Genomic DNA, 60076 nt, shown 5'->3' with positions numbered 1-60076 from the left:
TTGAATTCAGGAGTGGTGATAGTTGACATCCTTTTCTTGTTCCTGATTTTATAGTGAAAACTTTCAGCGTTTGTCCATTTAGTATAATATTGACTGTTGGCTTGTCATAGATGGCCATGTGCAATTGAGGTAGACACCATGTATTCTGAGTTTCTCAAGGGGTTTTAGCATGAACATATGTTGGACTTTATTGAAAGATTTTTTCTGCATCTCTTAAGATGACCATGTGGTTTTTATTTTTGGCTCTGATGGAGTAGTGTATTTCATTTATTGTTATGCATATGTTAAACCATCCCTACATTTCTGGAATGAATCTCACTTAATCATGGTGTGTAATCTTCTTGATGATTTGCTGCATTCTATTTGCCAGTATTTTACTGAGAACCTTTGCCTCAGTGTTCATTAGTGAGATTGGCTGATAGTCTCCTTTTAATTGGGTATTTCTCTGGGTTTTGTATGAGAGTAATTCTTGCCTCCAGGAAAAATTTAGGGAGGGCTGCTTTTTTTAACAATTTCATTGAAGAGTTAAAGGAGTGTTGGCATCAAATCTTCTCTAAATTTCTTGTAGAATTCAGCCCTGAACCCATCTAGACCTGGGCTTTTCTTTGTTGGTAAGTTTTTAATTACATTTTCAGTTTCAATAGCTAGTACTGGGGTATTCAAAATTGCTATTTCTTCTTGGCTGAGCTTTGGAAGTTCATATATCTATCCCATTTCTTCTGTGTTTTTCTCTCTATATGAGTAGAGATTTTCAAAGTATGTATTTATGATACTTTGAATTTCCATGTGACCTGTAGTAATTTTCCTCTTTTAAGTCCTTATTGTATGAATTTGGGATTTTTCTTTATTTTTCTTGATGAGGCTAGCCAGATGGTTGTCAATACTTTTTATTCTCAGAAAAAAGTCAACTTGTTAGCTCTTCTACCCACCTTAATTCTCTTGATATAGTGCTTTCACTTGAAAAACTGAGATTGCTCTTACTGTCTGAATACAATTACACACATTATTCCAGAACACTTTGCTCCCTAAATGTCTTTTTTCTATTCAAATCATTTTCCTACTCTTCTGTTACACACTAGTGTTTGTGTGGAGACTTATGTAAGAAGTCCTGACAGTGGCAGATTGCCCATATTTGGAAGCATGTCACAAAGAGCCAGATGACAAAATCAATGTGTTGTGAGGACTTCACAAGGGGCCACCATCAAGGCAATGGGCTTCTGCTCTTGGAGATGCACTTGTGAGGAGCAGAGGTCAATTCTAATTTATGCACTTGTGAATTTGAATAGAATCTGTTTTGGGGAATGCTCTTACCTGTGACTTCTGCAGTACCCTGCCTGTGCTGTATGGAGATCGAGGCTGCCCTCGTTCTTGTGCTTCTTTTCACACCCCCACATCCACACACAAACCAACACTCTGCACAAGAATATTGCTTAAACTCAGCACCAGCGAATTCCATATAGATGAAACCCTTGCGGTTTTAAAAATATTTGCTATTGCTTATATTTTTGAAACATAGAACAATGGTTACATTGCATTAAATATAGTGTATTCTCTTCCCATCCACATTTGATAATAATGCCATTCATTCCATTTTGGATTTTAAATGTGGTGTGGTTTCTTCCTTGAGAGTTTACTTATGTCAGAGACTACAGTTTTACTCTGTTTTTTGACTTTTGAAACTTCAGAAAGTTCTTCTTCATTAAAATTGATTCTTCTACTTTTCATTCATTTTGTGTTTTGTCTTTTATTTGTTTTATATTAAAAAATTCAGAAATACTTTGTAGGAGGCCTCTACAGGTGTACCTTGTGTCATTTGGTCTTCAGACAGTGCAATATTCTTTCCTTTTTTTTTTTTTTTGATATGATTTCTAATTTCAAGATGTTATTAGAGGTGCAGTCATCCCTGGACAGAGGCATCACATTGGTGGTGTCTTACCCCTAACCCCTAGAGTCCCATCTTCTCATGGCATCCTTCACTAGTTATGTCTTAGTTGGGCACTGATGCACTTTTGTGGGAAGAGGGGATCAGAGTTTTCTATCATGTCATATGTGCACTGCCTGAGCACTGTATTTCCTTGGTTTTATGTCTGAAAATTCTTAAAACTCTACAACATTAAGCACATAGTGTGGGTATTAACTAGTTCAATGGCAGCGTTTCACTATAAAGAAACACTTCAAAACAGCATGTTATTTTGAAAACACAATTTCTCTTATTTGACAGTAACTAAATTTACTTTTCACAAAGATCCTCTCTGAGGTGGAAACCTCATTCCAACCCCACAGCCACATTTCTGTGCCTATCCTGTGTGAGAGACACACTTCTAAAGTGTCTTCTTTTCCAGACTTTTCATTCTGAATTCAAATATCCTTTATAATTGTGTCTTTGTCTTGCTCACTGCAGGATCACTTTTTGGTGGAAATATGTGGAGCAATTCACCCAGTGCTTTAGTGTGTATCCTCAAATAATCAGGACACTTCCTAAGAAGATATCTTTTCCTGGAAAATAATTAATTATAACATTTAGAAGTGAGAAAATGGCAAGGAAGAGAAAATGCATAAGTGTAGTTCTAGTGACATAAAATCCATAAGAGAATGGAGACAAATTCCTGATGTGCACAAAGCATATGATAATCATAGTTACAGGCCAAATATTTTGGAAGAATTATAATTAATTATTCACAGAATCTAAAACATCAGAGAAATATTACCTGAAGGATTACTTAGCATAGAGGGAGAATTACCTGTATGTTCCAGAGAGTATATATTTTGGCCCAACTACTTGAGAGCCTCCCTCTCTAAAATCTCTGCTGTGGCACAATTGTCCAACTCATTAATATCTTGGTTTAGTCCAAACTCATTAGTGAACAAGTAGCTGTAATTTTGGGGAAATGGAAATTGATAATTTTATCATACATACTTTTTTTTTGTCCACATTAATGCAATAAGAGAATGGGGGTCACCACCCTTGCAATTTTATATGGAAAATGTTCTCCAACTGATGGCACTTGGTAGGTATCTGCTTCCTTTTGCTGTGCTGGCAACAGGATGTGTGTAACAGGGTAAGTTCTAAAGGATCAGGATTCATTGTAATCATTTGTACAGTCACTCAAGTGCTCAACACAAGACTGTGCTGATTTAAGGAGAGCATGTCATACTGTGTCTACACAAAGTAGTGGCATCCTGTTTGAAAAACTAAGTGGCCACCAAAATACCCCTCTTATGATGAAGTTCCTCACATACAACCTACTAATTCACTGTTCCATAAGAGGGTGATCAAGCTATGATCGGGTTCTCAAGACCTCTTCGCCACTCCATATTTACATTTCCAAATACTAATATTTCTCATATACTCTTTATTAGTATTAATTGTTTTTTTATTCTCTACTTTCACACACCTCCTCCTTAACCAATATAGCCTATTAAATTTGATATACTTAGTGTACATTACAGTATTGCCATTGAATAATGTTCTAGTTTATAGAGGTAATTGTGTTCCATTTAGTATATATTTACTTTAGGTGAATAGCTGGTGAATATTTTGTTTCTGTTAGTGTCCATACCATAAATATAGATCTCTTTTCTGTAAACAACTGTAATACTTTATTGGTCCTTAAGGTCAATATTCATTTTCATTTAATGACATAATAAATGATTTAATTACTGCACCAAAATAACATATTTATTATTATGAACTGACTTTCATTGACATGCAAGTATCTACACACAATTGGTGTCATTAATAATACTCTGCTGCACTCCAGAAGACCTGTGTACGAGGCCCAGCATATTATATCCTCATATACCAATTAGGCAGATGTTGCTGAATCCTGGGACAGAGGCAAAAGATGCTAGTTAACCACATCCAGGGAACATCACTGAAAAACTGAAATTAACCAAAGACATGCCTACAATAAATAGTCCCCTGCAATAAACTAACTACTCTCTACACAAAACAAACATAAATAGAAACATAAGAAGGCAATCAAATGGAATTCTTCACAGAATTCCCAACTCTCCCAAAACTCATCCATGTGGCACTGTTGATGAACAATCCAAAAGCCTCAAAGGGAATCAATCAGTGTGGTTTTAGGACAGATAACAAAGTCATTCAGTCTGAAAACTGGCACAAGGCCAGAAGGCATAAGTAGTAAGACATGGTGCTGGTTAAACAATTCTAAAAACAGACCTAAACAGAATATAGAAGAGCAATGCAAGTGATGTGGAGCACATATGATAAACAGAATGATGGAGATGCTGGAGAGGAAATCAATCTTTATTCTGTAAACTCTTATCTGATGTAGGTAGGCTGTTATAGTCCCAGACAGACGGGCAAATATTCTCTTTGCACGTCCACCAGTAAAGAACCTGTATGAAGTGTTCTCTGGACATTGCAATTGCATCCACAGCCTGATGGCTGCACAGTGTAAGAGCATGATTATAAATTAGTAAAGGCACAGTAAGTGTAGCAATATAACAGACCTGATAGCAAGTCAAAAGTTAAATAGTGCCCACTGCCTATGCTTTTGCTGCTTGCTATGTACCACCCTGCTAAATACAGTCACCCTTGACTTTATTTCTTCTGACAGTGCACTGATCTGATTATTCCTAGCTTGTGATTCCCTTAGTTCAAAGGCCATGAATATTATTTCCAACTTGTTTCAAGGACTTTGGTGGAACAAAGTGATAGAATCAAGGATACTTTTAACTTTACTTGCCCCATTCAAGTCCCCTCTCTTTGCCCCAGGATGTTCCTACATAACATTAAATGATTGCTTTTAAGTAAGTCTATTTTGAGTTAACTTGCCTGACAATATGTGACTAATTCAATTCAGGTAACTAACCATGTATTAACCAGTTATCTGCCTTGTATTCCTGCTTGCAAACTATTTAATCTGAACTCAAAGCTGGCTTCTCACTGGTGATTTGGAGACTATAGTCTCCCAGCCCAATCACTTTGAGATCACTAAAGTTGCCTGCTAGATCCATTAGGGCAGAGTTTTCTATCTGCTTTGAAATTGTATTTTCTGCAACAATAGAAGTCAAGAGGGAAAGCCTCAACATTTCCTTTCCATGTCCATCAACTGCCTCAACCACCCATGCAAAGCCACAGAACACAGTACAGTTTAGACAGGGATAAATCTCACATGAGCAATGCCAAGTGTGGCAGCTCCCATACACAGTAATGCCAGATCTTGGACACCAGTTTGTCATCCTATATGTCAGCATCCTATATGTCCCCCCTCAACACATACATTCAAATTAGGCTAGAGGCTAGCAGAATAAATTACAATCACCAGGTAGGCTACTGGGGAGGTATTCATCCTGCAGGCTACATGCAAACACTATGGACCCTTCTATGCTTGACTGCTACTCCCTTGGGAGAGGGTCCTGGCTTCTCTAGATATTTAAATGGTCTATGTGTGGGAATGGAAGAGTCTTCATGACTTCCCTTGTCCTCATATATGCTGTCTGATCTGATACTTTTTGTGTCAGGAGCAAGCCTGTTTAAGCTGTGGAGACCCTAACCCTCACACGCACTGTCACCAGGGCCTCTGTCTCCAGTTACTACTGGGTTGGACACACCAGCCTCCTGAGAAAGCTCTACAGTAAGGTGGGATATTAGAGAGCACAAACTACACCTGGGCTTTCCAAGGCTATGGAGTTCTCTTTCATTGTGCTGAAAAAGATTTCTCCCCAGCAATCTAGCAGCTTTACTCTAGACTCATACATACAACTGCTGTGTTTAATAGGGCAATTAGGAATCACCAGAAATGAATGCACTATTTTTTTCTGGATGAGAAAGGCTTGTCTCATTCAGGCATAAATGCTTCATTTTAGTAAGTTAAATCTGACATGGTCCTAAATTCTGAGAAGTTGCAGCCCTCCCTTCTCTTCAGTATCTTCAAAAGACCTGGTCCCCAGTTCAGCCCCAGCACCACAGGGAGACCTCAGGAAGGATGGGAGGGGGCACCATGATTGCAGTCAGGGCAGTGTCCAGGGGGTTCAGTGTTCTCATCCTGTGACAGTGCATTGAGCCGGACTTTGGCCTGAAAATTTCTTTTAGACTTTAGAAATTAGGGATTCATAAATGCAGCATGTTTCTCTGACTCTCTCTGTCTCTGTTTCTGCCTCATTGCATCTCTCTCTCTCTCTCCCTCCCTTCCTCCCTCTCCCTCTCTCTTTCTGCATCATGTTCAATATTAAATACTTCAGTATCATGACATTAACTATTTCTTAAACAGACTCTCATACATTTTCCTTCATGTATTTTCTTTACTTTATCTCAGGTTGCCTCAATTAATTCTGTATTTATCAGCCATATATATCCAAGGATTCCTATATTCAAATGTAACTATATAGCTAGTAATATTCATAAGACTATGGTCTTCTTTCAACCAGGTTCCTAATGAAGTGAACAACAGCTTTGCACACCCACAACCCCAGTTGCTTTTCTCCTGAAGTCAGAGCTGAGATAAGATTCTAACACACTTGCCACTGTCCCTCTGACGTGACCCTGGACTCTATGGTCACATTTATCCTGGGAAGTCAGATGCACCTCCACTTTCCTTCCCTGCCTTGCACCTCAGCTGGACAAGCATCCTCAGTGATGCGTCCTTTTGTTAAGGACCAGAATTTCCTATTCCTGATGTGATGTCTCAGGTCCATCTGTTGTTTCCATGCCAAAACAAGGACATCTTCCAAAGCAGACCATCACCTGAGATTTAGCCAGACCCCCTTTGATGGATCTTCTTAATTCCAGCTAAAAACAGATCCCTGAAATGTATAAAATTTTAATGAATTTCCGATTGTTTCTTTCTCTGTTATTGTGTGTTCAGTCGTGGATGTGCAAATGCCATTTTCCATTATTGATCTTAGAACCCTGATTCAAACAAGAGATCAAAATTTGCTACTGCAGTTGTACCTAGCATTTGCTTCAACCTGTAAATGAATAGAAAATTATTACTCCCATATTCAAATTTACAAGAATCTGGATAAAACAACATTGCACATTTAATTAACCAATGAGAGAAATAAAATTGCAGACTGAATGTTAACCCATTAACAAAGAGTGTTGGGATATCCAGAACCCCAGTGGAGTCTTGCCATCTGGTATAGCAGGAGCCTCAAAACCAGAGTAGGGAACACTGCTAAGGAGATGGTGGATGACTGGAGGAGAGGAAAATTCCACGAAAAGGTCACATCATGCTTCTATGCACCACACAGATCACATGTTACCTCCAGAATCTCTCAGAATCTTAAGGGGGTTATTAATAAATATCATGCAGGGCCCTGACAGGAGAAGGACAGGGCTGATCATTGAGAAATGGATACAGACTTTGGACCAGATGGAAGGTGCTCAGGAAGGACATTTCCAGAAATAGAGCCCATATGGTGATAAAATATAACAAGTAGAAAACAATCACCCAGGCTTCAAATATCATCTTTATGTGTTAAAATAGTTTATAGGTGAAATAAATGAAAGTAAATGAGCTGTCCCACAGAAGGGAATGTTTGTCAGATGATAACAATCCAAATCCCTAGACTTTTCTTGTGAGTGTCACATGATAGGAAATCCTAGCAAATACTGAATCCCACCCACAGTGTCTGGAACACAGTGTAATGAAAAAGGACAAGAGCAGAGGAGCTGCAGGACCCAGATTCATTCAAGAGAACTCAGTGAACCTGCAGATAGCAGCAGAGACAGAAGAGAGGACAGGACAGCCTTGAGAAACCTTCGCCTCCACCATCTCCTTCAAAATGCTCAGAGCCCCCAAGGCTTCAAGCCCATTTCTCCCTCCCCCTTTGGTGATCACTGCAAGATTTTTCTCATCTGGGTATTTTGGACATCCAGATTTGCCATGAGATGCAGCTAGAGTCACAGACCCAGAAGAACACATCTGCCAGACATGTTCTTTGAAGCAACTGATCACACACTTGACAGACTCAAGGATATTTGTGTCCAGGTCTATATTAATTTCTAATGTCATGAATAGAAAAGAACAGTATCTGGAGCCCACCAAACCAGCATTGTGTTCTTCCTGGTTAGAATGTGTCCTGTAGAGTGTGGGTCTCCCACATGCAGGTGAACTCTTTCACAAGGCAACTGCTACATCCAATTGATGACCCTGAAACCACATTACCATTGTCAGTGGGCCAAAATGCTGATACTCAGTCACCTCTTGCCCTGTGTCGGAGACACTCTATGACATGCATAAGAACAAGACAGGTCCTGGTCTATAGTGGGAGAACATAAGGGAAATTGACATTAGACCTGCCCTGCACCTCAATCAAGAGCTACTTCCAAAAAATGGACATGTGCCTCCAGGACATAGATTCTTTCATGATGTAAAATTAGAAGCCTGTAAAGATGGCAATCCTTTGTTTATCTTTCTTCTATAGGAGCTCTGGTAGCGACAATCAGGGGAATATAGGACTCCTTCATCCACAAATGTTCTAGTTTTCTTTTGGCAACACAAGCAGGAGTCTGGATTAGAGAAGTCATTTTCTTCACAGATGGATGATAATTTTCCAGGACCCCAGTGCACACTGTAGGAAACCCAGGTTGCAATTTAAAATATTTTACAACTTCATGTGTTTTTTTGAATTCTCACATTGAATGGACTGCAGTAACATGAAGAAAGGCCCTGAGGGCACTGGTTTTGAAACAGGAGGGCGCAGAGCAGAAGAAGCTGTAGGGCCCGTAAAAGTAGCTTTCCCTTACGTCAGCCTTGTGTCCCAGAATAGATACACTTGTTCAAAAAATGGACACTGAGACTATGTCAGGAAAGCCAGGCATAAACTCCCTGTAGAGGCCACTTCCTTCTCAAGGATTCCCTGCTAAATGACTCTGGACTTTCTCTGGATCCCAACACTCCAATCGTGGTGATTCCCTGGGAATGATGGATAGGTGACAAAAAGAGGGCAGATTAGGTGGGAGCTGGACGTAGTACCATCTGAGTTGGATCTAAGACATGTCAGGTATCCCATTTCAGAGTGCTCAACTTGGATAAAGGCAGCAGTACAGAGCATTTCTATTCAGTAGGCACTAATTTTATTCTAGCTTTTTATATAACATTGTAAGTTATCATCCTGTGTTGTCTCCTACTTGTTACTCCTGAACAATTTAGGGTCCAAATGATTTGTGCACACAGGATCTGGAGCTTGTGATTACTGCAGGCTTTAATTCAATACAATGCACTCAACTCCAGAGAGTGGTCAAAGAGCCTGTATTGTAGCAGCTGCCCTCTGTGCCCCTGAGGACCCTGCTGTGTACCACTGTGTGAGAGACACAGTGAGTGTGATCAGTATACAACGAGACAGAAAAACCATCTGAATACAGAATATTGAGCTTTAGTGCACTGAGGATCTATGCTGCACTGTAACACAGGCCATGATCCGTGCAGAGTTAGAATGGCAAGGGGATTCCTGATGGGACTGTAGAATTTCTGTGTGCTCATAGACACACAGACAAAGACACATACACAGACACAGACACCTAGACAGGAAGAAGGACACACAGAGACACACAGGCACACTTAGTGTGCTTGGACCCTTTCTCTTTTGAAATACCTACTTTGAGTATTATCCTATATCTTACCAATATGATTTAAGCTCTTGTGCTCTGTTTAATACTCCCACCCTGGTCTGATCTTTGGAATGTATGAGCGAAAATACAGCTCCACTAAAATATATCATTTCCAGTATCTGAATTTTTCAGATACTTTCTCACAGTGATAGTACAGTAACACAAATGCAGAATGGCAAAAATTCAGGTACCATCTCTTCTTGTAAGTACAAAAACACTCAGGAATCCAAAGTGCATTTATAACAGAATTTATTTTATTTTAAGACCAATAAAGTTCCTTTGCAAATATGGAGGTTGTAACAAAGACCATGTGCCAATTAATCTGCTGGAATTTCATAAGTAACCTGCTAGTGCCAGGTTTCCAATCTTTTCTAAGAAGTGAATTAGCTGCTCAGAAGCCTGATGCTTAGAAAGAGAAATTTATGAACTTGATATTAAATACACCCACCACATTAAATCTGGTTAAATACATGTTTTTTTTTTATTTAAAGAGAAAAAAAGAAAAGAAATAAAATAAAAAAACAAAGCAGTAAAAGTGTACAAATAATACAGAATTTTAAGAAAAAAACAGTAAGATATCACTAATTAATAGATTACATATTGTCATCTTTGAAACAGTTGTCCAAATTATAAAATTAAAGCATATAAAGTGAGCATTCATACAATGAGATTGCAGATAGTGCCGATCAATGATCCAACAGAAGTTAAGTAATATGATTAGTAATTAAAAACTCAATCAGCACACTTATTAAAAAGTCTCTTATTCAAGAGGCATTGTTATTATGTAGAGAACAAGACTATTATAAATAGCCATTCCAGTAATCATTGCACAGAAAATTATTGAACTTGTTAATTTGGTAAAAACTGAGCCCTGGGACTAAAAAGGACAAGGAATGTCACTGTGTACAAAAACAGGAATTAAGGAGAGATATTTTACTTATTTCACTAGAAGGTAAAAAAGGAAAGAAAAAAGTTTTTGGCTGCTCAATAAGTGAAATCCATAAAAAAAGTCAAATGATTTTCTACCTGACCTACTTACTGGTAGAGGTGCATACTCCACCACTGTCCTTTAGTAAATGAGTGAATGTAACATTCATAAAAATAAGGACTTAGAGATAACAAGATTGAAAGGGAAAGTAAAACCACTTCATTTGGAAGAAGGAAAAGAAATGAAGATCAGACAGCTACCTTCAAGAAGGTAATAGCTGGCCTTTGCTCCTGGCTGCATTGCTTCAAGAGGCAAACATGCCCTTTCCCTGGAAATTGTGCCAGGCCCTGGGATCCCAACTCAGGTACCATTGCCAGCCTGGAAATTCCTACTTCAGCTTCATTACATTTTCTCTCATGCTGTCTGTGTTTTAGATCTAAAATTGATGGCTTTGTTAAAACCAACCTTAGACATGAAGTCAAGTCAACAATTAGGTGACAGGATAATGCTCTAATTTAATGACCTTAGAGTGGAGTATATTCATACATGCCAAAAATGTTTTCACTTCCAGTGTAAAGTGTTTCTGTATCCCACACTTGATATCAGAAAGTGATCAAGTGGATCAAGTACAGGACTCTGTTTCAGCAATTTTTGTGAACTTCATACTTGTCTAGGTGTATCTTCAAAATTTAGGTATTAGTTATGACACAGGATACAGTATGAAGCTTTTCTGAAACAGCTGGCCTGTTGGATTTTCCTTCATCTTTACTTTTCCTAGAATTCTGTTAATATTTTTGTGTAGGTTCTTCAATGTAATGGATTTCTCTTGCTAACTGCATATTAAATAGTTCAATGAAAATGATCAGACTGAGAGAGTCCCTGTGAAAATCAGAGCAATAAATCTTATAGCCTCATTCCTAACACTAGCCCCTACCCATTCCAGATTTTCCTGGTCTGACCTGGGCAAGTAATCTTCTCTCCTCAAGGACTTGGTTTTTCCAGAGGACATGCACCTGGGAATATTTAGGACCCAGCTTCAGGAAAGTGCACTGAGCCCTTTCGGAAACCCAGGAGAGCTCTGAAAAGCTGGTAGTACAGCCTTTAAATGGAAGTATTAATCCTGCGGTTGCCAGTGACATCACAGGAGAGAGATGGGCCCAGGAGCCAATCATTGATAAAGTTGGGGCTGGCTGCTCACCCAATCAAGTGGCCCAAGGGAGGAGGGCTCTTCCCAGTCCTGTTGCAGAAGTGCTTACTTAGAGTTTGGTGATGAGATCCTGGAGCTGAGCTTACATCTCTTGTTCCTGTGACTTCTTACTGAGGGTTGCAAAAGATCCTTGGAAATCCTCAAGCATCACAATGGTAACTTATTGGTACTGGAGCTGGGAATGGGATGGAATTGTGTGAGTTTTGGAAGGAAATAGGCAGAATTATTGCAAGCTTAGAGCATCATTTAGGGCAGCCCCAGGTACAGCTGTGTTTGAAGAGTGAAGTAGTTTGGGGCAATCCTGAGTTCTCTTCTCAGAATGAGGAAAAACTGTCATCTGAATTCCTTCTCTGAGAACTCTACTTGAAATTATATTACCACATAATCAGAACACACAGTATCATCACACTGACTGTCAAGTTCTGGAACCAAAATGAGAAATGAGAATAGCTCCTTGACTTCAGGAATGTTTCTCATGGGGGTAATCAGCCGGCCAGCTACACATGGCTCTGTGGATTTAAAATCAATCTCCACCTACCTATATGTGTATCTTTCTTTACATTTCTCCTTTCTTTTCTGTTTTATTTTTTATTGTTTGGATACAGAGCATATCTATGTAGTCAGGCCTTACCTTGAGCTCTGGGTCATGCTCCTCCATCAGCCTCCAATGTAAGGAAATTATAGTCCTGAGTCGCCGCACCCAGAAAAAAGAATCACTTTGAGACCAGGTTCTCTAACGCATTCCTTCAGCCTGTGGGGTCTACAGGAAACAGGGTTTAGAAATAAACTGGCTATTTGTATTTACCTTTCTGTTATCTCAGGAACTTAGTAATTAGCAGCTGCACGTCCGCTGCTAGTAGAATGGAATCTGCATTTTATTGTGGGGGAGAAAATTCACTGCTGATTCAAAGCCCTAGGTCATGGTCTAGTCTTGTTTTAATTCTTATCAAAGCTACTAATTTGGCAACTTTATCTCTGGCCCTTTCCTTACCTAGTGTCTATTTTTTAAGTTAAGTAATGAAAACATTTTACATTTAACTACTGAAGCAAAGATTTTCAGAGTTTAGAATGCTGTGAAGTATTTGTGGGGTGCTCCTGAGGGGAAAGTTCCTGCAGAGAACAACTTCCTGTAGGTGGTGCATGTTAATCCCACCCTGAGAAACACTGCAACCTGTTGTTTACCAGGATGTAGAAATGTGATAAATATGAGAATGAAAATGGAAATGTGTCCCTTCTGAAAGAATGGCTGTAGCCTTAGGACTGCGCTTAGAAATTGGCCTGAAATTTGAAACATGTTTGGGATGTGGCATATTCCCTTAATCCCAGTATTCAGGAGGTGGAACAGGAGGATCCTTGCAATTTTAAGCAAGTCTGGTCTTTAAAGTGAGCTCAGGGCCATAGTGTACTGCACTGTGAGACCCTGTCTCAATAAGAGAAAATTTGCAAGCTGAGATGAGCTTTTTGCTGAAGTAGAAGTATATTTAGAGTCAGGATCTGCAAGAGTATTCAAGATTAAGAACAAAAGGCTTTTTTGAATGAGAAGGAGCAAAGATGATTGAAAGGAAATGGGGGAGCCTGGGCATGTTGAGGGAGGCCCAATCAGAAGCCAGAACAGTGAAGGATTTCTTAGATGAGCTTGAGCTTGTGTGACTGCCCTAAAGGAAAGTCTACTTGCTAGGACTAAGAGTAGTAAAAGAGTCACAGGCATATAGAAAAAAGGGAATCTTTGTCATGGACAAATACTGCTACTGGTCTACTGATCAGTTTGCATAATCATCTTGATGTAAATAGGAAATGAATACACTAGTATTGGAGGTTTGAAAATATGTTAGACATCCTAGCTAAAGTAGCATGGGAAAGTTTTTCTGTTGGACACCATACATTTTAAGGCATAGATGGTGTTTCTTATTGTCCAATGACTGACCTCAGAAATTTGGCCGCTACTTTCAACCTCCCAAATTTGAAAAAATATTTTAATTAAACAAACTTTTTGTTGCAGTTGGAGAAGTGGTCTTACTACTTTGCCCAAGGTGGCAAGAAGTGTTTAGACTTTTCCAGCACTTTGACTGTTGAGCTTGATATAGGAGAATGAAACTATCAACCTACTATATTTCCAGTATAGCTCTTGTTCTCAGAGTTTTAAGAATGAATTTTATAAAGAATGGGATTAAAAGCAAAAATATTTATTGAGAAAAAGAAAGCCTCTGTCTGAGAGAGAGAAGGGCTGCTAAGAAGGTTGCCAAAGAATGTACCTTGTAGACATTTTTATAGAGTAAAATCATGAGGTGAGGCCAGTCTAAAGAGGGAAAAATGAGAAATCACAAGGCAGGCAGGCATGAGGGGTGAAAGAGATATGGTCAGCCAATAAGTTTAATTTTTCAGATAAAGTTGACTAAATCAGGGACAAATGGGGAAACCAGTCACTTGGCAAGCAAGCATTCTTTATGAATCAGTGACTCTTCCTGTAGGAGTTTGGAATGGTGATTCCTTGCTTCTCAATCCATACCTAATTCCTAAGGATTATACTTAAGAGTGTGGCTGCATTTCCTTTACTTCTATTTTGAGATCTGGCCCAGAGTAAGAGGTGTGTGGCTTCTCCAAAGTCACTAGAAATCTGGTCCTCTATGCCAGCTAATTTGAGTGCCTAGCTCTGTCTGACTGCCTGTAATAATTCTAACTAGCTCAGCTGGCTGTAACATGTTGACAGACATGTGCTACCTTGTTAGATATATTGTTGTGCCTCTACTTTGGTGTAGAGCACTGGGTCTACTTCTGTGGTTCACACTGTCCTAAACTCTCAGAGTCTCATGCATCATCTTCTGTAGTTCTGGGGTTTCAGGCATGCACTAGTATGCCTGGATTAGTGTTTTAATTTTTATGTCATCACATTTCACTAAGGTTTCAGTGTTGGGGTAAAGTAAACAACACTGTGCCATGGAGGTTTACAGATATAATACCAGCCACTTGGGAGAGTTACAGTGATTATAAACCAAGGCCACCCTGGATAAGTGATCGAGAATTTTTTCCATAAGAGATGTACATTGTTGTTTTATGTCCACACCAGATTATCTTTTCTACAGTCCATGTGGCCCTTAGATATTGAAGAGAAAATGTTTGTGGATTAAACTTATATTGAACTTTTATGTTGATGCATAGTTTCTACTATTGATACATGGCACAATGCAAAGCTTACCTGCTCATGTCAGGAGACATCCAGATAACTGTGTGGTCTCCACAAAAGGACACCATGGGAGAACAATGAATGATTCAAAGTGTCCTGCATTCAGTAAGGTACATATGATATTTAGTGTTGTGTTATAAATTTGTATTTCTTTTATATCTGAAATAAAGATCAAGGCATTCATTTTCTGCATGTTGAAAAAATCTGATGTTTAGTGATGCTGTTTGGCATTTCACGTTTGTTCTTTTGCTTATTCAATGCATTTTGTCATCAGTTACATTTAGGTTGATATAGTCATTTTCCAGTTGAGACTCAAATATCACTTTTATGTCATTCCTTCCAAGTATTCATATTGTCCTCTGTACATGTGTATATATTGTCTTCATATTGTCCTCTGTCCCACTTGCTTCCAATTTGGAGAGCTGTATTCATCTGTTTCTCCTGAAAAGCTCTATGAGGAGAGCAGTGCAATGCTTTTTGTCAATGCATACACTACTGTGGGTGTTTTGTGTCTTTTTTCCCCTGGATTATTATTATTATTATTCTATGGAGGTAGTCCAATCTGGTCATATTTCTTGACATGTATCACCTGTCAAGAAGATTAAATGGAAATTTTAAATTGGCACAACTGAGCTGATGGTTAGACATTAGGGTTAGGTTAGACATAACAAGTATTTCTATATTATATCTTTTAATGACATCTCTGTAACAAAGCTTCAGGTTTATAATTTCAGTTCAGTAGTGTTATTCAGCCTCCGAAGGATTCAAACTTCTGGCAGTTTCAGCTTTTTAAAGGGAGAGGAGTTTCTAAGGATCCTAGGACTTACTAGAGTACAGATTACATACATAGTTGTGTGAGCACACAGAAAGAGTTCCAAATGGTGAATGGTGCATAAAAATTACTAGGCAGGGCACCTAGGCCTATACCCAAGTAGAGTGGAGAAGGAGATTATGCACAGGAAAAATGGACAATTCACATTGGATATTTTGTGATTAGTTTTCCCTTTTAAAAAATGAAATTTGGGATTATTTGATTTTTTCATGATACAAATTATTGCTTTAATTCCATGAGTATAATGTAGTACACTTGAATATGACAAGGAAGATTATGTCTCATGTACAGATAATTTTGTGAATCTTTTCCTTCTGAGGAAATGACTCTGGTAGCTGTAGGATTTTTTTTTTTGGTAAAATGTATTCTTTTTCTCCTGTGAAGTTTTAAGGGAATCAGAAAATAATTACTACATATGAAGAATATCTGTGAAAGGAATTCTTAGCCAATGAAGATTAATGTTTTGTGATGACTATTTGGGGTGCATCTCATAATGTGTATGAATATCCCATTCTGTTTTTAAAGCTATGAACTTCTTTGTGCATAACTGGTTTATATAACATGGGAAATAACTCACTTTGTTTGTGCTTGAAAACCACCAGTATGTCCTGGGTATGATATTAAAGGGAAAATAAGTCTCTTATTTTTTGAGCATGAGCACAGATGTTTGCCATTGCCTTAGGACATTGGCCTCAGGTTTGCTCATGTTCTCAAAATAAAATCTTCAACCTGCCAGTGGGGATTCTTCAGCAGAGACCGAGATTGGGAAGCAGGGGCCATGCACCAGATGTAATCTCATAGATCATGATTCCTCACCATATGAAACTATATCCAGACATGTCTTTCCTAATAACCTTGGAGTCATCAAACTTACAAAACATGACAGTAGAAATCTAAGCATCAGCAGTTTCAAGTTGAGTACATTACTTTGGAAAAATTACTAAGCCACAAGAAATTAACTTTCAACCATTGAGAAGGAAAGGGATATTATGGTAAATTTACTATGCTATGTTCTTGCCTCATAACAAGGAAAGAATTGAGGGTGAGGCTATGTGTAGCTCTCATTATGCTTCCTGCTAGGGTTAGTTTTCATAAGTCTGGAATCCTTTGTGATGGAGGGTAAAGTCAGGTGACATTGATCAATATTTTATCACAGCCATAGGAAGTGGCAGAGACATCTAACTATGCTAAATAAAATGAAAGTTAAAATATGAAATCTTAAAAACACAGATTGTGTCCTACACATTAAGCTTCATTGGAATGATGGTTATTTCCAGAACTAATGAACACACCCTCATAATTAAAAGTCATTTTAGGATGTTTAAAAATCACATAATGGTTTTTTATAAAGTTTAACATAATCAAATTTTAACATACATTTTAGCATTGGTTATTATGAAAGTAATTGTTAGGACCCTTGCCAGGCCTGTGTAAACTACTCTCTTATATCTAGAGTAATGTGATAAATGAGTAAACTATTGAACACATTAGCTTCTACAGTTCATAGTGCTAAAAGCTGGATGTATGATAAGAATTTAAATAATGGAATGTTAAATAATGCTGAAAAGCACTAGTTGCAAAGGGGTTTAAACTTGTGCCTGTTAAACCCACATATTGGTCTCTTTGAAGTAGGGAATTCACATGTACATGCAATTTTTTTAAACTGAGAATCAAACTCAAAATCTCACATTTCAAGGCAGGTACTGTGCTGTTGAGCTATATCCCTGGCCTTGTAAAATAATTTTTTGCTCTGAGTGCAGAGGGGAGAAGCACCATTGATCATGTAATTATTATAATCCATTGATAGTTACTGGAATTTGTTTAAAAAGTCATGCTAAGTGATGCACTTTGTGCTTTTTATAGCAGTTTCATAAATGGTTTTCAGATTTTTGAAATTATGTCAATGTGAATTGTACTTGGTACAATACTCATAATTTGCAATCCACTTGTTTATATATGATACATATTTACATGGCACACAAAAGTAACTAATACAAAAAGAATAGTGTGTATTCTCAGGCATCATAGCACAAAGTGTTTTCTAGACTTTAGAAAAAAGTCTGTGGAATTTCATAACCTTATAAGTAAAGGAGTTTGTGGAATTCAGGAGCTGAGTGTTGAGTTAATGAATTATTTTGTTCTTCCACACTTCAGTACTGTTTGGTGATTTTTACAAATGAGATTTACATTTTTTTTTCTATTCACTATTTCTCCTGAGTCAAATAACTTTTTGATATTTATAGACTTGTCCTCACTGATCTTAACTCTATAAGTAAAATCTTTGTATTGTGTTCCCAATCAGTGTTTTCTTGACTAATCCCCATCTTCATAGATTTCAATTTCTTTTCATTTTCTTTGCTGCTTGATTTTCTTCTGAGGAAACTGTGTCATTAACTGAGTGTTTTTTAGTGTAAATTATACAATCATTCCTTTTTCTCTATCCCATTTCAGTGTTCTCCAATGCACATATGTAAGGAGAGTGTACAGTCTAGATGTATAAGGATATGCCTGTCTGTCTCTGAATGTAAATGAAACACATTGTGCTTTATTCCTGAGACACATAGCATTGGCTCAATCATGAAACAATGTTCTACTTGAATTGAAGGTTCTCTTCCTTTCCTGCAACCCATTTGTCATTCTCCGTGAATCTTTCACAGATGTTAATGTTGAAATTTGAACATTTCCCATATTTATAATGCAAAATATATCCTTGCTTCCAAGTATTGAAATTTTGTAGGCTTTTTTTTTTGTAACTTTCACCTATCATCAAAGGCACATTTAGTTTGTTTCTTTTTGGTGTTATAAATTGATCTCAGGACCTTACATGTGTCACCCAGATGTTTGTACCACCAAGATATAGTCCTGGAACAAAGATGTAATTGGTAAATTGCTATAAATTAATTTTAATGTTCATTCGTGAAGGAGTTTGATGAATGGCCTCACTTTGAACTGGCCTTATTCCATAGACCAGCCTGGACACTGTGCACAGGGCAATCCTGAAATTCCTTGTAATCCTCTTATATCAGCCTCTCAAGTGCTGGGGTAACAGACTTGTACTACAAAAATGGGCTGAATCTCTACCTTTTGTATTTAGTAACCAGTTACCTTGTTATACCTCAATTTTCATTGTATTTTAAATATTTCATATATATTCTTTTCCACATTAACTTTTTTTACTCCCTAATAGAACTTCTAGTATTCAAGTAAAAAGATACAATTTGGTATCTGTGAACTATAGGTTTATAATTACAATTTATAAATTCCTTGTCCATAGAATGCTCAAATAAACCTTAATTTTCATTTATATTTTAGTAATTCATAACCTTCCTTTTATATTCTACTAAATATTTATGTGTGAAACCAGTTTCAAGAGTCTAAATGCTGTATGCAAGAAAAATGAACACATTGCTATGAATAACCAGATGTTTGTGAGTGGCGATTTGCAGGCTCCCTCTTTGAGCTCTGCTTTAAAGCAAGAGAAAAGTATAGTATAGGAGGCCCTGCAGGACAATCCATGCTACAGTTCTGTGATCATTTTGACAGGGTGTAATAGTCTAGCATGAATGTTACTGAGTGACTATATTTGGATGTACTTTAGGATTGATGGTGATGACATGCAGTTACTACATAATGACCTTCAGTTAGACTGTTTATGACAGGAGCTGTGAAAAAGCAGGTTGAGTGTGTCTGAACTTCAGGGCAATTGTCATTATTTAGGAGACAGTGACTTTTGAAGATGTAGCTCTGAACTTCACCCCAGAAGAGTGGGATTTGCTGAATGAATCCCAAAAGAATCTCTACAGAGATGTGATATGGGAAAAATCTATGAATATTAATGCTACAGGTAAGGATGATATTTTTGTTTATTTATATAAGCAGAAATATTTATTTCTCAGTAATATAGTTTTATATAATTGATAATTATAACATTTGCTTGTAATCTCATGCCCAATTATATTATACCATGAGTATAAGTGGAATCAGTCATGTTTTAATGTAAATTTATAGTGAATTTTGTAAAATCTCTGTCTGTAATACAGGAAGAATATGGTGTAGCCAACAAATTAAAGAAGAGGACAAAAATGGCTCAAGAAATCTAAGCTGATCGACACACAAAAGAGAAAGGGAACATTCCTTAAGTTCAGTGTTTGAGTAAACTACTACAACAAAGGTACTGGAAGCAATGAGATCGTGTTACACTTTATTTAACCTAAGAAAAATATCAAAAGAAAAACTTGATTTTATTTTGTATTATCTAGGAATCCATAGAAGAGTATTTGAATGTAGGAATCAGACATAGTGCTGATAGTATGTAATAAATGACACTGTATAACATATCAGTTTGAAAATTGCCTCCACAATCAATATCATGAAACTGTATGGGAGTAAAATTAAATATTGTATTCTGATATGTAGGAAATAAATTTTGAATTTTGTTTGAAATTCATCTTCAAATTATCCATTTATGTATATATGTGAATACTGAGACTTTCATGATCTAAACATTTTTTTACATAAAATCAGGATGTAAAATGCAAATGAATGCTACTGTTATAACAAGTATTTTGAAAATATCCTGTAGAATGTTGAGCTGTTCATGTTAAAGATTTCTCATACATTGTTCATGGATACATAAAATAAAATAGAATAGTAATCAATATTTCAGGTGTCATAAAAGTACAATAATGTTTCATATTACTCCACATATGCATCCATCCATATATACATTTTTACTTTTAATCCATGATTTTAGACTGCAGTTCAGGTTGATCTTGAACTTACTGTGTAGCCTATACAAACCTGAAACTCAGAGTGATCCTCATGCTTTTATCTCCTGACTGTTGAGAGGATTGTACTGTGTCATTATGTGCAGTGATTCAGTATATTGTGAAATACATTAAAATCATCAAACATTAGTGGTCAATCCAGTGTTTTGTTCAATGCAGCATATGAGAGGGCATTTAGAGTATCTAATATGAGAATCGACTCACAGTAACTGAGCTCTGTGAAGAGCCCAGATGCCCATCACTAGATGCCTGCATAAAGAAAATGTAGGGTCAGCTCACCATGGTGATGCATTCTTGCAGTCCCAGTATTCTGAGAGCCTGAATCATCAGGATGACAACTTGAAATTCAGCCTGAGCAAGTTCATGATCAATGAGAATCTCTATCTAAAAAACAAATATTAGATCAGCAAATGTAATTACCTAGAAGACCTGTGTTTAACTCTCTACACTGAAAAAAAATATGTTATACAAAGAAGATGATGTCATTTTTCAAGAAACAAAAGGAGTTGGACCTTAAGTGAAATAAGTCAGACAAAGAAATGCAAATATCACAGATTTTCTCTTAAATGGAAATTAAAGCATATTTGATGAGAAAAAGGAAATAGAGATAACACAAGACCAGACATCTGTACATTCTATAGATGAGAAAGATGATCTGCTAAATAGACAAGGGGGAGAATGAAGACCCAAAGAGCTAAAAAAGTGATCAATATTTGATAGTCATTTCTACCAATCTCCTAAAATAATATTATGTAGTGGAATCATACACTAAATGAAAATTTCAAAATGAAAACCATCCTCTTTAGAATGAATATTACTTTGTAAGAAGTCCTGCAGGGCAGTGAGTCAGTTAACCAGCAGAATTACTTAGCAGGCATCAAAAGAAACTTGTCATCATAAATCTGAATTGTTAATGTAGAGCTTCTTTAATTGTGATTGATATCTTTCTTTGTATTTCTTTACAGATGTGATGAAGACAATTATTTGAGAATTGAAGAGCAGCAATATAAATGTAATGAAGATGTAGAGACCTGCAGTGAGTTCCAGTCCTTTCAGAAGCATGAAATGAGAAAGACTGGAGAGAGACTCTGTCAATATGGGCAATGTGGGGAGGACAGCTCTGATCTTAGGGAATAAACTCACCCTGAGAAGAAAAATTTTTCAGGTAAGAAAAGTGTCAAAACCTACACAAAACCTAACAGTGTTCAAAACCATGGGAGAAATCACAGTTCAGGGAGCTCATATGTACAAAAATACTAAGAGAATAATTCTATGCCTTCATACTATATTGAAAAAATGCTACAAAATATGTTGGAGAGAAAAACCATATAACGGAGAAATGTGCACATGCATTATCTTGCAGCAATTCCTTTAAAAACCATAAAAAACACTGCGCTGGAAAGCAAACATGTGAACACAAGCAATGTGGGAATTGATTCAGTACATGCAGTAGCTGTCAAAGACAAAAAAGAATTCAAACTGGGGAGAAACTATATATAAGCAAAAAAAAAGTGGAACAGCATTCATGAGAACCTCAGAATGTAAAATATGATAGAACTCATACTGGGGAGAAATCATTTGTATGTAAGCAATGTGGGAAATCTTTCAATCAAAATCATAAACTTATAATACATGAAAGAATTCACACTGGGGAGAAACCCTATGTATGCAACAAATGTGGGAAAACATTTAGTAGAGCCTCTGATTTGTAAAGTACATAATAGTATTCACTCTGAGAAGAAGCCATATGTATGTAAGCGGTGTGGAAAATCTTTTAGACACAGAAGATTCTTAAGTAGACATAAAAGATTTCACAGTGTGGAGAAAACCTTGATATGCAAACAATGTGGGAAATCTTTCAGTCAAAATTGTAACTTTCTTGTACATGGAAGAATTCACACTGGTAGAAACCCTATGTATGTGAGGGGTGTGTGAAATATTTCAGTCAAAACGGTAACCTTATACACAAAAAAGTTCACCCTTTTGCAGAAAAAGAAACCCTATTTCTGCAACAAATGAGGCAAAGCATTCAGTACAACTTATTGTTTTAAAGCTCATGATAGAATTCACACTGTGGAGAAGCCATATGTATGTAAGCAGTGTGGCATATCTTTCTGTCAAAATGGTACCCTTACTCATGAAAGAACTCAGACTGCATAGAACCACAATGGATACAAACAATGTGGCAAAGAATTCAGTATGCAGAGGTGCTGAAAACAAATCTTTTTATTTACATAAGCATTTTTGGATGTCTTTCAGCTTTAGTAGTAGCTTTTGTATATATAAAAGAATTCACTCTGTACAAAAACAGTATCTATATGATGAATGAATAAATGGATGTGTTGATAAATTCTCACTTCATTAACATAAAAGATCCTTCTGGGAAGAAATCCTATGAATGGAAGTAATATAGGAAAACCAGAGCTATTGTCACTACATAAAAGAACTTCCTCTGTGTGGTAATTCTATACTTTTGAACAGTGGTGGAAAGCCTTCAGTGCACAAAAATTTCATTGAATAGAGGAAGTAGGCCCACAAGGTAAAACCCATATGTATTTAGGCAGTGTAGAAAAGATTTGCAACTGTGTTTCCTTTTGCAAACATAAGATTCCCCTCACACTGGGGAGTAACTACATGTGATAAATATTTGGTAAAAGTTCAGCTGACAGAGGAGCTAACCTTCTAAATGATATCATATTGTGTCCAAGGTCTATACATTCAATGTGGAAAGAATTCAGTATTCATGGTTATTGTCATATGTGTGAAAATAATAATAGTTAAGTGAAATCATACATATGTAATGACTATTTTGATAATACTTTGAAAATTGCTCATGTAGAGGAGACCTGTTAAAATAATATAAAATTATTGCTGTCAATATATATGCATAGATTTTTTTGAAAACACCCTCAAACATAGCATTGTCCTAAAATGTTCTTATTTCTTGTTTTATAAATCACACTTAAATATCTTTAATAAATCACATTTCTTTAGTCTTAATGAAAAATCACAATTTTAATGAAAATTTAAATACGTTGAATCATTTTTTAGCATGTTTTTGATTCATCAATGTCTTGTCTAGATGGATAACACCGACTTATCTCATGACCATTTTTCCCACCATGATCTATAACTCCTGTATCAGTTTATCAAGAAGGATCTATATGTGTGTATTCAGAAGTGTGCTTATATTTATAGCCTGTATCTATGTATTCATGCTTATGGTAAGATATACCATCACAAATGCAAAAGCAGAACCAGTCACTGACAGAAACAAGAATGAGTTTAAATTAGGGAAAAATATTTTGTACTCAAGAAATTTTGAAAAACATTCAGTACATAAACATGTTATAAAATACCTGTCTGAACTCATACTAAGGAGAAACTCAATGTTGGTGAACATTGTGGAAAACCTTCCGGTCAGTATTGTTACCTTGTCCATAAAATTGTTCACCGTTAGGAGAAAGCTTATGAAAGACTTTTGTGAAAGGTTCTGCTGATCATCCAAATTTTCTAGACATAGAAGATCCCACACAAGGAGAAATCTTCTGTATGTGAGCAATGTGGGAAATCTACCAGCCAAAGCCATAGCTTGCAAACGCATCAAAGAATTCACAGAGGGAAAACTATGTAGGTAAGCAATTTAGGAAAGCATTAAGTTCACACAGTCACTGACAAAAACAAGAAAGAACACACAATGGGGAGAATGTTTGCATGTAAGCAATGCAGCAAATGTTCCCAGCTCCAGTGATTGTAATGACATGAAAAAATTCACACAGGGAAGCAACTCCATGCATTCCAAAAATGAAGAAAAGCATTCAATGCAAAATAAGTCAACAATTAATGAAATAATACACACAGTTGAGAAAGCCCATTCATACAGTCAGTGTAAGAAGGAATTCTTGAAGATTTTTCATTTTATAAATACTAAATTTCCCACATATTGTGGAGTAACTGTGAAAAACATGTATTAAAAAAAAATTCCACTGATAGCCAGGGATTTAGCTCAACAGCATAAACACCTGCCTGGCAAATGAGAGGTCCTGAGTTCAATCCCTAGTACCAAAAAAAAAAAATCTGTTGATAGATGCTAACCTCTAAAAGGAAGTCCTATTGTGGCCACAGCCTATGTATGTGAGGTGAGCAAGTCCTTAGTAAATGTGGGTATGGTGAAGTGTGTGAAAACCAGGACTATGCAGCAAAATTACACTTATGTAAGTGACTATTTTGAAAATACTTTGTAAATTATTCATGTTGAAACCTGTAGAAATACCATAGAAAATTGATTTCAATACATATTCATAGATATTCCAGAGATCACACTTGAAAATGGAGATATCCCAAATCATATTCATTTTGTGTTTCAGTGTCACACATAAGAAGCTGATCTATTTGTCTGTAGTGTTACTTTTTTAAAACATCACACTTTTTAAAGATAATTCAAGGATTCTGAAATATTTCCCCACATTTTAGATTCATTGATACTGTCTTCATAGATGACACCTGTTTTCCACAAAAGCATTCTTTTCCACTTGGATCTGTCTCTATTTTTTCTAGAACGATCATTCAGAAGTGTCCTTCACCAGTTTTTATGACATGCATCTATGTAGGTGTGCTTATGATAAGATAATTACAAGAGCAGATTTAAAATATGTATAATTGCATTAGCTCCTGTTTCTAGCACATAATGCAAGTGTTCATCTTTGGAAGGCATCTATGTGTATAATGGGTCTGAATTCTTTATTGTTGCCTTAACATCTTCTATTTATATTTTTCCTCTATTTCTTGCTTCTCTCCATTCCTGAAAGATGTATAATCCTACTGCCTATCACACATCATGTACCTTTTTTTTCCTTTGGTACCAAAGATTGAACTGACAACTGCAAGCTTGCAAGGCAGACACTTCTGCCACTTTGGTAAATCTCCAGCCCCTACATTGTGTACTTTTATACAAATGTAAACACCATTCCTCTTATATTAAGTCAGTCATTTGTAAACAGCAGAATCCTGAATATGCAAGTGAATTGGGATGTCATACAATTCCTAAGGTTCAAGGATAATTCCGGAATACGATTGCCAGAATAGAAATAGTGAATGATGGAAATGATGTCACTTTGTGACACCAGAAAAACAGTCAGCAGTGCGCAATGAATAAGGTGATTCTCACATTGTAACATTAGATTTTTTTTGTCTGAAATGGTCTTGCTATGAAGTTCAGGTGGGCCTTGGGCTCACTTTCGTCCAGGCTGGTCTTGGGCTCACTTTGTAGTTCAGGCTGGCCTTGGGATCAATTTGTAGTCCAAGCTGAATTGAACTTGCAGCAATACTTCTGCCTTAGCCTTCTGAGCCCTGGGATTACAGGCATGCACACTCATGCCCAGGTTTTAGCATTAAGTTTACCTAGCAAAAAAATTTCAGGCAAGGAATTTCATACACCACTTTTGCCCCTCTATGTCCAGTATTTGGTGCATGGCACTGTTAACTCTCATAGTCTCCATTTAGGCACATGTTCCACAGTGGCATTTTGGCAGCATTTTATGATATTAAAATATAATTCAGAAATAAATGTTGACCAAGTCTTAATCATGTTCCATTCTCTGTAGCATTCATGAATTTAATGTCACTTGGATTCATCATGGATCTCAGTTTCCTTCATCAGAGGGCTATCATATGATGTGACAACCTGACAAGAAGGTTAAGTGCAAGGAAGGATGAGAAATGAAAAGAGACAAGAGATTCACAAGATCCTGATTTTACCGTGGTTATTATTCAAATGTCTGTAATTAGTAGCACTGTTTGTAAACACATTCATAAACAGTTAAGTGTATTCCAAAATCATAAATATATATTAAATGTAATGTGTATGTTTCACTGTGTGTAAAATATTACTCTCTAATAGAGGAAAAATACATTGAGGCAGTTATTTCTACACACTTGATTCCGAGGTAGAATATTGCTGGTAAATTCTACAATGTAATTCCTAATTTTACTCCCTTATCTTACTGTTTTATCATTTTTTAAAATAAAATGGTTCAGACATAGGCAAGGTTGTGATTTCATGTGATTTAAGCAGTCCAGGAACCTGAGGCAAGATGATTTCAACTTTTCAATTTAAGCCCAGGCTTGGCAACTTGGAAACATAGAGAAAACCTGTCTGCAAATACAAAATGGTACTGTGGAGATAGCTCAGTATAAATATGCTGAATTCCAATCTCAGTCCTGAAAACTTAAATCAGACCTTGTTTCCTGATAATGCAGTAAAACCATTGGCCTCATCTCAAACTCTGAGAAGACCTGGCCTGTTCTCACCCATCCCTCCTCGGAGTTTAAGAATCATGTCCAGAATACATAGCCTCAAATCACGGCAGTACGTTTCCACTCTACTAATAGACATAGGAGTAAATTTGCAAAAAATACAGGTAATCAATCCCAGTTCTCTAAAGACAAGAGCAACCTCATTTTAAGTGCAGTAATGCCCTTGAGAATTTCAGCAGCCCATATGTAAAACAAAAATGGCATGTATCAACTTGTTCATCAGTTCAGATTTTAGATCACTTTCCTTTTCCCTTCAGTCTCAAATATTTGGTCTTTCATTACCAGCTATTGGGTGATGCAGGAAGGCTGTGTGCTTTGTGATCTGGAAAGAGGCATAGGGAGATCAGGACATTTAATTATATGGGGTCCTCTTTTATATTTTTGCTGCCATATTTTGGACTGAGCGTTCCCTGCTGATGAAGGCCCCTAGAATTTGGGCCTGGTTGCTGGATGACTTCTGCAGACAGCAGGAATCTATGCACAAGGAAAAATCCTAGAGGCTAGGAAGTTAAGTTTGGTGCCAGGGGCTCTGAGCTGGATACAAATGGACTAGATGTTATCTGTTGAAGTTGGAGTCTTCCCATGAAACTTGTGAAGTCTGTGACATGACTTCAGTACTGGCTTCAACCTGATTCCTTCAGGCCTGTGGCATGAGGCTTGACTGGCAGTGGGGACCCCAGTGCCCTGTCCTGTTCCTGATTCAGATTCAGCAACATGCAAAGTGGAACACATTCCACAAAGTCTCCTTCAGCTCTGTGTCTTGACACTATATGGTGACTTCATTTGTATATGTGGAGTCTACAGTTCATCTGCAGTTTCTACATAGAACCATATTTATTCCTCCATCCCCAGTCAATTTTTTATCTCAAAAGTCAGTCCCGATTACCCTGCATTAACTGAATGTTTTGGCAGCAAAGAGTCCAGTTCACGAAGTGAAGAGTGAACCAAGCATTTATAAGGTAAGAATTAAATTTCCATTTTCCAGATCATATCCACATGGACATACACAATACATGATACATGTGACTGTTTTAAAGGCTGTTTCCATCTTTGACATAATTATGGCATGGAGTGCTCTTAAACCTTGTTTCACAAACATGTATCCTGACTGAGGTAGAACATGTTTCATGGAAATAATACAGAAACTTGGGGATACACTGAATGTGTACTTTACCACCATCTCAATCATAGGAAAAAAATTAGCATGAAAGAAAAACCTAATATTGTGGGCCACAGGGGATGATGGAGCACAGCGATATCAACGCCTGGACCAAGGAAGGACTCCCTGAGATCAGATTGTCATAGGTTGAAAATAAAGACTGGGCTGTGACCTACTGAGTGTGACAGAAGTTCAAAGAACATTAGACCTGAAGATGCAATGGAAATGTATGGAGAAATCTGCTGGTATTAACCCTTCAAACATTGTATTTACAAAGGTGAATTCAAACAGTTGAATTTTGGCAAGAAACAATCTGACATTTCCAACTTTCATTTGACAAATGTCTATTCATTTTAGATACCCATTTATTCATCTTTAAATTTAGGAGATCTCATTTCTATTTCATTTCTTTATGTATCCTACATATTAGTACTTTTATGATAAAATACTGGCAAAAAGTAGTTCCCTCACTATGTGTTGTCTCTTCATCCTATGACCGGCTTCTCTTCCAGTGTAAAACCTTTGTAGTAAAATGTCACAGCTGTTGATTCTTTGTTATGTTTTCTGTGCAACTGAGGTTTTGTTCATAAAGTTGGCCTCAACCAAAGTCATCAAGACTTCTTATTCTATCTTCCCACACATTTTTGATTTTACTATTTATACCTTTGATCAACTTCAATTATAGTTCAGTGCATGGTGAAATCATGGGTCTACTTTACCCTTTGGTATGTGAAAGCCAGATTTTCCAACTCCATTTATGTAGGTTTACTTCTTCTAGTTAATGTGTTTGGTTCCATTTTCAAAGATTGAATTGGCTGAGTATGCTTGTAGATATTTCTGAATATTTCAATTTGTTCCCCTGGTTCTCAGGTCATTCTCATCTTCTTCTCCAGTAGCAAGTTGTATTTTTAAATCACAGTAGCTTAGCAGCCCAATTTCAAGGCAGAGAGTGTGATGTTCCTTGTCCTGCATTTGTTCCAAGAAATGTTTCTGGTATTCTAGGTCTCTTCTGCTTCCAAATAAATTTTTAGGAAAGTTTTCTCTAAATCTGTGACATATGCTATGTAATTTTGCTGTGGATTGCATTAAATCTGTATAATAACTCTGAAAGTAGACATTTTTACAGAATTCATTCTTCCACAAGAATAAGGGATATCAACACATTTTCTGCTATCCACTTCAATCAATCTTTTAGAAAGCAATACTTTTCAAGAAGAGGTCTTTTTCTTTGTTAGATTTATTCCCATGTATGTTCTTTTCTTGTGTGGAGTTATTACCATAAATTTTTCCAGTGCCTCCTGTAAAAAATCTAAAAATTAAGAAGTGTGTTTATTATTTATTTAATGTAACATTATTATTGAATAACTGATAACTTAAAATAGTTGAAGCACTTGATTTTTGTGATTTTAGATGTTAAAGCAGGAATACATGATAATATGTCTTATTTTGATGTCCCATTCTGCTACTAGGCAAACAAGTGTCTTGGACAGGTACTATTTTGGCTCAAGTTGGAACTGTGTATTTCCCTGGCTGTCCATGTTCTGGTCTTCTCAACTAAACAATCCAATATTCATCCCAGATATAATAGCAACCTGTATTTCCATCTGTCTCTCATTGCAAGTCAATGTTTGATTTAAGAGTTTTATTAAATCTTTCCACTCTATCTCATCGGACTGAGCAAGTCATCTATATACTTTAATGCACTTAGTTTCATCTGAAAACTTTATTGGATTAAGTTTAATCTGCTTTAGATTAGTGAGAAAAAGAGACTCTTGAACTTAGATAGTTTCTTATGACATAATTATAGTTGGAGTGCAAACAAAAATTACTTCTTTTCTGAAGAAAGTTGGAACATAAGTGTATTGAGACCCTTTGTCAACTTTTCTACATTATGGTCCTTGAAATGTTAGAGAACCATGATTAATAATTCTCTGAGCATTCCATTTTGGTTCTAGAACACATGTTTTTCCTGGGAAGGTTCCAGAAATATCAAATGGCACTTGTTTTGGTACCTCATGGCTTTGTGCTTTCCAGATAAGCTCTTGTGCTATCAGGCTAAAACACTGGCCCTCAAAAGTCACTTTTTCAACATTAAAAAGTAAAACACTTTGCAGTGCTTAAGCATATATTCAAAAACATCAAGGTATCTTGATCTTGTATTCATGTTTAAAAAGAAAAAATATCAGGCATTTGTGTTAATTTCTATTTATTTTTATATCCTCAAATCATGCCTTAAGGGAATTCCACTCCAAGGAAGGTGAACACCATCCAAAATGAGCTAAGAAGATAAAATTTGACAAACCTATCTCTGCTCAAAATGATGTGTAATTTTTTTCTTCTCCAGAAATTTGTCTACTTACTCCCATATGTGTTTTCATGAGGACAAGTTAAAATTGATCTCGAAAAAAAAAAAAAAACTGTTTACAAAAGAAAGCAGTGTTTACCATAAAACTAACTCTTTCTAGGGTGATCAATTTTTTGAGTCCTCCATGCACTATATTCTTGATAGTCTTTGACTGCCAAAGAAATAGCTGGAAAAAATTGTTGCACTAAATATGTGAAATAAATAAGAAAATCTTAAATACTTCACAGTTTGTTTTATGTAAGAAAGTAAGAATATAAATATGTTAAATGGCAAAAAAGAGAGGTAAAAACAAAGATATTTTGAAAAACTAAAGGGAACTAAGAAAAGGAGAGATGTTAGAGAGATGTTAGAGTGAAACAAGAATTAAAGAGATTTAGGCACATGTGTAAGGACCTACAACAAATGCATCCATTATATAATGTAAACACTATTGATAAAAATGAATAACAACCAAAAATTTTTTAAAAGGAGGTAGAAAAATTTGAGACAGAGGAAGGTAATCACAGGAAACTTTGACAAACTCATTAAGAGGAGCCACTTGAATGCTAATGCTATTGTCTTTCAAAAAAGACCAGAACACAGCACAGGCACACACATTCCCACCACGGGGAGAGAGGTCTGCCCACTGCAACAGGAATGTCCAGGAGCTGGAGCAGGAATCAATCTGCTCACTGACCAGGAGAGCAAAGACCTAGACAGTGGGAATGACATTCATACAGCATCAGATTCTTTGTGGAGAACACAACTGCTCATGACACTCAACATTTGAAATGTTCATAAAGCAAGCATCATTAATATAAAAAGTATGATCTGAGTATATGGACAAAAATGAAAGCAAATGAAGTTAAAAAGACAACAGAGCACTCTTACATGAGCTATCAGACTCTCTTTAATGCATCTATGTTACCAGATTTACTCAGGACACTCACAACTGCTGTGGACAATGCCTGGTCTGAGGGTCTAATCACAACTCTGTTTATATAGCAAGAAGAAAGGCAAACAGGGCCTCCCTGTGCTCATGAAAATCAGCCCAGCCCTCACCCTGCAGATCTGCTGAGGAACCCAGCCCTGGATACCCAGAGGTTCCCACTCAGAGATGAGGGCTGAGCACAGACAATCACTATGGATTTGGGTCAGACTTGTGTTTTCTTGTTTGCACTTATGAAAGGTAAATTATGGACAACAAGCAATAAGGTAAGGGTAAGTGGACATGATTGTGGTCATGTGTGAGTTTTCTGTCCAAGATGTCCTTGTGTTTTCAGATGTCTAGGCTGAGAAGCAGCTGTTGGAGTCCGCGGAGGCTTGGGGCAGCCTGCGTGTTTCCAGGAACTCTCCTGAGCAGCTTCTAGATTCCTGTTCAGGAGCTATGGCTTGCACTGTTTCCTCCAGACTCCAGGACACGGGCTAGAGTGAATCGCATACATCAATCATGATAGTAGTACGCAGATTCCGTGAAGGGCCGATTCACCATCTCCCAAGAGAATGGCAAGAACACGCTGTACCTGCAAATGAGAAGCCTAAGACATGGGAACATGACTCTGTATCATCCTGCAGTGGCACACAGTGAGGAGACATCATTGAGAGCTCCTACAAAACTCTCCCGACTTGGAACCAGTAGGGGGTGCACATTCTGTGGGGGAAAAGTGGCTCCAGGAGCAGGTGCAGGAAAGGAAGTGGCATGTGAGGGCTTTCATTTGGCCTCTAGGAATTTTTTTTTTCTATTTTAACATCCTGTGACCTGAGGAAACCCTGAAATACATAGCCTTCATTTGATAGTTTACCTATCCTAGGTGAAGTAAACATTCTTCATCAAAATTAATTGCATAAGTACATATATGTGTACTTACTTTATTCATCTTTTTTTAGGAATTTCACTTAATGGTTATCCATTGCCATCTCAAAAAAACTTAAAAATCTTCTGCAATGAACTTTTTTTAAAATGTCAAATTAACCGGGCCTGGCGGCTCATTACTGTAATCCTATAACTTGGGAGGGTGAGACTGGAGGACGAATTATAAATGTGAGACCATCCTGCGTTACAAAGTGAGCCCAAAGCCACCCTGAACTGCATAGTGGAACCATGTCTCCAAAAGACAAAAAAAGTCGATTGAACATCATGCAAAAAAAAAAATTTGCTAGTTTTATTCTTGTGATGAGATGTTGTCAAATGCTAAAATAAAACCTTCAGAGTACAAAATTAAATCTATGATGTCCATGTTTATAAATCTCAAAAATAAATGGCCCAATCCTCATCTTGGATGGTAAAATGTAATATAATGTAATGTAGTGCAAGAATACCTGATTCCTCAGCTCAGCCCCAGCCCCATTAGGAGTCCTTTGCTCAGAGAGGAGAGAGAGGAGGGCAGCTCGATGAACTCAAGACAGAGCCAATGAGACAGTGAACACTTTCTGTCCAAGAGAACTAGCAGGACTTCAGCCTGCAATTTCTTTTTGGACTTTACAAATTAGGAATTCATAAATTACAGCATGCTAAACTGTAAACAATCTCTCCCCTCTCTGTATCCCCACCTCTCTTTTTCTCTCACTCTCTCTACCCCTCTCATTTAAATCAGTTAAATAATGGAGAATGTGTAAAAACAAATACAGCAATTTCATATATTCAGAATTTCTTTCTAAACTGATTTCCATAAATCTGACCTTACACATTTAGTTTATTTTATAACAGTCTCCTTTCTGAGGTGATTCTGCATGTATCAGTGGCATATACTATAATTTAAAAAGTAAAATCTAGATATTGGAACTCAGGACCCTGGGAAACCAAGCAAGCATCTGAAGGTTGTGTTTATTACAGGCTTTAATCCAATACACTGCTTTTAAGTCCAAAGACCAGTCCCACTGGTCCCAGCCTGTTTTGTAGCAGCTGCCCTCTGTAACCCTTAGGACTCTGCTGTGCATCACTATGTGAGAGACACAGGGAGTGAGATCCACGTGCACTGAGATAGAATTACCATGTAGAGACAAAAATTGAGCTTTAGGGCACTGAGGGACTGAGCGGCATTTTGACACAGGTCAGAAGTTGTGCAGAGAAAGATTGGGGGGGGATTGCTGGTGGGATTGATGAATCCTTGTGTGTTCACAGAGACACACAGAAATATGCACAGACACACACACACAGAGACAGGAACACAGACACAAACACACACACACACACACACACACACACACACACACCCACACACACACACACATAATGACCTTGGACACTTCCTCCTTTGATGTAGCTGCTTCTTGTCTTATTGTACATCTTGACCAGTATGAGGTGGGCTCCAATGCACTGTCTCATTTTCCCACCATGGTCTGATTTTCAGAAGGAATGGGCTAAAATACACCCCCTGTAAAAGTTCCATTTCCAGTGTTTGAATTTTTCATATACTTTATCACTATGATAGAAAGTTCAGGAACACAAACACAGAATGGCAAAATTTCAGTTACCATCTCTTCTTGTAAGTACAAAAGCCCTCAGGAATCCAAAATGCATTAATAACAGAACTTATTTAATATTAAACAATAAAGTGCCTGTGCACTGTGGAGGTGGTCACAAAGACAGTGTGCCAATGATTCTGAAGGAATTTCATATGGAACCTGCAATTGCCAACTTATCAATCTTTTCAAAGAAGTGAATCACTGGCTCAGATAAGTCAGAAGCTTGATGCTTAGAAATAGAAAATTATGCACTTGACATCAGATATACCCATCATATTAAATCTTGTTAGACACATGATTGGTAATTACAAGCTCTATCAGCACATCTATAAGATAATCTCTTATGCAAGAGGCACTGTTATTAGGTAGCGAGCAATACTACTACAAAACAGCCAACCTGTAATCAATAGAGAGAAATTTATTGAACCTGTTAATTTGGTAGAAACTGAGCTCAGGGACTCACAAGGAACAGGAATATAGCTGTGGACAAAATCAGGAATTTCAAGGGATGTTTTTCTTATTTTACTAGAAATTAAAAAAGAAAAGAAAAAAAAGTTTTGACTTCTCAATAAGGGGAATCTGTAAAAAGAAGAAAAATGATTTTCTACCTGACCTAGTCACAGGTTGGTGTGTTCTGCTGTCACTGCACCACAGGAAATGAATGTAACAGTCATAAAAATAAGGGCTTAGAGATAGTAAGACTGAAATAGAAAATGAAAACCCTTCACTTGGAAGAAAGAAAACAAATGAGGGTCAGACAGCTACCTGTGAGAAGGTAGTGGCCAGATAACTGATTGCCTTTGTTCCTGGCTGCATTGATTAAAGAGACAAAAATGTCATTTCCCTGGAACATGTGCCAGGCCCTGAGGTCCCAGCTGAGGAGCCATTGCCTGCCTGCAAATTCCACATCAGCTTCATTAGATTTTCTTTCATGCTGTCAGTGATTTATATCTAAAACTTATGGGTTGGTTAAAAGCAACCTTTGATATGAAGTGAAGTCAACAATAACAGGATAATGCACTAATACAATGACCTTAGAGTGGAGTGTATCCACATATGCCAAAAATGTTTTCACTCACAGTCTAAAGTGTTTTTTTTAATCCCACATTTAATTGACAGGAAATGATCTAGTGGATCAAGTGCAAGACTCTGTTTCAGCAATCACTGAGAAACTCATGGTTGACTAGGTTTATCTTTAAAATGTAGGTATGATTTATCACACTGGGTACAGTACAAAGTTTTTCTGAAACAGTTGGACTATCGATTTTCCTTCATCTTTACTTTTTCTGAGAAGCTTGTTACTGTATATGTCTAGTTTCTTCATTAAAGCTGTAATGGAATTCTATTGGCGACACATATTAATTTAGTCAATGCAAATTAGCAGAGAGAGACCTTGTAAAAATCAGGGCAACAAAGCTTATGGTCTCATTTTTTTTTCTGTCTTTTTGGAGACAGGGTCTCATGCCATGCAGTTCAGGCTGGCCTTGAGCTCACTTTGTAGCTCAGGTTGGTCTCAAACTCGCAACAACTCTCTTGCCTCAACCTCCCAAGTACTGGGATTACAGGCATGAGCCACCACGCCTGACTTATGGTCTCATTCTGGACAGCAGTCCCTGCCCATTCCAATCTGTCCTGATCTGACCTGGCTAAATTATCTTTTCTGTCTTCAACGGACTGGTTCTTTCAGAGGACATTCACCTGGGAACGTTTAGGACTCAAATTCAGGAAATTGCACTGAGACCTTAAGGCAACCCAGGGCAGCTCGGAAAAGCCAGGAGTAAAATCCTTAAATGGACGTATGAATCCTACATTTGCAGATGACATCAAAGTAGAGAGATGGGCCCAGGAGCCAATCATTAATAATGTTGGGGCTGAGTTAATACCCAATCAGGTGGGCCAAGGGAGGAGGGCTCTTCCCTGTCCTGGCAAGGAAGTGCTTACTGTGAGTTTGATGCTGAGAGCCCGGGACTGGCTGCATATCTAGTTTCAGTGACTTTTTACTGAGCTCTGCAAAGGATCCTCGGACGCCCTCAAGCATCACAATGGTAACTGGATGGTACTGGCGCTGGGAATGGGACACAATTGTGTGAGTTTGGAAGGGAATAGGCAGAACCACTGTAAGTCCAGGAGGTCTTTTTGAGCAGCCCTGCGTAAAGCTGTGTTTGAGGCATGTAATGGTTTGTGGCAAATCTGAGTTCTGTCCTCAGAGTGAGAAAAAATTATCATCTGAATTCCTTCTGTGAGACCGCTACTCACAATGATGTTACCGCATAAACAGAACTAGCAATCTCACCACACTGAGTGTAGAGTTCTTGATCCAAAACAAGAAATTAGAAGAGATCCTTAAAATTCAGAATGCTTCCCACATGGATAGTCAGCTGGCCAGAAGCTACACGTGGTTCTGTGGATTTAAAATAGATTTTCACCTATGTATCTTCTATCTATCTATCTTTCCTTTTCTCATTTCTTTTTTTTATTTTTTATGTTTGGATACAGAGCATATCTGTGTAGTCTGGCCTGGCCTTGAACTCTTGGCCATGCTCCTCTATCAGCCTCCAGTGGGAGGAGATTATAGTCCTGAGTAACTGCAACCAGAAAAAAGAACTTTGAGCCCGGTTTCTCTAACTCATTTCTTCAGCCTGTGGGGTCTACAGGAAAGAGGGTTTAGAGATAAACTGGCTGTTTGTATTTACATTTCTGTTATCTCAGGAGTGTAGTAATTAGCAACTGCAAGTCACCATAGCAGAGGGAAATCTGCATTTTATTGTGGGGGAGAAAATTCATTGCTTATTCAAAGTCCAAGGTCATTGGCTATTCTCATTGTAATTCTTATCAAAGCCACTAATTTTGCAACTTTAAAAGAGGCCCTTACCTTTGCTGGTGTCTAATTTATAAGATAAGTAAATAAACAACTTTTTTTTTACAATTGAACTGCTGAAGCAAGCCATTTCATAGAGTTCAGAATGCTGTGGAGTATTTGGGGGATGGCATGCACTAGACCCTGAGGGGAAAGTTCCTGCAGAGAACAACTTCCTGTAGGACATGCTGTTAATCCCACACTGAAAAAACAGTCAACTGGTGATAACAGGGATATAGAGATGTGATTAATGTGAGAATAGAAAGGGAAATGTGTCTCCTATGAAAAAATGGCTATAGATTTAGGGCTGTGCTTAGACTTTAACCCGAAATTTGAAACACTGAGCATGGCATGGTGGCATATCCCCTTAACCCTGGCACTCAGGAATCAGATACAGAAGGGTTCTTACAAGTTTATTTAAGGCAAACCTTGGCTATGAAGTGAGCTCAAGGACATGCTGTACTGCATTGTGAGACCCTGTCTCAAAAAGACTCTAAGGTGAACTTTTTCCGGAAGTAGGGGTATATTCAAATATTCAGGCTCTGCATGAGTATTAAAGAATAGGAATGAAAGTACTTTTTGAATGAGAAAAGCCAACTGATTAAAAGGAAATGGAAGGGCATAGACATGTGGAGGGAGAGAGAAAGAAAGGGTCTGTCTGACAGATAGTGTTGGGGCAAAGTAAACAGCACTGAGCCATAGAGGTGCACAAATATAACCCCAAAACCAAGGCTACCCTGGATAACTGAGCAAGAGCTTTTTCAATAAGAGATGCACATTTAGGGTTTATGTCCACCCCAATTACCTTAATGAAAGTGCCTTAACTTAGATAATGAGGAGAAAATTCTTGCAGTTTAAACTTATATTGGACTTGTAAGTTGACACAAAGTTTCTGTTAGTGATTCATGGCACAATGCAAAGTTTATAGGCTCATGTCAGTGATCCAGAAATGAGTCTTTGGTCTCAGGAAAAGGACACCATGGATGAACAACTAGTGATTTAGAGTGTCCTGCATTCAGTGAGGTACATGTGATGTTTAGTGTTGTACTATAAATTTGTCTTTCTGTTAGATCTGAAAAAAAGTTCAAGGCATTTGTATTCAGCAGGCTGAAAAAAATCTAATACTCAGCATGAGGTTTACAATAGCAGGTTTCTCTTTTTACATATTCAATGCATTTTGTTGTCATTTACTCATAGGTAGATCAAGTCATTTTAATTTTGAAACTCAAATAGCACTTTTGTGTCATTCCTTCATGTTATCCCATATAGAACATGGGCCTTACCCAGTTGTTTCCAGTTTTGAGAGCTGTATTCACCTATTTCTCCTGAGCAGCTCTATCAGGAGAGCAGTGCAATCCTGTTTGGAAATGTGAACAGTACTGTGGGCATTTTGTGTCTTTGTTTCCCTGGATTTTTTTTCCTTATTTTTACTGATGTGGCCCAATCTGGTCAAACTGCTTGACATGTATCCTCCAGCCAAGAGGATAAAATGGAAATTTTAAATTGGTAGAAACCAAGGTGAGTGGTTAGCCATTAGGGTTAGGATGAGACATAACAAGTATTTCTGTAATATGTCTTTTAATGTCATCTCTATAATAGAGTTTCAGGTTTATAATTTCAATTGAGTGGTGTCATGCAGCCTCAGAAGGATTTGAACTTTTGGCACTTTGACCTTTCTAAAGAGAGAAGATTCTAAGGCACCTAGGACTCATTAGAGTACTGACTACATGCACAGCTGTGTGAGCATACAGAAAGAGTTCTAAAAGTTGAAAAGACCATGAAAATCACTAGATAGAGCACCTGGGGCTATACTCAAGTGGAATGGGGAAGGAGAAAATGCACTGGAAAAGAAAAAAATTTCCCAATAGATATTTTGTGACTAATTTCCCATTTAAAAATAAGATTTGGGCATATTTGATTTTTCAAGATACAAATTATTCCTTTAGTTCCATGAATATGATCTAGTACTCTTAAATATGACAAGCTACAGAATACTGGAAAGATTTCATTCCATGTACAGATGATTTTGCCAATCTTTTCTTTCTGAGGAAGTAACTTGATTTCTATAAAGTTTTTTTTTTTTTGTAAAATATTTTCATTTTCTCCTAAAAAGTTTTGAGAGAATCAGAAAATAATTACTACCTATGGAGAATATCTGTGACTGGAATTCTTACCAAAACAAAGGCTAGTGTTTTGTGATGATTACCTGTGGTGTTTTTCATGATGAGTATGAATCTTCCAACTCATTTTTAAAGCCCTGCACTTCTTAGTGGATAACTAACTGGTTTATAGCACATCGCAAATGACTCACTTTGTATGTGCTTGACAACAACCATATAACCTGGGTTGGATAATAAGGGGGAAAGTAATCTCCTCACTTCCTGTACATGAGCATTTGCCTTAGGTTATTTGCCTCAGGTTTGCTCATGCTATCAGATTAAAATCTTCAACCTTCCAGGGGAGATACTTCAGCACAGAGAGAGAGAGAGGCAAGGGCCATGTACTAAATGCAATCTCATAGGTCATGCTTCCTGGTCACGTGAATCCACATGCAGATGTCTTTCCTGATAACCCAGGTGCCTTCACACTCACAAAATGTGACAGTAGAAGACTAAGCATCAGAGGTGTCAAGTTGTGTACATTACTTTTGAAAATTTAATAAGCCACAAGTGATTAATTTTCAACCCTTGAGAAGGAAAGGGCTATTATTGAAAATTTACCGTGCTAAATCCTTGTCTATTCACAGGGAAAGGGTTGAGGGTGGGGCTGCATGCTGCTCTCATTGTGCCCTCCTAACCCTAACACTAACCCTAACCCTAAACCTCCTGCTAGGATTAATTTTGATAAGTCTGGATTCCCCTGAGATGTAGGGTAAAGTTCGGTGTCATAGTTGGATATTTTATAAAAGTCATAATGCCGGAGACAACTAACTGTGCTAGTTAAATGACAGTTTATATATGTGTTGTTAAACAGACAATTGTATCCTCAATAGTGAGCTTCATTGTCATGAAGATGAATTGCAAAATAAATGAGCACACTCTCACAATTCCAAAGTCATTTTAGGATGTGTAAAAATCTCATTAGGATTTATTAAAAAAGTTAACATAAGTAAATTTTAATATATATTTTAGCATTGGCTATGATTAAAATAACTGTTAGGACCTTGCCAGGCATGTGTAAACTACTGTCTTATATCTAGAGTCATGTGATAAATGAATAAATTGTTGAATACTTTAGTTCTATACCTTATAATGATAATAGTTGGATTTTATGATAGGAATTTAAATAGTGGAAGGTAAAATAATGCTGTAAAGGACAATGTGCAAAGTTACTGGCTATTAAGCACACAAACTGATCTCTTTGACTTAGGAAATTCACTTGTACATGCAATTTTTTAAAAACTGGGGTTCAAACTCAAAATTCTACATTTTCAGGCAGACACTGTGCTGCTAAGCTATATTCCATGAATTGTAATAGAAATTTTTTTCTGAGTGCAGAGACAGAAGCACCATTGGTCATGTAGCTATTCTAATTCATTGTCAGTTACTGAACTTTGTTGAAGAGGACAAGTTAAATGACACAGTTTGTGATTTTTTTATAGCTCATTCAAATATGGTTTTTACATTTTTGAAATTATGTCAGTGTGAATTGCATGTGGTATGTGCTCATAATTTCAATCCACTTGTTTATACCTGCTCCATTTTTAGATGGCACATATCTGTATTTCAATGCAGAGATGTTGTCTGTGGTACATTATCTTATAAATTTTATTAATGTTTGATGAAACTTTAATGTTTCCACCATATACACTGTTATTTGAAAGTGGATACATTTGTATGAATTCCAACTGGTTCTCTGTTATTTTGTTTCTTGTGTCTTTTCTGTGTCCACTGACATCATTATAGGATGTTTTTCTCTAGATTTTAATGTGTTTAATTATATTAATTACTCAATAACACCACTAATACTTTTGAGAGTTTATTCTCTATTGTCCTTTAGAATATGCACAAATATAGAGCAATGAAATATCCTGTTTTCTGTAGGGTAATTAACATTTTCATATTTCAGCAGTTATCTCTACTTCTCTCTGGGAATTCAGCTCCCACAGACTCAGGGATGGACCTGTTATGGGCACTGTTGGCTGTATTGTAAGACTTCGTAAGACTGCAATGCAGATTAATGCCATGCACTCAGCTCATAGTTCTGCCTTGTGTTCTGTAATGTTCTGAAATTGAAGTGTTTGTTCTTTTCCAGTATCTTTATCCACTCTTGTTAATATGTTTTGAGGCACTGATTTTGAGTAACTGAAATAACTCAAAAAATGTACATTCATTGTCATAGATTATGAAATCCTTTATTTAAGCTGTTTATTTGAAGCATGTAGTTTAAAATTTGTGGTTTGATCTCTCATTCTAAAAGTATTCTTCATTTGTTTCAGCTTTTCATTTCTAATTTCATTCCAGCATTGTGTAAGAGCTTTCTTTTCATGACTTTGATTCCACTCCACTAACTATGTTATGTTCTGTACTGCTAGTCTCAACCTGGGCCACATGTGCAAACAGTTGACTTGTTTTGATGACTGTGACTGTGTGCCATGTATTTCTGTGATAAAATATTCACTAGAATCCATCTGATATGGTGCTTTGATTTGTTATCATGTTGACTTGATGGTGACTTTAAATATTGCTCTGCCTTCCTCAGCTGTCAGTCACTGATAGATTTGTTAGGAATTCTTAAATATATTCTTATAAATGATTGATTTTTCTCTTCCAATCCTGTTTCTGTTTTGGTAATTAGTTGCTCTTTGTAGTGGGATATGTATTAAGGAATGATATTAGTTTTTAAAGAAATGCAGATTGTACATATGGAATATAGTCAAACTAATGTAGCTTCAGTAGATTTGTTGAATCAGTGCCACCCAGGTATGTGTTTTTTCACAGCTTTCTGTTTAATCTATCCTCAGCAGTATCCACATAATAACTGCTGCTCTCCAGGTGGTATGAGTATTTGCCCATTATGTAGTTTTCTACCTATCCATCAGCTTTGCCACATGTTCTCTCCATTCCTTTTAATCTGACCTATTCTCTTGATAATGTCACCTGCTCCCCTGATAGGCTGACCTGTTCTCCTTTTGGTGAATTTACCATTACACAACTGTTAGCTGTGAATTTATTGCACTGATATTACCACTGTAGTTTGCTTAGCACTATTATGGATATTGTCTCATCATTTCATGTCTAAAGACAGGTAGGCAGATATAAAAGACTAAATACCTGAATTTCAATTTATTGTTTTAATCATTTAAAGAAAGCTTATTCTCAAAAGTCTTTGTTTAGATTTAGTGATAACAATGAAAGTGTCCCACATGTATTCAGAGTGTTTTACCATTGGATCTTAGAGAAGAAAGGAAAGTAACCATGTGATAAAATCCTTTCAGATCAGAAAGTTTTATTGCATTATTGATGACAACTCTTCTTTGGAAATTTTCCAAAATTTACAATGTGTGCTTTTTCATGGAGACTGTTTGTTGTCATTGTTGTTGTTGTTGTTTTGGATTTTTTTTTTTTTTTTTTTTAGTTTCTTCCTTTTTACTTTTCAGGAACTGCTTCAAAAGTGCACAAAGAAATATTGTGTTAGGTTTTGTGGTATTTCTCAATGTAATCATTTTTTACTTTTGTTCACCATGGCTGGTATGTGAATCAAGGCCAAAAATCAAGGCCTTTCTCATTTAGTCTTTTGGACACAGTTTCTGACTTTTTAATTTCTCTTGAAAAGAATCACATGTATTTCCAGGAATAATAGCACAAATTATTTTCTAGACATTATAAAGGAGTACCTTTTCTGTGGATTTTCATAAACTCCATAGTCAAGGTGTTTGTGGAATTTAGGAGCTGAGTGTTGACTTAGTAAATCTAAATATTTTGTTCTTACACACTTCAATATTTGGTGATTTTCATAAATGTGATTTAGATTTTGTTTTCTGTTCAGTATTTCTCCTGAGTCAATAAGTTTTTGATTGTTTTTAGATTTGTGCTCATTCATCTTTACTCTGAATGTAAAATCTTTGTTATTTCCTTCCATAAATGTTTTCTTGTTTAATTCCCATTTTATAGATTTCAGTTTCTTCTAATTTCCTTGGCTGCTTGCATTTCTCCTCAGGAAACTTTTTCATTAACTCTGTGTTTTGTAGTATAAATTGCATAGTCATTCACATTTCTCTTTCCCATGTCAATGCACATGGGCAAGGAAATTGCATATTTCAGAATTCTAGGACATACCTGTTTCTCTCTGAATGTAAATGAAATGTATTGTGCTTTCTTCTTGAGAGGTACAACATGAGCTGAATTGTGCAAAAATATTCTACTTCCATTTGGATGCATTGAAAGTTGTCACCCTTTCCTGAGATCCATTTGTCCAGTGATATGAATGTTGAACTTTGAATGTTTTTCATGTTTATTATGCAAAATATTTCCTTGCTCAAATGTATTGAACATTTGTAGGCTTTTTTTTTCTAACTTTCATCTATAATTGTTGAAAAAATCAAAGGTGTGTTTAGTTTGGTTATTTGGGGTTGGAAATTGAACTCAGGGCCTTGCACATATCAGTCAGTTGCTCATACCACCGAGATGTATCCCTGGTACAAGGCTGTGATTGGTAAATTACTGAATTAATTTTAATTTTTATTTGGTGATGGAGCTTGATGCATTGCCTCACTCTGTAGTCTGAACTGTCCTTATTACATAGCCCAGACTGGACACTACACATGGTGTTGCTGAAATTCCTGGTAATCCTCTTACACCAACTTCTCAAGTCCAGGGAGAACAGGCCTGTGCCACCCCAGTGGGCTGAACTCTTCCTTCTGTATTTATTGACCAGTTATTTTGCTAAACTTCCATTTTCATTGCACTTCCAAAATCTTTTTTCCCACATTGTCTTCCTTTACACCCAAGTAGATTTTCTAGTATTCATGTACAAGGAGATAATTTGGTGTTCCTGGGTTATAAGATTATGACTAACTTACCCTAATTTCCTTGCCTAAAGAATGGTTAAATAAACCTTTATTTTCATTAAATTTTAGTACTTCATAGGCCTCCTTTCATATTCAACTAAATATTTATCTAGGAAAACATTTTCAAGAGTGTAAATGCGTCTAGAAAGAAAGATGAACTCAGTGTTATGAATAACTAGGTGTTTTGTCAATGTGCATTTGCAGGGTCCCTCTTTGAGCTCTTCTTTAAAGTCAGTAAAAATTAAAATATAAGCAGCTCTGCAAGTTAAGCCATGCCACATTTCTGTGGTGCTTTGGCATTGTGTTATAGTTTGGCATCAGTGTTACTGAGTGACAATATTTGAATGCACTTGTGTTTTGATGACCTTGACATTGCAGTCCATTCTTGAAAGAATGTCCTTCAGTTAGACATTTTATAAGTGAAGCTGAAATATGTTAGTTATGTTTCTAACCTTGAGCACTCTTGTTATTATGTAGGAGACAGTGTACTTTGAGAATGTAGCTGTGAAGTTCACCCTCGAAGAGTGGAATTTGTTGTCTCCATTCCAAAAGAAGCTCTACAGAGATGTGATGAGGAAAACATATATGAATATTACTGCAGTAGGTAAGTATGATGTTTTATTTATTTGTACAAGAGCATTAGTAATTCCTCAGTATTTGAGCATGAATATTGCAACAAGGTAACTTGAAGGAATGAAATCATGTTACACTTTATTTAAACTTAGAAAAATATCAAGAGATACACTTGTTTTTATTTTGTTTTATTTGGGAATCCATAGAAAAGTATTTGAACATAGGAATCAGAGGTAGTGCTGATACTATATAACAAAAAACACTAATATATCAGTTTGAAAATTTCCTTCCTGATCAACATCACGGGAATGTATGAGAGAAATTTAAATATTGTATTCTAATATGTAGGAAATGAAGATAATTGTGAATTTTGATAGAAACTCATCTTCAAAATGACCATTTATGTATTCATGTGAATACTGAGGCTTTCATGATGTAAAAAAATGTTTTACATAGATTGAATTTTCAAAATGCAAATGAATGTTACTGTTTACAATAAGTACTTTGAAAATGTCCTATAAAATGTTTAGCTTTTCATGTTTAAATTTCCTCATATGTTGTTGATTTATACATAAAATAGAAACATAGTAATAAATATTCAGAGATCTCAAAGTTAAAATAATATGTTGCATATTTTTTAACATGTACATTCATCAGTTTTTGTTTTGTACTTTTGAGCCATGATTTCGTACTGTAGCTCAGGTTGACTTTAAACTTACAGTGTATCTCATACTGGCCAGAGCGTCCTCCTGCCTCCACCTCGTGACCTTTGAGTGAGTTGTACTGTGTCATTATGTACATTGGTTTTCAGTATATTGTCAAAAATATTAAAATCATCAAATGTTAATGATCCACACAGTGTGTGGTTTAATGCAGCACATGAAAGGACATTTACAATCTCTGATATAAGAATAAATTTATAGGGGAGTTTCACAAATGGCAGCTTGCTAGAGGATTTGAGGGAGAGTGTCATAAATACTAGAACATGACAACATAGAGCGGGCCAGACAAATCGATAATGATTCTTATTAACCAAGGAAGTAACTGAAGGGAAAAATAAAACTGGGAAAAGGAAGGAAAAGCATGGATGGAGAGCTGAAGCCCAATGTACTCATGGAGCCCTGTTCCACACTGTACTTGGCATGGCCAGAGGATTTAAGGTTGTGCCATGACCATGGCTGCCGATAATGGGCGTCTGCAAACCCTGCACCATTAACGTGGCACACTGACCAGTGGATCCAAGAGGAAAAGCTGTATTGGCTTTTGGAGACTGTTGGAAATTGATAACCAGGACCCTGCAAAGCAGCCAGGGCCAGCTGGCTGTGCCAGAGAAGACTGCAAGAAGCTTCAGAGCTCTGAAGCCAGACACCATATAGTTTTCTGACTGATCCATGCTGTACTGGGGTATGCACTGAAGACAAGTGGTGCAATTTGCATTGGACTCAGGAGAAAGATCTGCACTGAGTCCGAATGAGTACTAAGGACTGGGTCCCACAGCTGCTGTTGCTGGTTGAGGACATCTTGGAATTGGGCAGAGCCTGCCACCATGGCAGCATCAGTAACAGAGAGAGGTCTGGTGGAGGACATCTTGGAGTTGGGCAGAGCTGGCACCATGGTGACATCAGATAGTCATCCCTAGTGCAGAGAGGTCTGGTGGAGGACATTTTAAAATTGGGCAGAGCCCTGCACCATGACATCGTCAGTGACACAGAGAGGACTGGTGGAGGACATCTTGGAATTGAGCAGACCCAGCGCTGCAGTGACATTAGATAGTTGTTCCTGGCACAGAGTGGTATGGTAGAGGACAGCTGGGATTTGCACAGAGCCCTGTGCTATGGTGACATTAGTCAGCTGCTTCTGGCACAGAGAGAACTGGCAGGATCTGCTAGGGCTGAACCATGCCTCTGGTTCGGACCCAATAAGCAGATACAAAATTGTTGTGACTGTGATATCCACAAGGTACAGCCTAACTTGCAGATTGACTGGCACAGAGGCAGGAAGCTAGTCTGCATCATCCTTGCATCCCTGCCTACCTCATAGAACAACAAATTGGGGAGGGCAGCAAAACTGAAGTCAGCATGCTTCGGAAAGTCCCTAAGCAATATAGAGGGGGATAGAGACCCACAGGACACTCCAGTCTGAAAGAAACCAGAAACAAGACTAGAGATAGAAATAAAAAAATCTTGTTGCTGTATGTGAGAATATAAGCCCAGGAGAAGTAAACACAGAAGAGAATCACCACAGAAACCATTCAATACTAGACCCAGCATCAGCTGAAATAAAGAAATACCTTCATGACCTCATAGATTAATTGAAAACTGTACTTCTGATCCAAGTGAAGCAAGATATAAAGAGATTAATTAAATGACAGGCCCCACCCACGGAAACACAGATGGAAGAATGTGGGAAATCAGAAAGAGAAACTTCAGAAGAAGAATTTAAACACAACCTAGAATACATGAAACAGATCTAAAGATATTACCATGAAACTAAAAACACCATTGATCACTGGCAAAATGCCTTGACAGAAACTAAAGTTAGCTTTTTGAAACTTGAAGAGAGATTTATGATATATGATCATGTAAGAAAATACTCCTTAAAAATAATGAGGAATCAGAAAGAAACAATTCAAAGGCTAGAAGGTGACAAAAGGATATATAACTTAAGAATAAAGCATATGAGCAAGGAAGCAGGAGCAGCCAAAAATGAAATACAAAGAATACTCACACAAATATTAAAGGAAAACTTCCCAAGTATAGGAAAAATAAATGATATCCAGATATATGAGGCATACATAGCTGCAGCTACTTACAACCAAAACATATATACACCCAGACATATAATAATAAAGATTCCAGAAATCCACCAAAAGAACAGAATACTAAAAGCAGCCAGGGAAAAGAACCAGATAACCTACAATGGGAAAATTATCAAAATAATAGATTTATCAACACAAACTCTCAAATCAAGAAAAGACTGGGGAGAAATATCCCAAGCCCTGAAAGAAAATAATTTGCAACCAACACTGATATACCCAGAAAAACTCTCTCTCAAAATTAATGGAGAAATAAGGTATTTCCATGACAAGAAGAAACTGTGGGAGTTCATGGCCACCAACCCAACCCTATAGAGAGTGCTGAAACACATTCTAGTCAGAGGAAGGAATACCAGAATTCCAACAACAGTGGCAGAGAGGCCTCAATTAATGGGGTAGGCAGTGGAATGATGGAGTAAGGTGGACAAATTATAGCAGTAAAGTGGAGTAGCAGACATGAGGCAGAGACAGTAAGCTATAAGCTTTAGTATAGGTAGCTTTGATACACTATATAAAAAAGACAGAGGTCATTTTTAATAGTGTATCAGGATTTAAAAGTCACAGTAGTCTTATCACTCTGTTTAGCTTGAATTAATTTGTCCCAGTATGTCCACTCATATCAGATTTGAGGGCACAGACATCTGACCCAAAAATAGCAGGTTATACCATGGTAACTATTCTTAATTTCCTATTACCTTAAACTGAAACCCTGTATTACTTACATTGTCTTACTATGATGAATCTTATTTGAATCTGAATGGTTAGACTGTGGTTTCATCTTGACTGATTTTATTTGAATTTGGTATGCTTGATGTATCAACCATAAAAGTAGAGGCAACTACTCTCTAGATGACAAGATGTAAAAGATATCCACACTGGTTTTGCTTATTAACAGCTCTCAAGTCCTACAATGTTTTCAAATTGTGTTTTTAGAAAAATAGCTATGTAATACTCTGCTTAACTATATTAAGCCTGATGATGTGGACAAGTCTATTGAAAATAACAAGAGAAGGAATAGTAACTATGGTAGATCACCTAATATTGTGTCTTATGTGTTCTTTTCATTGCATGTTTTTCTAGGAATTTGTTTTGCTGTCTTGTTATGATTTGTCTTTCCCTGTAATACAGACAGGATAGATATACACATAGAAATTCACACATGGGAAGATTTTTTAAAACTATATGCAGGGACAGATTATATAATGCAAGATGTAATGAACAGATACTCTGAAGGAGAAGAGACACTAAGAAACACAATGTTAATTTTGTACCATTATGATATAAAATCTAGCAATACTATTATTCACTGTCCAGAGTGATATTAGTCTAGTCTCTTAACTTGAATTTCACCATATGTAAAGATCAGGACAGCTACAACCAAGAGAATGAGAGACACTATGGTAGTTATTATTGTCTCCCCCAATGTCAGATCTTGAAGATCTAAAAAGCCTTCATCATCTTTTAATGATTTGATTAGTTCTATAATATGCAGTATGTATTTAAAGTGTGCAAAGATGGGGACAACTATTTGGTAAGAAACTAGAGACAATTAGATAAACAGTGAAGATTTCCAGTGGACTTGCTTTGAAATCTGTATTTCTTTTAATTGTTTATTTTTGAACTGTTTTGTTCTGTTTTGATATGTTTAATCTTACCCTCTTTAAGATAAAAATCAAGTATGTAGGACTGATAACCATATTACTAAGTTTTTGTTAGATCATTGAGCAGAACTGTTGGCAGTGTCACTATTTGAATGTCACTTTACATACTTTAATTTTGTAACCTGGACAACTATTTTTAAGATAACAATATGTAAGTTATCAACTGGTGATTTCTAACCATTTATTTTTCTGTAATTCAGTATTATTTCTACCCCCTTTTTTCCCCATGTATTTTTTGTTTCTTTCTCTTTAAATAATATTTTAAAAAAGAATAAATTTATAGTAGCTAAGCTATGGTATGGGCCCAGATGCCCATCACTGGTTGCCAAGGTAAAGAAAATGTGGAGTCAGCTCATAATGGTGGTATGTCCTTGCAATCCCAGCACTCTGGGAGGCTGAATCAGCAGGATGCCCACCTGATGCTCGGGCTGAGAAAGTTCATGGTCATTGAGAATCTTTCTCATAAAAAGAAATAATGCATCATCAAATTTACTTCAGTCTAAGTGAAGTAATGTAGTGTTAAACTCTACACTGAAAAAAATATGCTATACAAGGAACCATATGGCTGTTTCCATTTCTCAAGGAAGAAAAATAGTTGGACTTAATTGAAAGAAATCAGACACAGTAATGGAAATATCATAGGTTTGCTCTTAAATGGGAAATTAATAGCATATAAGAGGAGTAACAGTAAAGAGAGATAATATAAGACCAGAAATCCTTACTTTCTATAGAAAAGAAAAATGATCAGGCTAAATAGATGCTGGGGAGAATGAAGACATGAGGAGCTTAAAAAATGATAAATATTTGGTAGTCATTTGTACCAATCTTTAAATGACATTATATATCAAAATCATATAGCAATTTAAAATTCTCCAATGAAAACCATCCTCTTTAGAATGAATAGTACTTTGAAAGTAGTACTGCAGCACAGTGAGTCAGTTAACTGTCAGAATTACTTATGCATCAAACCAGAGTAGTCATCATAAATATCATTTGTTAATGAGGAGCTTTTCCCATTGTGATTGATATTTTTCTTTGTATTTTTTACAGATATGATGAAGACAATTGTATAAGATTTGAACAACAGCAATATAAATGTAATGAAGATGTAGAGACCTGCAGTGATTTCTAGTCCTTTCAAAAGCATGAAATGAGGAAGAGTACAAAAATACCCTGTCAATATGGACAATATGAAGAGTCAGATGTGATCTTAGTGAACAAACTCACACTGGGCAGAAAATCTTTGTAGGTAAAAGTGTGAAAGCCCACAAAACACCTAACAGTTTTCAAATCAACAAGACACACCACAGTTTGGGAAACTTGTATGTACAAAAACACTATGAATATAGTTCTATTTCTTCACCTAATATTGAAAATCATGTTAGAAAATATGGTAGAGAGAAACATCATATAACTGAGAAATGTGCAAAAGCATTATCTCACAGTAATTTCTTTAAAAAATATAAGAAACTTCACACTGGAAAGCAACCATGTGAATGCAAGAAATGTGGGAAAGCATTCAGTAAACACAGTAGCTGTCAAAGAAATAAAAACAGTCACACTGGGGAGAAACCGTTTGCATGCAATAAATGTGGGAAAGCATTTAGTACAGCCTCTGCTTGCAAAGCACATGATAGAACTCAAACTGGGGAGAAACACTTTGTATGTAAGCAATGTGGGAAATCTTTCAGTCAAAAAGTTAGCCTTATTACATGAAAGAATTCACACCGGAGAGAAACACTATGTATGCAACAAATCTGGGAATGCATTCAGTAAAGCCTCTGTTTGTAAAGCACATGATAGAACTCACACTGGAGAGAAACCCTTTGTATGTAAGCAATGTGGGAAAACTTTCAATCAAAAGGACTGGCTTATTACACATGAATGGATTCACACAGGGGAGAAACCCTATGTATGCAACAAATGTGGAAATGCATTCAGAAAAGCCTCTGCTTGTAAAGCACATGATAGAACTGACACTGGAGAGAAACCTTTTGTATGTAAGCAGTGTGGAAAAATCTTTCAATCAAAAATATAGTTTTATTAGACATGAAAGAATTCATACTGGGGAGGAACCCTATGGATCCACCTAGTGTGGGAAAGCACTCAGAAGAGCCTCTTTTTTCAAAGCTCAAAAAAGAATTGACATGGGTGAAAAACACTTTTTATGTAACAAATGTGGGAAAGCATTTATTATAGTGACTAGTTGTAAATTACATGATAGAATTCACTGTAGAGAGAAACCCTATGTGTGTATACAGTATGGAAAATCTTTCAGACAAAGTGGTAACCTTAGTATACATGAAAGAATTCACATTGGGGAGAAACCCTTTGTATGTGAGCAGTGTTTCAAATCTCTCAGTCAGACTTCTACCCTTCTTCATGAAAAAACTCAAACTGGGTAGAAGCTGTATGGATACAACCATTATGGTAAAGCATTCAGTATGAAGAGGTGATACATAAACCCTAACTATCTTATGTAAGCAATTTGGGATGTCTTTCAGCTATAGTAGTAGCTTTTGTGTATATAAACCATTCACTCTGTAGAAAAACCTTAGCTATATGAGAAATGAGTAAGTAGATTTGTTGACAAATTTGCCCTTCATAAACATAAATGATCTCACACTGGGGGAAAAAACCTATGAAAATAAGGAGTGTAGGAAAACTTTCCACAATTAGAGACATTGTTGCTACATGACAACTCCATCTGTGTAGTAATTCTATGCATTTCAACAGTGGTTGACAGCATTTAGTGCACAAAAATGCCATCGAATAGAGGAGTAATGCACACAAGGAAAAAACTATGTGTGTTGGCAGTGTGGAAAAGATATGTTGGTTGCAGTGTTTCCCTTTTCCAAACATAAGATTCCTTCACACTAGGGAGTAACTGCACATAAGAAATATTTGGAAAAAGTTGAGATGACATAGGTGCTTACTTTCTGAGTGATGTCGTATTGTGGCCTGAGCCTAGGTATGCAATGTGGGAAAGCATTCAGTATAAATGGTAATTGTCAATCCTGTGAAAATAATAATAAAATGAAATCATGTACATAAGTGACCATTTTGAAAATAATTCATAAATTACTCATGGAGAGGAGAGCTATAAAAAATAATATAAAATTAGTGCTGTAAATACATGTTCACTGATTTCTTTTGAAAACACCCTCCAGCACAGTTATCCAAAAAATGTATTCTTTCTTTTTTTACAAATCAAACAGAAATATCTGATCTGTTTTTGTAGTCTTAATAAAAAGTACCGTGTTTAAAGGAAATTTAAGTATGCTGAAACTTTTTTCCCATGTTTTTGATCCACCGTTATTTGATTTATTGAATGACACCCAATTTTCTCATGACTGTTTTCCCTACCAGAATCTGTAAATCTTGTGTCAGTATACCCTGAATGATGGATACATTCATATACAGAAATGTGCTTCTATTCATGGCCTGTATCTATGTAGCCATGCTTATCATAAGATATACCATTACAAAATCTAAAGCAGAGTCAGTCACTGTTAGAAATAAGAATGAACTTAAATTAGGGAAAAATCTTATGTGTGCAACAAATATGCAAAAATGTTCAGTACACAAAAAGTTTCTAAAATACATGATAGAACTCTCAATAGAGAGAAATCTTATATAGGTGAACAATGTGGGAAGTCTTTCAGTCAATATTGTAACCCTGTACATGAAATGAGTTCTTTCCTCTGTTTCTTGCTCATCTCCGTTTTTGAATGATGTATGCTCCTACTTCCTATTACACATCATGTACTTTTATACAAATTTAAACTCCATCCATCTTGTATTACATCAGTCACTTATGAGTAGCAGAATCCTGAATATGCAAGTGAATCAGGATTTCACAGAAGTTCCTAAGGTTCAAAGGAAAATGAATGAAATATAATTCCCAGGATAGTAATGGTGTCATATCATGACACCAAAAAGAATGTCACCAGTGTGCAATAAATAAGGGTGATAATCACAAGTATGCAAATTAAATACATGAGAATTATAGAAATACATTTTTTCTGTGAAACAGTCTTGCTATGAAGTTCAGGCTGGGCTTGGGCTCACTTTTAAATCGACTGATCTTGGGGTCACTTTGTATCTAGAATGATCTTAGGCTCACTTTGTAATTCACTCTGATCTTGAACTTGTTGCAATCCTTCCACCTTAGCCTTCCAAGTCCTGGGGTTACAGGCATGCACCACCATGCCTAGTTTGTCGCAATATATAGTTATTTGTGTAACTTTCCATGTTAATAATATATAACTCTCCCTATTCAAAATATACTTTAAGGTACTTGGCATTTCTGCACACTCAATCCTGAGGTTAAATATTGCTGACAAATTACTACAATGTAGTTCCTACTTTTATTTCCTTATTTTAGAATTTTATCATGTTTTAAATGAAATGGTTCAGACGTAGGCAAGGTGGAGATTTCATATGATTTAAGCAATCTGGGAATTTGAGGCAAGAGAATTTCAACTTTGCAATTTAAACCCAAGCTTAGCTACTTGAAACATAGTGAAAACTTGTCTATAAATAAAAAATAGTGCTGGGGAGATAGATCAATATAAATGTCCTGGATTCCAGTATCATCCATGAAAAGTTAAAATAGGCCTTATTTCCTGATAGGGCAGTAAAACCACTGGCCTCGTCTCACACTCTGAGTAGACCTGGCCTGTTTTTACCATCCCACCTAAGAGTTTAGGAGTAATTTTCAGAATACATACACTCAAATCACCAGAATACAGTTTCCATCCTACTTACTGTATGTAGGTGTAAAATTGCAAAACATACAATTATTCAACCCCTGCTATGTAAAGACAAGAGCAACCTCATTTTAAGTGCAGTGAGTCCTTGTGGAGCATTTCAGCACTCCATATGTCATCCAAGAATGGAACCCATCACTTTGCTAATCAGTACACATTTTGGATCAATTCCCTCTGCCTTGAGTCTCAAATATTTGGTCTTTCTTCACTAGCTATTTGGTGATTCAGGAAGGCTGTGTGCATTGTCAACTGGAAAGAGGCACAGGGATATCAGGACAATTCATTATGTGGAGTCTTCCTTTTATTTTTGCCACCATGTTTTGGACCCAGAGGCATGTGCTGAAGAAAAGCCTTAGAATTTGAGCCTGGCTTCTGGATGACTTCCTCAGAGAGCAGGAATCAAACACAGAAGCAAACAACCTAGAGGCTAGAAATGTAAGTGTGGGGCCAGGTATTCTGAGCTGGATAAGGATTGACTATGTGTTATCTGATGAAGTTGGAATCTCATGAAATCTGTGAAGTTTGTGATCTGACCTCTGTACTAGCTTCAATCTGTGCCATGAGGCTTGACTGGCAGTGGAGACCCTAGTGCCCTGTCCTTTTCCTGCTTCATCCTCAGCCTCATGCAAATTGGCACCCTTTCAGCAAATTCTCCTGCAGCTCTGTGTCCTGACATTCTGTATGGTGACTTCATCAGTACATGTGGAGTCTACAGGTTCATCTGCAGTTTCTACATAAAAAAGTATTTTTTTCTCCATGCCTAGTCACTCTTGTCTAAGATCTGTCCTGATTGCTCTGCATTTACTGAATATTTTGGAAACAAAAATGTCAAGTTCATGAACTGAATACACAACCAAGCATTTATAAGGTAGGAGTTAAATTTCTATTTTCTAGATCATTTCCACATGGACATATACAACATATGTGACTGGGTTTCCAGAGACTGTGGAGACTGTTTCCTTCTCTGACTCTATATGTGCCATGGAGTGTTTTTTAATGTTGTTTCACAAACATGAATACTGACTGAGTTAGAAAATAATTCAGTGGAAATAATACAAAAATTTGGAAATACACAGAATATGTACTGTAGTAGCATCTTTGTCATAGGCAAAAATAAGCACAAAAGAAGAACACAATAGTGTAGGACATAGGGAATGATGGAGCATGGCAATATCAACTCTGGGATCAAGGAAGGTCTTCTTCAGGCCAGCTTTTCTAGGGTGAAAATAAACGCTGGGTCTTGACATGACTCATGATGAGAAGAGATCATAGTCCCTACATCTGAAGATCCAATGGAAATTTAGGGGATAAACTGCAGATACCAATCCTTCAATCATTTTATTCACAATGCTGAATTCAAACAGTTGAATTTTGGCAAGAAAGAACCTGGGTGTCACAAATCCAGATGTGAGAGAGTGGTGTGTGTGTGTGTGTGTGTGTGTGTGTGTGTGTGTGTGTGTGTTCATCTAACTCTAATGGGGAATGATTTGTTTCTCCAAACCAAAATCAACTGGAGTTTTTAATCTTTGCTAGATGGATAGCTGAATGGCAGTATTAAGATAATTAAAACAGAGGGCTAGGGATTTAGCTCAGCAGCATAAATGCCTGCCTTGCAAGCATGTAGTAATGAGTTCAATCCCCAGTAACAAAGGAAAAGAAAATAGATCATTAATACATCTTTCCACATACATAGAACCTCTAAATGATTTTATAAGTTCATGTAAATTACACAGAATATTGTATTACATTTTGATGCCCTTTAGCCTGTGTACAACAAACACTGGTTTTTATGGAAGTTACAGTATTATTTATTTTTACAACTGAGTTATACTTAATAATCACGTTCATCACAGATAGATTGTTCCTGTACATGATGTATCTTGATTCCTCCTTTTTTCATTGCCTTTTACTCTCTACAATTGCTCTTTTCCTTCTTATTGTCAATGATTTGTTGTTTTTTCCATTTTTTCTCATTTTTCTCCTTTGTTTCTTTCCCATTCTTCTTCTCTAGTTTTCTTTTGTGTTTGAACAACTGTTTCTATTTCATTATATATATTTTGCCTTTGCTTTCTGCTTACAATTGCAAATCCTCTCACCAATGAGACATTGTAAGCTTTATGCAAATTCTTGTCATTTATGTCACTGAAAGACATTGTGAACGGTCCATCATTTTAGCTTTTAATGTCTGAAGTGTATCCGTAATTTTATTATACCTCATGATATAGGCAATTCATTTTAAGGTTGCAAGAAGCATTATGGTAACCATTGTTGATTACCTTGAATTCTGTTTTTACATCATGTACTTATGACCGTTCTTTGTTTTGACAGACTGCTTCATTTTGTCATATTTGATTTTATTCTCTTCCCCCAAAAAAGTAATAAGAACTATGGGAGTAATAAAACCCAAAATGTGTAAATGTTATTGTAAAAAATAGAGGAAAAGAAAGTGCTCTAGAGGATACAAATGCAAGTGTGTTTAGGTGTGTAACACAGGTGACCATATTACTAAGTTTTGTTGGATTGTTGAACACAACTACTTGCAGTTTTACTGAACGTCCACTTTGTTTGCTTTAATCCTGTGACTTAAATAACTATTTCTAAGATGAAAATTTGTAAACTATTAACTAGTGATTTCTTACTGTTTACTTTTTTGAAATTCTATATTACTTGTACCCTTATACTGTTTTGTGTTTTTTTCCCTTAAATAAAATTTTTTTTAAAAATGGCGTATTCATCTCAGATGTCCATTTTTTGATTCAGTCTTTAAATTTGGATGTTCTGATTTTCTCCCATTTTATGTATGTTCCAGATATTAGTCCTTTGTTTGAGAGTAAAGATCCAAAATTATTTTCCCAGTCAATAGGGTTTTTTTTCCACTTTAGCAATTTATTTTGTTGAACAAAGGCTTATTAATAAGATGAAATCCCAGTAGTTGATTTTTTGTGATACTTCTGTGTGTTGTTGGCTCTGCTCATAAAGTCTTTGCCTACACTAGGTGCTCAACTGTTCTGCCTATATGACCTTCCAAATGATTTTGTGATTCTGTTTTCATAATTATATGTTTTTTTAAAATTTATATCTCTGACCCATTTGTATTTTCATTCAGCACATGGTGAGATACATGGGTCAGCTTTATTGTTTGGTATGTGGAAATCCAGATTTTCAAGTACTGTTTATTATTCAGTCTACCTTTCTTCCAAGTAGTGTGTTTATCTGCTTTGTAAAACATCAGGAGCTTGTCAGTTGTTGGAGTCATTTCTGCATCTTCTAATCTACTACACTGATCCTTTTATTTTCCCAGTATCTAATGATTTTATTATAGTGACTCTCTGTTATTGTCGCAAGTCAGAGGCTGTGATGCACCCTGTCTCATATTTGGCATCTGGGATTAATTTTGCTATTCTAGATCATTTCTGTTCCAAATGTATGAATGTTAGGAATCTTTTCTCTGTTTTTGGATGACATAATAATTGTAATATGACTGGAATTGCATTCTATCCATGTAAAATTTTAGGAAATAGGGCCACTTTACATTGTTACTTCTTACACATATGCAAGGAATGTCTTTTTATTTTCTGATATCTTCTTAGATTTCCTTTTTCAGAGTGTAGTTTTCAGTGTAGAGCTCTTTTGCTGCCTTTTGTTACATTGATTCTTAAGTATTTCAATTTTTCATGCATTATGAAGGGGAGTTTTTCACTTATTCCTCTCTCAGTGAGTTTATTTGTGTACAGGGACACTACTGGATTTTTAGTATTTACTTTGCATTCAGATAAGTGACTGAATTGGTTTCTTGTGTCTAGAATTTCCTTGTTGGAAGGTGTGAGGTGTTACAGATACAGCACCATGTTCAGCATAGTATCATGTCATCAGCAAATAATGATAATTTAACTATTTCTTTTCAGTTTTTTCATTGTGTTATTTATTCCTCTTTACATTTTCTTATCTTACTTATTGCTATAATTTATTCTAGTTCAATTTCTCTGGCTACTGTGTCCAGAAGTACATTTAATAGGATTGATGATAATGGGTACCTTTGTCTTGTTTCAGATTTCTGTTTTCAGTTTTGGGTCAATTAGATTGATGTTTGCTATTGCTTGCCATAGCTATGTTACTCAGATTAAGATAAAAACCATCTTTTCCAACTTTGAAAGAAAATTAACATAAATGTGTGTTATTTTGTGAAATGGTTTTTGTGCATCTATTGAGATGAATATGTGATCTTTTTCTGTTTCTACTGATACACATTACAAACAATGTAGTGTGACAATCCTGCCATTGCTCCTGTTTACACTCTCTTCTTGCCTGGTGTTCACTTTCATCTGTAATTGTATTTTTACTGAACTTGGTCTTAGGACAACTTCATGTTCCATACATCTGGAAGGCATGGAGGTTCAATGAGTCCTTTCACAAATGGAGAATTTTGAGAATATGTAAATAGAAGGTACAGAAAGTGTTCATTAGGCTGAAATTTTAGTACCTATTGAGGAGTTGAGTGTGGACCATCAAGGGTTTGAGGTGTCCTGTAGTTTGGAGCTGGGAAACATTGTGTATTTTTGATAGTGGGAATCTGAATTTTTGACCATTTACAGTCTTCTTCATTTGGGTAGGTGAGTAGAATGGCCCACGTAAGGTCTGATAATGAAGGGCTCAATGAAGAAAACCTCTTCCATAGGTAAGCAGTGATCTATTTACAGGAGGAAAGTCCATTTTCTGCTAAGAAATGGAAGGCTAAACAATCTTCTATGTAAGTGGGAATTTCCCCTACTTATTCTTCTCCTTGAGTAGAGAAAAAAACATTAAAATGTGTTCATGTTTTGAAAGTATAGTTTTCATATTCAGAAGCATGAATTTTACCTGTCTCTTTGTTATATACCTTATTTCTTCCATTATATCTCATCCATCAGATTGGACTCCTTATTAAACTTTGTAAAAAGCTACATGGTCCATCTTCTGTAAGCACTTCAGGGTGAGGAAGGGAATGTATTTGTCCTAGCAAGAGATCAAAAATCTCAACCAAATGGAACTATAGAGAGAAAAGTAGGTTGTATTTGTTGAAAAATATTGTGTGCTCATCTGGAATTATCCAAGAATATGAGCAAGTTAATGACTCTCCAACTGTGTTTTATAAGCACATTTAATAAGTAGAGTCATAAATTAAAATTACAATATTGAATGGTTTTTAAAATTGTCAAGTATGCTGATGTTTGGCTTAAGCTTTTGTGAATTTTTTAATTAATGAAGATTATTGTATTCTATGTATAAAAATGATCACATTCATTATTGTGACTTTTTTCCTTACATGATGTATTTTGATTCTTTTTTTCCTTTTCCAGTAATCTCTCATCAATTACACTTCCCCTCCTTATTTACAACATTTTTATTTCTATTTTATCTCTTATATGGTTTGGACCATACATCTATTTTCAATATCTCACTACAGAGAGACAATGCACTTCTTATACATGTGTCTGATTCATGATTCATTTCACTTAAGTACATTGTATTGAGGTGCTTCCAGTGATAAAAAAATATGTTAAGTTTATCCTTCTTCATATCTGAATAGTACCCCACTGAATAAAAGTACCACATATCCTTTACTTCAGATTTATTGGTGGACATTTAGGCATCTTCAAGATTTATGTGTTACACATTGAGGTACTATAAACATATGTGTGAATATATTACTGTGGCATGATGCTTTTAGTTATTTCAGTACAATACCAAGTAGGATTCTTGGTGGGTCAAAAAGGAAACTCTCATTTTTCTTTTCTTTTCATTTTTTCTTTTCTTTCTTTTTTTTTTTTTTTTTTTTTTTTTTTTTTTTTGCATCAGGCTTTGAACTCACAACCTTGCCTTTGCAATACAGGTCATTGTCCTGCTTAGGCAAAACTGCAGCTCATAACTTTGATTTTCTGAGGAATCTCCACAGATTTTGACACTGGTTGCACCACTTTACCCTCCCACCAACAGTGTAGAAGTCTTGCTATTTCTACTGAGCTCCCCTGAACTTGCTCTTGGTTTATTTCTTGATAATATGTATGTCTTTGGAGTGACCTAGAAACTTAGTGTTCTTTTATTCATGTGTTTCCGATGACCAGAGATGTTAAACCTTTTTTCCATATTTAAATTTGGCATTTCAAATTTTTCATCTGACAAATGTCTAATTCTTTTTAAATACCTATGTGTGGATTCACTCTTTAAGTTTAGGGGGTCTGATTTTTCATTTCTTTATATATTATAGATAGTAGATCTCTGATAAAATGCTGAAAATGTCAGTTTAGACTCTATGTGTTGTCTCTAAATTCCATGAGTGGCTTTTTTGAACTGCAAGAACTTTAGTGAAAAAACAGTTATTCAATCTTTGTGATGTTTTCTGTGCAAATGAGATTTTGTTTATAAAGCCGACCTGTACCAATGTCGTTAAACTTTCTATTTTCTCTGCCTCTATATTTAATACTTTGGTTTTACTATTTATATCTTTGATCTATTTCAATTATAGTTTAGTGCCTAGTGAAAAACATGGTTCTAGTTTTAACATTTAGTGTGTGGAAGCCTGAATTTCCAACACCATTCATGATATTA

The 60076-nt window shown here is 36.4% G+C and overlaps 1 long non-coding RNA gene across 2 annotated transcripts; it reads left to right on the top strand.

The window, feature by feature from the left end:
- Positions 1-19109: 19109 nt before the first annotated feature.
- LOC134474926 (uncharacterized) lies at positions 19110-49830 on the top strand. 2 transcript variants are annotated; one of them, XR_010045858.1, is made up of 5 exons: positions 19110-19578; positions 19775-19905; positions 21487-21686; positions 44148-44274; positions 49770-49830. It is a non-coding gene; the product is annotated as an uncharacterized LOC134474926 (long non-coding RNA). The 2 variants fall into 2 exon arrangements; XR_010045859.1 differs by lacking the exons at positions 44148-44274; positions 49770-49830 and adding an exon at positions 26125-26563 and having other exon boundaries at positions 19116-19578.
- Positions 49831-60076: the final 10246 nt, after the last annotated feature.

This window comes from Cavia porcellus, unplaced genomic scaffold (genome assembly GCF_034190915.1).
Source record: "Cavia porcellus strain 051 isolate PalLab524CR breed Dunkin Hartley unplaced genomic scaffold, mCavPor4.1 scaffold_43, whole genome shotgun sequence".
In the NCBI taxonomy this organism is placed as follows: Eukaryota; Metazoa; Chordata; class Mammalia; order Rodentia; family Caviidae; genus Cavia; species Cavia porcellus.
This window is presented reverse-complemented; position numbering and strand designations above follow the sequence as displayed.